The sequence below is a fragment of the Pristiophorus japonicus genome, chromosome 11 (assembly GCF_044704955.1).
Source record: "Pristiophorus japonicus isolate sPriJap1 chromosome 11, sPriJap1.hap1, whole genome shotgun sequence".
Lineage (NCBI taxonomy): Eukaryota > Metazoa > Chordata > Chondrichthyes > Pristiophoridae > Pristiophorus > Pristiophorus japonicus.
This window is the reverse complement of record NC_091987.1, coordinates 63,323,737-63,395,825: the sequence shown is the minus strand read 5'-3', so window position 1 is coordinate 63,395,825 and position 72,089 is coordinate 63,323,737. Positions and strand designations below refer to the sequence as shown.

The window sequence follows — 72,089 nt, the reverse complement described above, 5'->3', positions numbered from 1 at the left end:
GCCATTATTTCCTACAGTACAAACCACCGGGGAGACTGAAGCTCTGATTTAAATAATGTCTCCATCTCAGAATAAGGCATTTTGTTTTAGGGGAGCTGAGTGAAAGGATTGTCAGGAAGCAAAATCTGATAGTTTGTTTGCAATTTTGCATGTGTTCTGCATTAAAAGTTCTGCTTTCTTTTGAGAATTATTTTTAAGTTTAGCTTTGGTAGGCCCAGTTTACTGTTTTTTGTATTTTTTTTAACAAAAACAGAAGTAGTTGTAATCCTTTTCTTCCTGTCGTTCAGTATGGGCTGTTCCTGGTGTGTATGGTAGGGGTACAAAGTGTGTGGTCTTTAGCTCTGACTAATGCAGTTTATGTTCTGTGACTGGAAATAGTCTTGGAGCCTAGCAGAATTGACTGAGTGTTCAGGAATGCTGAGCTTTCCTTCCTCTCTGTGCCTCACACTCTCTCACACACACATACTAAGGTAAATCATTACAAATGGATCTTGCTAAGTTTGGTTTCATAGGAACAATTTGAAAATGTGAGAAGAGCTTTTGTATGTGGTTTTGACTGTGACTTCCCTCGGGAAGTATGTTAGTGCATAGTGAGACAGAAAATGAAGAAAAGAGACTGAGTGTGGGGCCCAGTTTCTGTTCATTAGAAATGACAGCTGGTGCTGTCACAGCTCACATGACCGAACGCTATGGAAACAAGCTGTTTAGCTGAAGCAAGCCAGCAAGGGCGGTCAGCTGATTTTCCAAGCATTAGTCAGGTGATCATATGATGTTGACTAATCACATACAGTACTTACTGTGAAGAGACTGAAGGCTGCAGGTAGGAGTGAAGAGATCAGCAATGATTCATTTATTTTATTTAGGTTTGCTGTTTGCTTGTCCAAGTCTATGCCTCACTTGTATGTTTGCTTAGTATTGTTTAAGGGACCCTTTTTTCAATAATTAAGTTTGTTCATCATTTAATATGCCTCAAAGTGTCAATGTGAAGTATTCTGTGCCTTCATAGATTTTGTGTCTGCCAACTAATGATTTCTATAGTAGGCTGGAGGGGGCACTCATGCAGAGTGTAACCCTGAGGCTTGTGTTAGTGGCCAAGCCATTTTAGTGAGATTTCGGTTGGGATGTAATTCATGTAAAATAACTCTTGTATAGTTGGATCTGTTTGCTGTGGTGTAGAATCTGTACAGCTTTAACCTGCATCAGCAGTAAAGCTTTGGAATTGGTTTAAAATAGCGATACTGCCCAGGGAGATGTTGAAGGTTTTACTGTATTGTATTGGTTAGAGTGTGTAATCTCTTTCAAAGTCATGTTTTAAAAAAAAAAGGCTTACATTTATATAATGCCTTTCATGAGCTCAGGACGCCCTAAAGCACTTTACAGCTAATGAAGTACTTTAACTGTTGTAATGTAGGATTTGCAGCAGCCAGTTTGCGCATAGCAAGGTGCCACAAACAGCAATGTGTTGATGACCAGATAATCTGTTTTCTTTAGTGAGAGATAAATATTGCCCAGTGTACTGGGAAGAACTCCCCTGCTATTTTTCAAATAGTGCCATGAGGTATTTTACATCCTCCTGAGAGGGCAGACATCCCATCTGAAAGATGGCATCTCCAACAGTGCAGCACTCCCTCAGCACTACACTGGAGTGTGAGCCTAGATTCTGTGTTCAAATCTCTGGAGTGTGACTTGAACCCACAGCCTACTGACTCAGAGGCAAGGGTGCTACCCACTGAGCTACGGATGACACCTACATGCTACTTTTAACAATAACAGTATTTCTGAGTTGTGGACCGTCAATCCAGGGATCTTGGACTTTCCTGGGTTCCTAGTATTCAGTCATTATTTCTATTGTCCAAATTGACATTTGAAAAAACATAATCATTTGTACCATTAGCTTTGTTTTTAAATAGCTTTCACTTTTTCTTAAATTATCATTGGGTGGGGATCTTAATCTCTGAGTGAAATCTAGCTCTTAATCCAATAGAATGAAAATGTTTTGGCAATTCCTATCCCCTTTAACTGCTCAATGGGTAAATGGACCATGTAGCGTGGCACAGAACCATCTAGATCAGAAAGATCCCAAACTTGATCTGCTAACTTTTGTCAAGTTGGCTAATGTCAATTTTGGTGCCAATGAAGGTGCTACAATTGGCCTCAGCATCGCCAGACTTTGGAAAAGGAAACATGGTCGGGGTCCCTGCTCCCAATTGCTATCCAGTGACCCCCTGATAGGAAGAGCATGGGATGGAAGTCAGGTGATGACTGAGTTAGCTCAGCGGTGATGGATCCTGTAGTCAATGGTTAACTGGGACTCACCATACAACCTCACCTCATGAATGGCCATTTGGACAAAGGTGCCAGCTATGGAACTGTGAGTTGGGAGGAAAGATGGAAAGAATATGAATGGCCGTCTCTTGCAGGGCATTACCAGCTGATATAACTTCACAGTGTATAGTAGGACAGGGCTCCTTAGTACTGGTCTCCTTCAGGAGCTGGGATTCAGCTAAGGAATTGACTAAAAATGTTTTTTCTAATCTTCAAAACAATTGTTTTTGGAAATAAATCAATTGCATTTTGTTTTTTCCTAGTTTCTACCATTGGGCTTGTGCCCATATCATTGTTAGGTTGAAAATGGCCAGTCACTAAATAGCTAAACTGAAACTGTGTCTAGAAAATAAAGGAGTCAACAAGCATATAGCAATAACAAATAAAAATGATTTCCTGCATTTCCTGTGATACTAACAAAGCAATTGAAGACAGCAATGTGTAATATCTGTGTGTGAACTAGCAATTCCTTTTATTTTGCATGGGCCCATTGTCCAGGTTGTATTGCTGCGGTGTACTTCAAAGTCAGTGTGACAATACGGGGTTGAACTCTGGACTTCAGAAAGGGTCGGAGAACACAGCGAACCGAATGCAAGAGCAGGCTCTGCTTAATTAAGTCACTAAATGTATGGACCTTCATATTAGTGCCGCCTAGAGGAGCATAAGAAGTACAACATGAAGTACAGTATAAAAGGCAGGAAGAGATGTGGAAATCAGGGTAGACTGGAGATTGTTCAGACAGGCAGCATATTTGCCGCAGGGTAACTAGTAAATTCCTCCTTGTCTTTACAAGGAATCCCGCCATATTAGTGCAGCTGAGACTTAATGAAAACAATTCTGCATGTGGCTAATACATGTACAGTGGTCTTAAAATAAATGCTGCAGGATCACTAGAAAAAAACAGTAGCTGACTTAAAAACTACTGATCCACAGCCAAACTCACCAGTAGCCAGTGCACAAAAAGAACACCCGTTGAAAGTTCCTCTGCGTGTCTGTGCAATGATTGTCTCCATCGGATATTGTAAAACTGATCTGTTGCTCAACCTGCAGAGCAGAATAGCACTTATTGTTTTATGGCTGTATGATGTTTTCTTTCCAAATTTCTTCCCTAATTTTCTGAAGGTCCTGAACCTCTTGCATATGGCTGCATAGATGGTGGTTGCCTTCCAGTACCTTGCCCCAGTGGTCATTATTCATGTGCTAATTCAGACAGTCAGTCTCTGCAGACTATTCGACTATGGAAGACTTCACAGTTGAGTAACATTCCTCACCAGGTATCCACAGCAGGAGTCACTGCATAGCAATCAGGAGCAGGAATTATGACAATTTTTTTCTTCTCTAACCCAGGAGCATTGAGGCCAGTTGTAATTTCCCTATCACTGGCCTGGTTATGAGCATCCATCTACCACGAAACAGAGATCAAACCTGTCGCCTTCCTGATCTGTATGGTTCAGAGATCCAATTACATTCTCCGTTCTTTTCTTGCACCACCCCCCAACCAACCGCCCCCCTCCCACCAGAGGTCGTATCTCATTCCTCAGTTAAGAAGCCATTCTGATGACCTGTACCCAGCCCTCTGCTAATGACACTCTGTAAAAAGCTCATTCTGTTTCCCGGCTGTTCCCCCCCACCCGCTCTTGCTCCTCATTTTTCTCCCTCCCTCTCCTGAAGGCACTGACTTTTGCTGAGCTTTGGTTCCATGGGTGCGGCAGCCCTGCAACATCTTACCTAAGTGTTCATTCTTTGAGTGTAGGATTAGGCAGTGGTTGTTTTTCTGCTATATAGCCATGAGGGGACATCACAGCCACACCTAATTCTGTTCTTACCTGACTTCCACATACACCCAGCTTTGAGCAGAGGTCACAGGATAACGATCAAGGCCAGGAAGCCTGCTTGATTTTTTTTCCCACCGCCCCAGGTCAGGAGCATTAAGGTCAACTGTACTGTCCCCACTATGACTTTCTGAAATCACCTAACTCAGCACAGACCTGGGATTAAATTTGGGACTTTTTTGCTCTGTACAACTAAGATACAAGGCATTTACTCACAGAACCATCGGGAAGCTTACAAATGATTTGCATCATTTCTAGCTTCCCACTTCTTTAGCACCAAAAGAATGAACGCCTTTCAAATTCTGCTAGCAGATAGTGACTAAACCTGAATATATTATCATCCCTCTTCCACCCCCTCTCCCCCACACACTGCATGCGGCAGGTGGTAATTTGTCATTTTTGAAAAGAATTATGCAGAACTTGATGGATAAATTCAGATTTAGCTTTGAGGTAATAAACTGTAAAGTTGCTGTGCAAATTGTTGGGATGAAATTCCTCAATGTACAGTTAGTTATATGAATTATTTAAGATATATATATATATATATATATATTTTTTACAGGTTTGTATATATCTTTGGCTAGAAAAGTGTCTGACATAAAGTTACAGCAGTTGTTGTGCACGTACTGATTTTTAACATGATCGTGCTATGTAATGGTTTTTAACAGGTGTCCAACATATTAGAACAGAAATTTACTGGGAGAGAAATTCAATTTACAGCCAATTATTTTGAGACAGTAAAATGTGCGTCGGGCCTCCGGATTTTGCAATGCAATCTGTCATACCCGATCTACCGGAGATGTACCTGACGCCATATTGGCTTGGTGACTTTTAGCCGTCCAGAGTGCCCACCTAAAATAGGCGATAAGCTCCTTTTTAAATATGGCCGCTTTGGGCACAATTTGGGCACAATTGGTCAAATTTCTCCCACACTACCTGAGGGTGCTATTCTATTTAAACTAGAATGACACATTGGTCTGTCCAAATCATTTGTGTACATGTAGTAAATATGTGATACTTTGTTACTGTGCAGAAAGCAGCAATTTAGTGCAAATTTGTAAAAAATTAATGCAGAATCTGTCGGTCTGTGAACAAAAAGATACAGCTGGTTGCTGGCCATCCAGGGTAGTATCAGGAATGGTTGCTAGGTAGCAAATGGAGTATCAGAGTGGTTACTAAGTACCATGAGAAGCACCAGGATGCTTGCTAGGTATTCAGGGGCTCAACATGGTTGTTAGACACTCAGTGGTTGATTTCTAGACCACTGGGAGAGTATCAGGCTGGACTTTGGACCACTGTGGGAGCTCCTGGCTCATTGCTATACCTCTTAGGATGCATTGGATTACTCGTTGGACAACCTGGATATGGTATCCTGATCATTGGGCCCTCTGGGAGCACTGTCGTGCTCACTTCACACACTGGAGAGTGCTGGTCTTATTTCTGGGTACTCTACAGACCACCAGCCTTGCCACTGAGTGTCCTATGGAGCAGGCTCTCTGAGCACTACTAAGGATACCACCATTGCATTCGGAGCTCAGCAAGTTGGTGACCAAGGGCACCACACTAGATTACCTCTGCCCAACCCCCTTTGGTTATTCTTTAGCTTGCATTTCTGGATTTAGGAATTCCAGTCATTTAATTCCTCCACCTGGTGTAATGGTTAACTTGCCAGACAGGTTTGTGGAATTTATTTAGTAACTTTTAAAAGTGGACTGAAGCACAAATGTGGGAGCATATAGCTAACCTAATGGTATTCCTGTACATGTCATAACCTATATAATCAGGATTCAGTTACTCTACCTTTTCTACATTTGCTTTATTACATTATGGATATATTTAAATTAGCTCCTTTGACAGACTGTTTTAAATAATTATATTATTTTATTAACGCGTGTCCTTTCTGTATGTGCACAAAATTGTGTTCTGTCATGTGAAGCAGCAACAGAACTGAAGGTGACTGGGATTAAATTAAGATCGGGCGCCATGACCTTTTGTTATGTGTGTTCATCTGTAAAATTAAATCGTAAAAAAGCCAACACAAGAATTCGGGATGCCCCTAAAGTGCAAGGAGAGCACTGATCATGATATCCAATCATTCGTTATTTTTACAGCACTAGTTATTCTCAAGCCGGCTTTCTATTGAACGCTGTAAGACCATGCACCACTCTCAATCAGCCTGTTCTTTTACTTTCAATTCCGGTGTACAGTACTGGTATTATCATAGACACAAAGCTTGACTCCTCCTACAAACCCAACCTAATGAGTAGCCAGGCTCCATTACTTTCCTATCAGAATTGTAGGAATTTTCTTAAATTTCATTCACTGATGTAACCTCAACTGCTCACACAGATGATGATGTTATTTGGACAGATGAGCATTTGGGCAACCAAGATGTTGGTTTTCAAAGAGTGAAATTGAGCAAAAGACCTGGATGTAGTTCTTAGAATAATACATTTCACATGGAATGAAACTCGGAACAAACAGAAGTGTAAGCCGCTGGCATGTTCAATTGAGCTTGAATCCAAATGAACCCTCTGCTGTGCAGGAAGCACCATTCCATTGGCATTAATAACATGGGACTCTAATGGAGCTCACTGTAGGGTCGAAATGACTGCTGGTGATGCGACCGTGAAAGCCCAAAAATTCTCTGCTCTGTTATTTTATTGGAGGCGCTAACCCTCTCATTTGGAATGGGATCATGTTCACTAAAGTAACAGAGAAAGGAATTGGGTATGAGCTACAATAACATCACTAATCATTTCTACCCTCGAATCAGGGAATCTAGGTTGGAAACATCATTGGATGAGAGAAGCTTCAACTCCATTCCTTGAAAGAAGTGTACTGAATCCATATTTAACTCACTTTCACTGCACTTCATGTAGTAAAACGGTGAAACTTTTTATTACAAGACTTGTTGACATAAAACCATAAGGAAAATATTGCACAGAAGTAGCTTTGGTGCTGCAATTGACTTGGAAATATTGCAATACTAACCTCACTATCTGCCCCCAGATGTTTTAAGCTTTAGTGCCATTAGCTGTCTGTCTGGCTGAGTTGGCTACATCTCTTGGAAAACTAATATGAATTGTGAAGATTTAAAAAATAAAGAATGAAAGCAAACAGCTCAGTTATTAATTCTCTTAATATTAAATCATTTTTTTAAAAGAAATCTATTATTTTTTAGTGTGCGTCTATGATAGGTAGATTTCTGAATGATTCGTCAGAAGAAACTTCAAGCATGGCCTTGTAAATAAGCACTCAGTGAATACTGTCAAATCCCCAGAGGTTATGCTGAAGCTGTATAGTGTCCTGATCATGCTTCACCTGAGATCTGGTGTACAGTTCCAGTCACTCCAACACAGGGGCCAGAGACTGATCCAGGCTTTAGGAGAAGCACAATGAGGAATCACTTGACAAGCTAGGGCTCTAAACTAGCCCATTCAAAACCAGGAAATATACATTACCCAAAGGACCAGTCTTCATGGCAGATTATTTGATGGTGGTGCATATCAAAGCTGAACAATTGAGCCTGATCCCTGTTATCATCCAGTAGTCACACACTCATTCGTCTGTCCTCCCAGGGGATATGCAGGATCTTGCGGAGGCACCCTTTCCTCCAACTGTCTGCCCCACCTGTGACCGAGACTGTAATTCTCGCATTGGACTGTTTAGTCACCTGACAACTCACTTTTGAAGTGGAAGCAAGTCTTCCTCGATTTCGAGGGTCTGCCTATGATGATGACACACTCATTCATTCACATGCGCGCACACTGTCTCTCTCTCTCTCTCACACACACACACATACACACATTTTTCAGGCGGAGCCACAAGATTATGTTTAGGATCAGAAATCTAGACTAATTTTGCCCTCCTATCTGGAAACACAGCAGAACTGCATTGTGGGTTTTTTTTTAATCCTTTTTCTGGGTCATTCAATGCTTACAAGAAAAAAAAATCAAACTACTCTTGTTATTGTAAATAAATTAACTGATAAGTTTTATAGTTAGAAATTCTCTAGCCTTCCATGTAAAGTTGGAATCTCAAGAGTTAAAGATATGATCACATTGACCTATTCTGAGTTATTTAACAGCTGAAATTGGTGGCTGGGAGTGAAAGGCCTGTCATAAAAGGGAGTGTATTAGCAGGAAGCTCTGTCGGTGTTGAAGTAGAATGGAATGTTTAAAAGATCAGACTTGTAATTTCCAGGATAAGGGTGGTTGCTGCATTCTGGTTGTGCTGTGGGAAGCATTGAGAAGGACTGCCAGCCCACTCACAGGATATAAGGAGGGAAAGTGTGACCAAGTGGGCAGGGGTCAGTGAATAGTTGCATAGTAGGCTAGCCAGGGGCTTCTCGGGCTGCTGAGGTCTTGTATCCTGAGTTTCCATAGCCTAATACAGGGGTTGCGTCCTGCAGGATGCTGGGTGTGTTGCATTGCGTGGGCTGGTGTGGTAAGCGACAGTGGGTGGAGATTGTAGTATTTCAGCTGCTTTTCCTCTGACACCTTTTTAAGTCACAGCCCACGACTTGCTTTGTAACCAGTAAGTCTGTAGTTCAATTTCTAAAACTTTATACAATTACCTAATTATACTTTGATTATAACTTTTTTTATTTGCGTTCCAAAGGTCACCGCAACCTAACTTTGTGGCTCTTCCTGAATGATCTAGAGAAACTAACAGAAATTGACTTGAAAGCGTGAGGGGTACAAAGTCCCTAAACGGTCAATCAAATCCCCCAAAACGTTGAATTTCAATAAAAATTATGCAACCATGCATTGCAGGAGCTAGTGTCTTGCCTCCTACCAACAGCTGTTCATCTCTCAAGATTGCCTGCTTTTTAAATTCACCTCCCACCTGGTTTATTAATATATTTTCAGTTTCTTGGCGTTTATATGAGCTGGAGTTGTGGCATTCTGTCTCTGGGGATTTCAGTCATTGGCACTGCTCAGCTCGTGCTGGCTGAATCTTATTTCCCATGAGATACCATTGGCGGTGTTGGTGGAAAATGGAACAATCAAGGGTGGTGGAATCAGATTCCATGGGAACTTTTAAAGGCAATTGGACATGTATTTGAAGGGGACTAATTTGCAGGGTTATGGGGAAAAAGCTGAGGTGTGGGACTAAATTGGGCAGCTCTGAGGAGTGCAGCGAAGATTCACCAGACTGATTCCCGGGATGGTGGGACTGACCTATCAAGAAAGACTGGATCAACTGGGCTTGTATTCACTGGAGTTCAGAAGAATGAGAGGGGACCTCATAGAAACGTTTAAAATTCTGACGGGTTTAGACAGGTTAGATGCAGGAAGAATGTTCCCAATGTTGGGGAAGTCCAGAACCAGGGGTCACAGTCTAAGGATAAGAGGTAAGCCATTTAGGACCGAGATGAGGAGAAACTTCTTCACCCAGAGAGTGGTGAACCTGCGGAATTCTCTACCACAGAGAGTAGTTGAGGCCAATTCACTAAATATATTCAAAAGGGAGTTAGATGAAGTCCTTACTATGCGGGGGATCAAGGGGTATGGCGAGAAAGCAGGAAGGGGATACTGAAGTTTCATGTTCAGCCATGAACTCATTGAATGGCGGTGCAGGCTAGAAGGGCTGAATGGCCTGCTCCTGCACCTATTTTCTATGTTTCTATGTTTCTATGTTTCTTTCAAAGAGCTGGCACAGGCATGATGGGCCAAATGGCCTCCTTCTGTGCTGTAAAATTCTATGATTCTAATCCAGGCCTCTCTGACCTCCCCTCTGGCTGAGGATATATGGTGGTGAGCTGCCTGCACCGGTAAAATAGTGGGAGAATGCAAAAAAGGAGCATAGCAAAGGAAAGGTTAGTTTTCTTTAAGGTGGAAAGTCCCATTAAAGGGAATCACAGTGAATGGAAACAGATTAGTCACAAGAGAGACAATCTCAAATGTTTGTGAAATAAAAACAGAAAATGTAGGAAATACACAGCAAGGGTATTTGTTAAAAATAACTCACTGGGCGGGTTCAGGTGGGACTCCCATTTACACCCCCCACCCCCCCCCCCCCAATTGAAGTGAATGAGATTAAAACCAAGGGGGTGTAAAATAGGCAGCTGACTCAAACCTGCCCACCGAGTTAGGTTAAAATTATCCTCAGTGATCCAGTCAGCATCTGAAAGAAGGAAGACAGTTCAATATTTTATTTGGGTGTGGCCTACTATCAGGACTTTCTCCCATTTTCTGATGAAGAGCTGCACTCAAACATTCTCGGATTTCCAGGATTCAGTTTTGCTCTTTATCTCATGCCTGTACACCTCTTTTGGACAATAACAGAGAAAAAGAAACATTCGTGAAATGTGGCTCTTATCAGGATTTCGTTTACTGTGTTCAAATATTTTATTGTGTTCAAGTATTTTGCTAAAGTGTAATTGTTCATGTTTTGCTACAATGAACACAAAATTATTGCAGACACCATTTCTTGCATTGCACAGCCATGGGATATGGCAGAAACCATCTTACTGCAAAATGTACGCAATGTTACAGTGGTCTGAGTAAGTTGGTAACCTGGCTTCAAGGGAATTTTTTATAAAGTCCCCCCCAATATCAAAAACAAGCAATGTTGTATTTTGCTGTCTAAAACGGAAGAGAATGTTAGTAATGTATAAAACGCAGAAGCTTAAAACATCCAAAAGTCTTGAGTAATGTCTGAATATGTTGTCAGTCAGGTTTTCCATGACTGCCTGTCCATTAACGTGGGCTGCAGATACTGCCTGTCTGTATTCCTGGAGGCAAAGCCCTTGAATGACGGGATAAATTGTATTTTTTTTAATTCTCTGTTTAATGCAAGGTCCCTTTCCACTAAACTACCATCAAATATATTGGGGTCATCCAAGTTCTGTAAAAACTTGGTATTTTCACATTGTAAATATTTTGTGTTATGACTGTTTTTGCTATTTTTGGCATCTTTAAAAATAGCTGCTCGTCACCAGAACGTGATAATTCTAGCCGTTGTTAAAGTAAATTTTAGTGGCAGCAATGGTTTTGCTGCTGATAGGCCATCTGAAAACAACAGAAACTTATTTTATTTTCTCTGTTAAACTTCCAAGTTTAAAGTCTGAAGAATAATGAGCTTTAGGCAATACTGGCATTAGATCTGTGGGGGCCCTGGGCAAAAGCTAAGGTGTGGGTCACTCCCCTCATCCACATTTTCCACTCCTCCTTGGATATCACCTAATTTAGCCTCGTTGGGGCCTCCATGATTTGGGATCCTGGCAATTGCCCTAAAGCTGCTGGTACTTGTACTGGTTTTAGAAGATTAGTTGAAGATTAGATTACAGTTTCTTTACAATTGTGGCCTTTTTGAATTATAACATAGGGACTAGCCCATGAAATACATGTGAGACTTTGCACTGAGCTGTGTGGTCAAGTGACCAATGGACTACATGTAAGAGTTCATACTATGAGCTGACAGAATATTCCAAAATTAAGCAAATGGAAGAAAAAGAAATGTGGTCATAAGGTCCCTGTTTTAGCCTTTTGGTAAATTGTTTTTTTTTAAGTCAGATGATAATCTGTTAGGAGTTTAACAGCAGTTCAGAGAGACATGGCCAAGGATTCAGTTCCTTGTCAAATGGACCATGTGAATTTTAGAAAAACTTACAATTCGATCCACACTACTGGTTAATCATGAGATGGACCAAATAAAATCAGAAAAGAAGTCATATGTACACAAAAGTCTGTGAGGGGTAAAAGATTAGAATGAGGCCTCATGGTTTGAATTGTACAACAAATAGTGAGGTCTTACAACTGAGTGCTGAAGTCACGTGATGAAATTACATGTGTGTTTTGTAATGGTCTTTATCAATTATAAACCAGACCATGAAATAGCGATTGATGCAATTATATAATTTTATTGGCAATTGTATCCAATGCAAAAATGTAATGTTTTAAGTTGGTTTTAATAAAAGTATTAAATCTAAATTATTAATAGTAGCAGGTGTATATTCTGCTATGTAAACTTTCCCTGGCATCAAGTATGGCAATGCATTTTTCAACAACAATGGTACCTGGGCACTCGTACAGTATTTACAATCTGAATTCCTCTGTTTCAAGTGTAGCAACATTATAAGTGCATTCTTTATAAACGTGTTTTAAGATTTTACTACATTTAATACACAGAGAAATATTTTTTCCCCTGCTCAATTTGATGCTTGTTCCTTGTGTGTGTTTTTTCTCTCATTGGTAAATCTGCCCAAATACACTGAAGCAACTGCTTAAATGTTCAATGAAAATGAGAAGAACTGTAGATTATAGAAATGAGCTAGCATAATGCTAGTCCATCACTTAGGTTTTGGTCTAATGTACCTTATTGTCTGCTTTTCAGTAATTGCCAATCATTGGAAGCTTGTTGCTCTGAGCTCACTAAGGCTTTTGAGCCTGTGATGATATAGTAGTTAGGACATTCATTTAATCCCATAACGTTGGGCAGATCTGTCTGGTTCCCAGTATTCTCCACAATGTCATCAATGTCACTCTGTGACTAGCCAGAAAAAAGGACAATTTAAACTGGGCAGCCTAGGCAAATGCAACTTTTTTTGCCCTCATCTCCCTCTCTTGCCAGATATATATATACATATGCAGCTGGAAATCCAGTCGAAACCAAACAAAAGATCTTTTCATCAAAATAAGAGCAAAATGAATGCCAGTCCGAGCCAATTCCAGGTAGACCTTGACTTCTCAACACACCCAGCATTTTCTTCAATTCTGAAGGGGACTACAGTGGGATGAGGGCAGAGTTGGCTAAAGTAGACTGGAAACACAGACTAAACGGTGGAACAATTGAGGAACAGTGGAGGACTTTTAAGGAGCTCTTTCATAGTGCTCAACAAAAATATATTCCAGTGAAAAAAAAGGGCGGTAAGAGAAGGGATAACCAGCCGTGGATAACCAAGGAAATAAAGGAAAGTATCAAATTAAAAACCGATGCGTATAAGGTGGCCAAGGTTAGTGGGAAACTAGAAGATTGGGAAAATTTTAAACGACAGCAAAGAATGACTAAAAAAGCAATAAAGAAAGGAAAGATAGATTACGAAAGTAAACTTGCACAAAACATAAAAACAGATAGTAAAAGCTTTTACCGATATATAAAATGGAAAAGAGTGACTAAAGTAAATGTTGGGCCCTTAGACGATTGAGAAGAGGGATTTAATAATGGGAAATGTGGAAATGGCTGAGACCTTAAATAATTATTTTGCTTCGGTCTTCACAGTGGAAGACACAAAAACCATGCCAAAAATTGCTGGTTACGGGAATGTGGGAAGGGACGACCTTGAGATAATCACTATCACTAGGGGGGTAGTGCTGGACAGGCTAATGGGACTCAAGGTAGACAAGTCCCCTGGTCCTGATGAAATGCATCCCAGGGTATTAAAAGAGATGGCGGAAGTTATAGCAGATGCATTAGTTATAATCTAACAAAATTCTCTGGACTCTGGGGAGGTACCAGCGGATTGGAAAGCAGCTAATGTAACGCCTCTGTTTAAAAAAGGGGGCAGACAAAAGGCAGGTAACTATAGGCCAGTTAGTTTAACATCTGTAGTGGGGAAAATGCTTGAAGCTATCATTAAGGAAGAAATAGCGGGACATCTAGATAGGAATAGTGCAATCAAGCAGACGCAACATGGATTCATGAAAGGGAAATCATGTGTAACTAATTTACTGAAATTCTTTGAGGATATAACAAGCATGGTGGATAGAGGTGTACTGATGGATGTGGTGTATTTAGATTTTCATAAGACATTCGATAAGGTGCCACACAAAAGGTTACTGCAGAAGATAAAGGTACGCGGAGTCAGAGGAAATGTATTAGCATGGATAGAGAATTGGCTGGCTAACAGAAAGCAGAGAGTTGGGATAAATGGGTCCTTTTCGGGTTGGAAATCGGTGGTTAGTGGTGTGCCACAGGGATCGGTGCTGGGACCACAACTGTTTACAATATACATAGATGACCTGGAAGAGGGGACAGAGTGTAGTGTAACAAAATTTTCAGATGACACAAAGATTAGTGGGAAAGCGGGTTGTGTAGAGGACACAGCGAGGTTGCAAAGAGATTTAGATAGGTTAAGCGAATGGGCTAAGGTTTGGCAGATGGAATACAATGTCGGAAAATGTGAGGTCATCCACCTTGGAAAAAAAAACAGTAAAAGGGAATATTATTTGAATGGGGAGAAATTACAACATGCTGCGGTGCAGAGGGACCTGGGGGTCCTTGTGCATGAAACTCTTTTTGGAGTTCACCTGCAAAAACATAAAACATTAAACCGTGCCACCCGACCTGGGTGACACACCAGACATTTACAAGGCCCTTTTTTCCTTTTTTTGTTTTTTTTTGTGTTTTTCATTTTTTTTTGGTTTTTTTTTGGGGCGCTAAAATCACATTTTTCCAGTGCCCCCTATAAAAGGGAAGGGGACACTAAAAGCACCGGCAATTAAAACAAATTAAACTTAAAAACGTAAAATCAAATTAAAATTTGGTTGCCGGGCGTGATGATGCACTCCAGTCCCTCCGGTGCCCACCTACCCGCTCCCCTCCGCACAGGGTGCCCAAAGATCAGGAGAGTGGGACTGAAGTGCAGCCAGAATTTCAGGAGCAGCTCCTTCAAATAATAAAACAGGGGCTGTAACCTTGTGCATTCCATAAAAACATGGAACACGGACTCTTCCAGACCGCAGAAATTGCAGGCGGCCTGGGAGTCCGTGAACCGGCTTAAAAATTTGTTGCACGGCACTGCTCCGTGCACCACCCTCCAGGCCAAGTCCCCGATGAATAGTGGGAGGACCCCTGCGTAGAGTGCCCTTCATCGGGGACCCCCGCCTCCTCCGGACGGCAAGATGGTACGCCATGGCGTGTCCGGACGGCCGGCGAGGATGGCAAAGTTGAGGGTGTGCAGGAGCAGCCTGTACAGGAAACCCCTCCGCACGGAACTGAAGGGCATGGAGGGGATTTCCCCGAGGCGGCTCAAGTTGTGAGGCGCCGGCCCCCGAGGGAGGTTCCGGGGTTTGGCGCCGATGAGGAATTCCGTCCGGACGGGGGTTAGTTCGGACGGGATCTCCCCACGTGCTTGAGCCTCCTCGATGCACCTAACGGAGTCAGGGCCCAGAGCTGTTTTTAGCGACTCGATGGCATCTCCTTGTGCATGAAACTCTTTTTGGAGTTCACCTGCAAAACATAAAACATTAAACGGTGCCACCCGACCTGGGTGACACTCCAGACATTTACAAGGCCCTTTTTTTTTTTTTTTTTGGGCACTAAAATCACAATTTTTCCCCAGTGCCCCCTATAAAAGGGAAGGGGACACTAAAAGCACCGGCAATTAAAACAAATTAACTTTAAAACGTAAAATCAAATTAAAATTTGGTTGCCGGGCGTGATGATGCACTCCAGTCCCTCCGGTGCCCACCTCTCGCGGAAGGCCGCGAGCGTACCGGTGGACACCGCGTGCTCCATCTCCAAGGACACCCTGGACCGGATGTAAGAGCGGAAGAGAGGCAGGCAGTCAGGTTGAACGACCCCCTCGACCGCCCGCTGCCTGGACCGGCTGATGGCACCCTTGGCCGTGCCCAGGAGCAGTCCTACGAGGAGGCCTTCGGACCTACCCGCTCCCCTCCGCACAGGGTGCCCAAAGATCAGGAGAGTGGGACTGAAGTGCAGCCAGAATTTCAGGAGCAGCCCCTTCAAATAGTGGAACAGGGGCTGCAACCTTGTGCATTCAATAAAAACATGGAACACGGACTCCTCCAGACCGCAGAAATTGCAGGCGGCCCGGGAGTCCGTGAACCGGCTTAAAAATTTGTTGCACGGCACTGCTCCGTGCACCACCCTCCAGGCCAAGTCCCCGATGAATAGTGGGAGGACCCCTGCGTAGAGTGCCCTCCATCGGGGACCCCCGCCTCCTCCGGACGGCAAGATGGTACGCCATGGCGTGTCCGGACGGCCGGCGAGGATGGCAAAGTTGAGGGTGTGCAGGAGCAGCCTGTACAGGAAACCCCTCCGCACGGAACTGAAGGGCATGGAGGGGATTTCCCCGAGGCGGCTCAAGTTGTGAGGCGCCGGCCCCCGAGGGAGGTTCCGGGGTTTGGCGCCGATGAGGAATTCCGTCCGGACGGGGGTTAGTTCGGACGGGATCTCCCCACGTGCTTGAGCCTCCTCGATGCACCTAACGGAGTCAGGGCCCAGAGCTGTTTTTAGCGACTCGATGGCATCTCCTTGTGCATGAAACTCTTTTTGGAGTTCACCTGCAAAACATAAAACATTAAACGGTGCCACCCGACCTGGGTGACACTCCAGACATTTACAAGGCCCTTTTTTTTTTTTTTTTTGGGCACTAAAATCACAATTTTTCCCCAGTGCCCCCTATAAAAGGGAAGGGGACACTAAAAGCACCGGCAATTAAAACAAATTAACTTTAAAACGTAAAATCAAATTAAAATTTGGTTGCCGGGCGTGATGATGCACTCCAGTCCCTCCGGTGCCCACCTCTCGCGGAAGGCCGCGAGCGTACCGGTGGACACCGCGTGCTCCATCTCCAAGGACACCCTGGACCGGATGTAAGAGCGGAAGAGAGGCAGGCAGTCAGGTTGAACGACCCCCTCGACCGCCCGCTGCCTGGACCGGCTGATGGCACCCTTGGCCGTGCCCAGGAGCAGTCCTACGAGGAGGCCTTCGGACCTACCCGCTCCCCTCCGCACAGGGTGCCCAAAGATCAGGAGAGTGGGACTGAAGTGCAGCCAGAATTTCAGGAGCAGCCCCTTCAAATAGTGGAACAGGGGCTGCAACCTTGTGCATTCAATAAAAACATGGAACACGGACTCCTCCAGACCGCAGAAATTGCAGGCGGCCCGGGAGTCCGTGAACCGGCTTAAAAATTTGTTGCACGGCACTGCTCCGTGCACCACCCTCCAGGCCAAGTCCCCGATGAATAGTGGGAGGACCCCTGCGTAGAGTGCCCTCCATCGGGGACCCCCGCCTCCTCCGGACGGCAAGATGGTACGCCATGGCGTGTCCGGACGGCCGGCGAGGATGGCAAAGTTGAGGGTGTGCAGGAGCAGCCTGTACAGGAAACCCCTCCGCACGGAACTGAAGGGCATGGAGGGGATTTCCCCGAGGCGGCTCAAGTTGTGAGGCGCCGGCCCCCGAGGGAGGTTCCGGGGTTTGGCGCCGATGAGGAATTCCGTCCGGACGGGGGTCAGTTCGGACGGGATCTCCCCACGTGCTTGAGCCTCCTCGATGCACCTAACGGAGTCAGGGCCCAGAGCTGTTTTTAGCGACTCGATGGCATCTCCTTGTGCATGAAACTCTTTTGAGTTTACCTGCAAAACATAAAACATTAAGACCATGCCACCCGACCTGGGTGACACAGCAGACATTTTCAAGGCCCCTTTTTTTTTTTTTAATTATTATTTTTTTTTTGGGGGGCGCTAAAATCAAATTTTCCCAGTGCCCCCTATAAAAGGGGAGGGGGACACTAAAAGCACCGGCAATTAAAACAAATTAAACTTTAAAACGTAAAATCAAATTAAAATTTGGTTGCCGGGCCTGATGATGCACTCCAGTCCCTCCGGTGCCCACCTCTCGCGGAAGGCCGCGAGCGTACCGGTGGACACCGCGTGCTCCATCTCCAAGGACACCCTGGACCGGATGTAAGAGCGGAAGAGAGGCAGGCAGTCAGGTTGAACGACCCCCTCGACCGCCCGCTGCCTGGACCGGCTGATGGCACCCTTGGCCGTGCCCAGGAGCAGTCCTACGAGGAGGCCTTCGGACCTACCCGCTCCCCTCCGCACAGAGTGCCCAAAGATCAGGAGAGTGGGACTGAAGTGCAGCCAGAATTTCAGGAGCAGCCCCTTCAAATAGTGGAACAGGGGCTGCAACCTTGTGCACTCCATAAAAACATGGAACACGGACTCCTCCAGACCGCAGAAATTGCAGGCGGCCTGGGAGTCCGTGAACCGGCTTAAAAATTTGTTGCACGGCACTGCTCCGTGCACCACCCTCCAGGCCAAGTCCCCGATGAATAGTGGGAGGACCCCTGCGTAGAGTGCCCTCCATCGGGGACCCCCGCCTCCTCCGGACGGCAAGATGGTACGCCATGGCGTGTCCGGACGGCCGGCGAGGATGGCAAAGTTGAGGGTGTGCAGGAGCAGCCCGTACAGGAAACCCCTCCGCGCGGAACTGAAAGGCACGGAGGGGATTTCCCCGAGGCGGCTCAAGTTGTGAGGCGCCGGTCCCCGAGGGAGGTTCCGGGGTTTGGCGCCGATGAGGAATTCCGTCCGGACGGGGGTCAGTTCGGACGGGATCTCCCCACGTGCTTGAGCCTCCTCGATGCACCTAACGGAGTCAGGGCCCAGAGCTGTTTTTAGCGACTCGATGGCATCTCCTTGTGCATGAAACTCTTTTAGAGTCTACCTGCAAAACATAAACATTAAACTGTGCCACCCGACCTGGGTGACACACCAGACATTTACAAGGCCCTTTTTTCCTTTTTTTGGTTTTTTTTTGTGTTTTTTGTTTTTTTTTTGGGTTTTTTTTGGGCACTAAAATCACAATTTCTCCGGTGCCCCCTATAAAAGGGAAGGGGACACTAAAAGCACCGGCAATTAAAACAAATTAAACTTTAAAACGTAAAATCAAATTAAAATTTGGTTGCCGGGCGTGATGATGCACTCCAGTCCCTCCGGTGCCCACCTCTCGCGGAAGGCCGCGAGCGTACCGGTGGACACCGCGTGCTCCATCTCCAAGGACACCCTGGACCGGATGTAAGAGCGGAAGAGAGGCAGGCAGTCAGGTTGAACGACCCCCTCGACCGCCCGCTGCCTGGACCGGCTGATGGCACCCTTGGCCGTGCCCAGGAGCAGTCCTACGAGGAGGCCTTCGGACCTACCCGCTCCCCTCCGCACAGAGTGCCCAAAGATCAGGAGAGTGGGACTGAAGTGCAGCCAGAATTTCAGGAGCAGCCCCTTCAAATAGTGGAACAGGGGCTGCAACCTTGTGCACTCCATAAAAACATGGAACACGGACTCCTCCAGACCGCAGAAATTGCAGGCGGCCTGGGAGTCCGTGAACCGGCTTAAAAATTTGTTGCACGGCACTGCTCCGTGCACCACCCTCCAGGCCAAGTCCCCGATGAATAGTGGGAGGACCCCTGCGTAGAGTGCCCTCCATCGGGGACCCCCGCCTCCTCCGGACGGCAAGATGGTACGCCATGGCGTGTCCGGACGGCCGGCGAGGATGGCAAAGTTGAGGGTGTGCAGGAGCAGCCCGTACAGGAAACCCCTCCGCGCGGAACTGAAAGGCACGGAGGGGATTTCCCCGAGGCGGCTCAAGTTGTGAGGCGCCGGTCCCCGAGGGAGGTTCCGGGGTTTGGCGCCGATGAGGAATTCCGTCCGGACGGGGGTCAGTTCGGACGGGATCTCCCCACGTGCTTGAGCCTCCTCGATGCACCTAACGGAGTCAGGGCCCAGAGCTGTTTTTAGCGACTCGATGGCATCTCCTTGTGCATGAAACTCTTTTAGAGTCTACCTGCAAAACATAAACATTAAACTGTGCCACCCGACCTGGGTGACACACCAGACATTTACAAGGCCCTTTTTTCCTTTTTTTGGTTTTTTTTTGTGTTTTTTGTTTTTTTTTTGGGTTTTTTTTGGGCACTAAAATCACAATTTCTCCGGTGCCCCCTATAAAAGGGAAGGGGACACTAAAAGCACCGGCAATTAAAACAAATTAAACTTTAAAACGTAAAATCAAATTAAAATTTGGTTGCCGGGCGTGATGATGCACTCCAGTCCCTCCGGTGCCCACCTCTCGCGGAAGGCCGCGAGCGTACCGGTGGACACCGCGTGCTCCATCTCCAAGGACACCCTGGACCGGATGTAAGAGCGGAAGAGAGGCAGGCAGTCAGGTTGAACGACCCCCTCGACCGCCCGCTGCCTGGACCGGCTGATGGCACCCTTGGCCGTGCCCAGGAGCAGTCCTACGAGGAGGCCTTCGGACCTACCCGCTCCCCTCCGCACAGGGTGCCCAAAGATCAGGAGGGTGGGACTGAAGTGCAGCCAGAATTTCAGGAGCAGCCCCTTCAAATAATGGAACAGGGGCTGCAACCTCGTGCACTCAATAAAAACATGGAACACGGACTCCTCCAGACCGCAGAAATTGCAGGCGGCCTGGGAGTCCGTGAACCGGCTTAAAAATTTGTTGCACGGCACTGCTCCGTGCACCACCCTCCAGGCCAAGTCCCCGATGAATAGTGGGAGGACCCCTGCGTAGAGTGCCCTCCATCGGGGACCCCCGCCTCCTCCGGACGGCAAGATGGTACGCCATGGCGTGTCCGGACGGCCGGCGAGGATGGCAAAGTTGAGGGTGTGCAGGAGCAGCCCGTACAGGAAACCCCTCCGCGCGGAACTGAAAGGCACGGAGGGGATTTCCCCGAGGCGGCTCAAGTTGTGAGGCGCCGGTCCCCGAGGGAGGTTCCGGGGTTTGGCGCCGATGAGGAATTCCGTCCGGACGGGGGTCAGTTCGGACGGGATCTCCCCACGTGCTTGAGCCTCCTCGATGCACCTAACGGAGTCAGGGCCCAGAGCTGTTTTTAGCGACTCGATGGCATCTCCTTGTGCATGAATCCCAAAAAGTTAGTTCGCAGGTGCAGCAGGTAATCAGGAAGGCGAATGGAATGTTGGCCTTCATTGCGAGAGGGATGGAGTACAAAAGCAGGGAGGTCCTGCTGCAACTGTACAGGGTATTGGTGAGGTCGCACCTGGAGTACTGCGTGCAGTTTTGTTCACCTTACTTAAGGAAAGATATACTAGCTTTGGAGGGAGTACAGAGACGATTCACTAGGCTGATTCCGGAGATGAGGAGGTTACCTTATGATGATAGATTGAGTAGACTGGGTCTTTACTCATTGGAGTTCAGAAGGATGAGGGGTGATCTTATAGAAACATTTCAAATAATGAAAGGGATAGACAAGATAGAGGCAGAGAGGATGTTTCCACTGGTCGGGGAGACTAGAACTAGGGGGCACAGCCTCAAAATACGGGGGAGCCAATTTAAAACCGAGTTGAGAAGGAATTTCTTCTCCCAGAGGGTTGTGAATCTGTGGAATTCTCTGCCCAAGGAAGTAGTTGAGGCTAGCTCATTGAATATATTCAAGTCACAGATAGATTTTTAACCAATAAGGGAATTAAGGGTTATGGGGAGCGGGCGGGTAAGTGGAGCTGAGTCCACGGCCAGATCAGCCATGATCTTGTTGAATGGCGGAGCAGGCTCAAGGGGCTAGATGGCCTACTCCTGTTCCTAATTCTTATGTTCTTATGAATCATGCCAATGAAATCTATCCAATCAGCTGATTACATGTTGGGTTTAATTATTACCTGAGGTACCCGTGTCAATTACACACAAATGTCAGTGTAGATTTTCAGGTGCCCAGGTGGTCACCAGCACTGAATATCTACAGGAGCTTTAATTTCATAGCAACACTACTTCCTTTGATTTCTTTTTTGAGTTGCTGTATATAGGAATCAATAGAATTGGCTTGAAGCAATGCTGGGGTAGCTCCATTGATGGTTTAGTGCATGACTGCATCCTGCCTGGTGTACTGAGCCATACAGATGAGGCAGATTGCAGGTTTGATCAATGGTTTGCTTGAGTTTGCTGATCTCAGTTAGGGTGGCAGTAATATTGACACAAGTGGTTTCCATGCCTCTGAACTAATTGAGAACACTCACCCATAGTTCCCACTTCTGATCACTATGCATCACCTCTGTTGAAAAATGTGTCTGTGTCAACATGAGATGAGGACATAATTAGCCTCAGCTTTGATGATTCCCCCTCTCATAGATGAATAGCCTGCCAACAATATTTAGGACACACATAAAGAATGGCCTTTTGGGTGAGGTACCAGAGTGCTGCAATTATTTTTTGGACTGTATTACGGCCTATCTAACGATCAAGGCATCAGTTCGTATTTATGATTATGGGAAGTGGAACCCTTCTTTCCATGCCTATCGTGGCCACTGGTAGCTGCTGAGATAGCTCAATAGACAAAGAAGATGAAAACAAATTAAATTATTCTACACCTTGCAATAGCCACAGGTAAGAGAACAAGCAGTGTGACCATTCTGAGCTGCCGCTACAGTGGTGTTACCCAAATGCCAGAAACATATGATCATGTGTGGCAAGGATTCTTTGCTGCATCTTATTAAAAGAGCTCAATTTGGCTTACTCCAGACAGCTGTGGTGAAGGGAGCCCGCCTGCATTCATTATTTGAAGGAAGAACATTTTTGAGGTTAAGATGATACCAAATATGCAGATGTACACCCGCAGAGGCATTATGTATAGCAAAGAGGAAATTCCTCCTATTTTAATCCCCCACACACACACTGTCTTCAGATTCTCTTTAAAAAAAGAGATAAAATGTTGTTAAGCCCTCTCAATGTGGCTTATTTTACATTCTCTGTCCGTCCTTACTGAACAGCTAAGTCTTTGATTAGGTTGAAGATGATTAGAAGTAAGTATTGCCAGAAGTAAAATTGCAGTGAAGAATTTATTATTTTATTTTTCATTAATTTTAAACTAATTAGCATTTTCTCCCCCATTAGTACTTTCTAGGCATATGCCACTTAAGATTTTTAACAGGGGCTCCTATTAATGACTCAGTGAGTAAATGGTGTTATGCTCAGTCATCTAGACCACTAAAGTTCCAGGTTCAATCCCCAACCTTTGATGAGTCAACTGACCTAAGGCAGAGTAGAGGTAGATGCTACAGTGGCCACATGGGTTAGGGAAATGAAAATTTCCCAGGGTTCCTGCTCTGTTCACTATCCAGCCTTCTCTGTAAAACTGCACATGTATGGATGTTGTGAGGCCAGGATCAGGCTGTGATGCTCTTTATGGCCTGTTGCTACTCACTGTCTGGAATGGCACTGGCTCAAATTAAACAACTCAGCAGAGATAGGAGGTAAAATCTGGGACTTTCTTGCTCTGCGTGACTCAGTATCGCACTGGGCAGTATATTTACCAGATGAGCTATTAGACAGCCAACCATTATTAGCTTTTTAACAAAGTACAAAGTTGGAGGGCAGATACGACTATTTATCTGTGCAGTCATCCAAGGATTGGACAAAACTGTAGCCAACGTTTGGACAGAACCTGTCATCATACTTGTGAATGATGCACAGCATGCACTAATCAGAAAATTACGGGTGATTGGGGGAGGATCTTACCAAAATGTTGTCCCTAACTATCCACCTGCAATCAACAGAGGAGAAAGTTTGAGACATAATGAAAATAAGTACTTTGTTTTTTATTTTGCTTTAATTTTTTTCAAACCAATTATATTTAATAGTGTGGCATTTTAATGGGAAAAATTTAGCAGACTTTTTATTTGTAAACAAACACATGATGTGATAAAATTCATTTTAGATATATCATCTTGTCACTTGCATGTGATACCATGGCTAAGATGACTTATGACTTTTCTCGCACTTTACCCTGTCAAATTTAAAAATAAGGTCTGTTACTCTTTTTATGAAGAAAGTTCACCTTTAAGTTGTAGCTGTGCTCCTCATTATTTGTTCTTTACTGGCTGTCTGGATTTCAAGTGAGGGAGTAACTGCATGTAATATACTGCACAACCCTGTATGGAGTAATTAGACTGATTCATGCTATTCTGACATCTTTACTTAATTTGACTTACAGCAAAACAAACTGTATTGCATGAAATGCACTCCATCTGCCTCAAAACCTCAGTGACACATCACACATGATTCAGCCACTGCCCACTCCCTCCCCCAGAAGCAGCCCCCTCTTGTTTACGCTTCAGTCCTGGTAGTAAACCCTTTAACTCTCTCTGAAGCTTGCAGTTGCAGTGCTGTGTGTTAAGCTAACCAGATCACCAGTGCCCAATTGTAGGGAGAACAGCAACATTAGAGAAGCTGTGATTGAACGGTATTGATACCTGGATTTAATTTAGGTTGGTACGTACTGATACTGATTCTAGAAATTACCTGCTTGTCTCTTGTTTTGTTTGAACAGTAACTAACACTAATAGGTTGGTTTTTGTTTGTTATGTTCGAGATCTGTCAAATTTGTAAATTTACCCATCAAGATGGTGTCTGTTTTCTCTGGGTCTGCTGTCACTTTATTTATTTAAAGGGACACTCTCTTCATAAAATAGTGTTTGACAAACAAGTTTTTATCTGCACATAAACACAAGAAGTGATGACATAAATCAGATATTAAAATGGATCATCACTTCATTTGCGCATGACATCATCAAGATTAAAATGATAAGAGGCTTTGGTGACACTTCCTCCCAAAATGCCAAATTTTTCATTATAACCATCTTTATTTTAAAAAAATATTAACCCGTTCCTGCACCCTCCATCCCAAAGAGCTTCTGGAACTCAGGCAGGACATAACCATAACTACCTTCATCCCCCCGCGCCCCCCCCCAAACGACTTTCAAAGAAAACATAAACTAAAAGCAGGAGAGAATGTAGGGGGAAAGCACCTGCTTAAGCAGTGTGTTCCAACCAGTAATGGACTCTATGTTCAGAGGATAGAATAACATAACAATGAAGTTTGTACATTGATCTGGACTTTGTAGATGTTTAATTTGTGCAAGTTTTATCTGTATATGTTTGTTTATATATATATTAAATGTTTTAAATAGTTCATTGTTGCCATTTTTGTGCAGTCTCAGTCCCTTGCAGTGTTTATTAATGATGGTTTTGATATAGCAACTAAGTAACACAAAAGTGTAATATAGTTGTATCCAAATAGTTGCTTTTAAACTATTCATATGTAGTTATAATTTAAGGTTAATGTAGTACAGGGTCTGAATATCACTTCTCCTGTTTGAAATTATATGATTATGCCTCAGTTCAGATTCAGTTTGGTATTTTGTAATGGGAGGGTTTGTAGTGTTTTGCAGTAAAATTTTCAATTAGCTACTGTTGACTTGTTGATTAGTGGGCTTTAACATAATAATGGTATGGGTCAGTTAGCCAAATGGCAATTCTATTTTATTTAAATTGATAGCTAATTTATAATTATCTTGTTGTCAATATAAGCACTGTGGAGTCACAGTAGTTTTCTTATGATATCACACAGCTGTTTAAGAGTCGGTGACTATATATTTACAGACTTTTGACTACGTTTTTAAATACAGGCTAAATCTGAAATTAATGTCCACATTTTTATGTGTGGTCTCAGCAGAAGAGTTAGGAAAGTGGGAAATGGGTTCTCCTCTTTATGCATAAATCCTTCATAACCTACAAATAAGTCATTTGTGGGATAATCTAATAATCTCACTGATTCACTCCCGTTGTGAATTCTTTGTGTTGACTAACTAACCACACCATGTCGGTGTCACAATAGTGTTAAACAATTCCGTCAGAGTGTCTGTCTTTTATGTAGAGGTCGGGAAAAAATAAATAAAAAGGAAAATGGGATAATGGCTGCATTGGAAGTTGTAGGCCCACTTCAGGATGTACTCCCAGTGTGGGGGATCGTTCAAAGAGCGCCAGACGTTTCCCTTATTTGGATGAAGGCCATTCCTCTTGTGTGTAAGACAGGGGAGTTTCCTGCTTGAAGCGACTGTAGGCACAGCCTGGGCGTTTTCTGCCTGTGCTGCTGGATTTTTTTTGAATGGATGCCCTTTTCCTAACCCCAGCCTAGCCCCTGATTCAGAACTTTGTGTAATGTGCGGGGATTGGTCATGTGATTGACAGACTGTGTGTTGGGTGAGAGTCAGCGATTGGCCAGTTGTGATTGGCGCTTCTCTATAAGAACAGCCGTGTCTATATTGCGAGCTGCCCGGAGCCTTTCTCTGCTGCAGTCAGTCGCAGGGAAGCGCCAACATATGCCATGAGCAGCATTAGCCCTGGGACTGGCCACAACAATAGCAGATCGTGCCGTCACCTCGGACCTGGATTACTCGGCGTCATGCAGTGTAACGAGTTTTAACCGGCACGTTAAGATTTGTTCCCTGGTTATAGTGAGAAGAAATGCTTTTAACCCACGAGCAGCGACATGTGTGGTCTGAGGTTTTCTCTTTTTGCTTATTTATTTTCTGTTTCTTTTTGTTGAACAGGGGTGAAGGAGCGATTTTCTTTAAAGAGTTCACGTGTCAGCAGTTGCCAGAAGTGGCATCCAGTAGCAAGATTTGTTTAAAACTTAAACAAGCAGCAGTGTAACGGAGGGGACTTCCAGCTAGCAGCAGCCTGCCATGAGGAAATACTGATGAAAGAATGCCTGACCATAGAGATGACTTAATCAGACTGGGTGAGTGAAAAAAAATCCAACTTATTATTATTTTCCTCCAATAAATCATTTAGGGACTGTTCTGTATTGAATAATTGTTTAAATCTGAAAGGGAATGTATTATGAAAACAAAAGCCGAAGATGTGTTTATATTGCAGTGAATTGTCAATGTGTAAGCTGCCTGTCAGTGCTGGTGTAATAACTTGCACTCTCTGTTGTGACATGTGGGTTGGTCAGATTGCCTTTGTCACTAATTCTTCAGCTTTAAAAAGTAGGCATGATTACAGCCATGTGAATTTTCTTCTGATGGGTTCTATGTAAATTTCTAATGCTAAATGTTGCAAAGTGCAGTGAACAAGGCTTTGAGGATCATGGAACATTGGGGGGGGGGGGTGAATTGTAACCTTTTATTTTCCTCAGGTTGGTAAACTTCAGTACTTTAAAGGGTTAATGGGTAGTAGTTGTAAATCTAGTTGGACTCGATTTATAATGGTATTTAGTGGGGGGAGGGGGTGATTAGGAAACACACTGGAGCAGGGGTCAAATGAAACTAGAATTGCAGGCAGCCTAATAGCTACCTGTGAACTAAAGCATTGAACAGGAAAAGAATAATAAAGGAGCAGCAATAAAAGTAGTTTAATATAAGCCTGATTAAGGGTGGAGCTCCCAACAACTATTACAGAAACTGTGTCGGGGGCCTTGGCGCCAATAACTGTATCTACTCTTAAAGGTGTGGTCCAATACCATGTATGGTGCCTCACTTTCAATTTGTGTGAGAGAGTTTAATTGCCACTCCCTTTCAGGCTGGCAGTGCATGCCAGTCCACAACAGGGCAGGTGACATGCCCAAGCTACCTGACATCCAGTTTTTGCCTTTTGCTCAAAGGAATGTTGGCAAAAAGAGTCTAAAAAACACTTTTTCTCTTTCTCCCTGTAAACTATAGAACAATTAATAATCTGGTCATGATTGGCATTCCTGATTACATGTAGAGAGGAATTGAGGCATGGAGACACAATTTTTATAAAATGTGTTTTTTTTAAAAAAGATGCTAAGGAGCTCTTGCCTTTTTGGGTGTTCCCCTATACAACTGGGGGGGGGGGGAAATAGCCTTCAAGACAACCAAAGCCAATGTGTCCTTTTTTAAAAAAAATATTCAAAGCAAATTTTAAATAACACCCAGTACCAACAGAAGATTTTTTTTAATTCCAAAATGACTCCCACCCATTAGGAATAGAACAGGAAAGTCGGGCCCTAATCAAGTTGATGACACCATCTCACTACCCACACACAACTGGACACTTGCACAAAAAAGCAACACGCTTTAATTTTAAGTGCTGCACTCTGTACCCCTGTACATTATTCATGGCACAAAGATCAGTAAGCTTGTGGGTGTGTCAGGCACAGCCAATGTCTTGATATCTGTGAAGTGGGATGAGCCTATTGGTACTCTTGTCACCATCACTGTCACAGGCCACTGGAATAACATCTTGAAGGTTGCATGCAACTATATTGAATCATATAACTTGATAGCACAGAAGGATGCCATTCAGCACATTACACTTGGGGAACACATTACAAAGGTGGGCAGAGGAAATGTTGCAAGAACACCCTCAAAGCCTCCCTGATAGTGCAACATCCCCACCGACACCTGGGAATCCTTGGCCAAAGATCGCCTTAAGTGGAGGAAGTGCATCCGGGAGGGTGCTGAGCCCCTTGAGTCTCATCGCCGAGAGCATACAGAAATCAAGCACAGGCAGCGGAAAGAGCATTGGGGAAAATCTGTTCCATCCTCCCTTGCCCTCAACGACTATCTGACCCACCTGTGATGAGGACTGTGGCTCTCATATTGGAATGTTCAGCCACCATATCTAATATGTAGGTGTGTAATTTATTTTATTTCTTTATTGGAAGCAAGGGACTGCCTACAATGATGACTTGTGCTGCCTCTCAAGAACATTTAATCCCATTGCTCTTCCTTTTTACATTTTTATTTTTCATTTATATATCTGCTATCTGCTTTCCTTAAAACTATAATGGATTTTGCTTCCACCACTGTTTCCAGTAGGCTAGGGTAGTCCATGTCCTAACAACCCAGTTTTTAAAAACTTCCATCTTTGATCTTAAATTTCAGTCCTCTAGTCACTGATAATGGAACTAGGTTTTGATGAGGTAAATAGGATGTTTTAAATAATTTTTAACATCTCAATTAGCTGTCCCCTAAAGCCTTTTTCTGTTCTAATGAAAAGTACTGCAGTTTCTATAGTGTCACTTCCTGACTAAATCTTTTCAGCCCTGATATCCTAATAAATTTCTTCTGTGCCCTCCAAGTATGGGGTCTCAAGCTGGGGACAATGATCTGTACAGGTTCATAGGTTCAGCATTCCCTCTGCTTTTGTGTAAGCACTCTTCTCGAAGAGTTGAATGAGTCCTAGAAGGTCGCAACTTGTAAAAAGAGCTGCAAAAAATATTGTGCAAGTGACTCCATAATGAACTGATGAGCATCAAGAGCACAAGTGACTTGCTTTTTGAAGTTTCATAAACATAAACATGTAGTGGCCAGGTTTCCTTGGCAGTTTCATCAGACTTCTGTTGTAACTCTGCTTGGAAAAAGGACCAGACCCAGAATTAGTTGCAAAATCCCAGGGTACAATCTCCATCTACACCTTGCATGTCACCACAGTGGGATTCCAGGCCAGGGAAGTGGCTTGGGCCCCTGAAAATAACAACAAAATAGGGTCTGTCTCCTTTTACATGGGGAGCTGATGGGCAGTGCACAAGTCTACAGGTGGGCCTTGGCATCATACACCTCTGATGGTGGTGAGGTATTGGGGTTTCTAGCATCATGGGCTGATGAACACCTGATGTGCATCGATACTGGTGCAAGTGCCTGTTGGGCCCCATGCAGATGAGATGTCCCCTGCTGATCCTGCATCATCTGGTGAGGTTGGTGCTAGTATAGCTGCCAGGATCATGGCCCACACATTTTCGGTGTCATGGTATTCTATTTGTCATGTTACTTTAAAAATTCGCACTAGTGAGGTTTTCAAATATTGAAAGTAAATATTGGCCAGTTGGATGCTATTGTGGCTGGTGTTCTGATTGTTGTGTAATGGATATGATTCTTGACCCTCCTGTCTGCATTGTTCATTTAGGTCATTTGTTTTGAGAAGCTTTTAAATGGTTTTTCATGTGTGATGGGGACCAAAAGTGATATCTACTTAAGCCAAGGTCACATGGGGTGTTTGAGTTAAGCTTTCACTAAGTTCATAGTTGGGAATCATACTGACTCAATGTTTCCTCTCATGTGTTAAAAATGACAATGATCAATTGGACTTGATGCTAGAGTAGACATCAGTCCGTTTAAACACTGAGCCATTAAAAGGGCTTGTATGTGGTATTTTTGAATTAAGTTCTAAAACAGGCATAACTTTAACATCAATTAATGTTCATCCTTGGCCAAGAAAATTGCACCTTTTTGTCTCTTCATACCAGCTAAGTAGGCCCCTTTGGAGGGGCCTTGCATGCACTTTAGATTTGGGAATTTTTTTCCAGCTAGTATGCTCGATCGAGGGAGTTGTGGAGGAAGAGCCTCCTACATAACTAGCAATGTTCTACAGAATGGGTAGAGGGAGTGTATTTTAATAAAATATAATTTCTTCCCAGACAAGTTGCGATACAGAGCAAGTCAATCTTTGAAACGCTGAGTAATGATTTTCAACCCACTGGTGGCACTGAGTTACCTCCATCATATGTTGTCCTGTTCTATTCATGATATCCCTGATCTGTTCACTAGTAATGTAGTTGTCAACTAAGTCAGTTGATTTTTCTTTGAATGGTCAGGTCAATTGTTAAACAGTACTGATCAGTTTATATATAAATTTTTTAAAATCCTATCTTAATTTTTAAAGCATTGCAAAGATTAATGCTAGGACTAGACTGCTGTGGTGTATTAGCATGTGCTTCTATCAAGAGGAACAGTCAATGCAATGAGCTGCATGTTCAGGGTAATCACTGTAGAGTAGCAAGTAGCATCTGTCAGAAACCATTCATACTACTGTTAATGTTTGCATGTGACAGGAATAACTTTACTTAAGATATTACTAACTTCAGGGATTGCCTTTTTGAGATGTCCATTTTAGCTTGGTTTCATGGGGCTCTTCAGGCTTCTGGCTCACTCTGTGGTGCACTTCATTTTTGTGGTGGAGATTTCCCCCACATATAGATAGAAAGTACAATGCCAGAGTTGGTACAAGCATCACACATTAAATAAATAGCCAGATTCCTGCAGTAGCCATGTTCTGGCCTGCTGCTGCGTAGTGAGGTGGATTTATTCCTAGAATCTCTTGTACAGAGAATCCTGATCGCATTCATGTATAGGATGGGAAGCCGAGCCAAACGCCTCACCATATAATAGGAAAATTACCTGGTCGGCCCTTTGACATTTCATAATGGCTCATCATTAGTGAGGCTGGGCACAGATATCATGCCTGTCCAATCAGAAAATGATTGAGATTTTAAGGCAATTTCTTATTGCTCTACACTACACTATGCACTGCTCTCCCTGACATTTTAACTTTATTGTTGGTTGTGAAAGCCCCGTGGAGTGGTACAGCCTCAGTTCCTTTTTTGGAGTGAACATTTCTCTCTGCAGTTGGTCGAATATTTTTATACCAGCATGGATCAAAAAGTACTGCTTGTAAAGACAGGATGACCCAGAAAATTAGCAGTATCCTTTCACCTTTTGGGATTTCAGTTTGAATCCAGGCCAAACAAAGATGAAGGTTCCCTTTTGGTTGAGTTTGGTCACGACCTAAATCCTGCTGGCTGTAATTCTACAGCAAAAAGTTGTCCATAATTGGCAATCTCTGACAGGCCACGCCTACAAGGATGGCTAGTATAAATAATGGTGCAGGAGGGGGCAGTCTCCTGCATTTGCAGGAGAGACTATCCACAGAACATTATCATGGCTGATCTGATCATGGACTCCGCTCCACTTCCCTGCCCTCCCCCCATCACCCTTCACTCCCTTATCGCTCAAAAAATCTGTATCTCTGCCTTAAATATATTCAATGACCCAGCCTCCACAGCTCTCTGGCATTGAATTCCACAGATTTACAACTGTCTAAGAAACTCCTCCTCATCTCAGTTTTAAATGAGCAGCCCCTTATTCTGAGACTATGCCCCCAGCTTTAATTTCCCCTGAGTAGAAATATCCTCTCTGCATCCACCTTGTTGAGCCCCCTCATTATCTTTTATATGTTTCGATAAGATCACCTCTCATTCTTCTGAACTCCAATGAGTATAGGCCCAACATACTCGACCTACTCAACCTATCTTCAGAAGTCAACCCCCTCATCTCTGGAATCAACCAAGTGAACTTTCTCTGAACAGCCTCCAATGCAAGTATATCCTTCCTTAAATACAAAGACCAAAACTGTACACAGTACTCCAGGTGTGGCCTCGCCAATACCCCGTACAGTTGTAGCAGGACCTCTTTTATACTCTATCCCCCTTGCAATGAATACCAACATTCCATTTGCCTTTCTGATTACTTGCTGTACCTGCATATTAAATTTTTGTATTTCATGCACAAGGACCCCCAGTTCCCTCTGTACTGCAGCACTTTGCAATTTTTCTCCATTAGGTATTGAGTTCCTATTTACTGCATGGTTAATGCTAATTTTATTGCTCAATGGCCAGAATATATTGTAACAGTGTGGAAAGTACTGCTCAATATCTTGTTTAATCTCCACATGCTACTCTTTTCATCCACCTCTGAATGGTAAAACACTAAATGGACATTGTTTTTCTGATTATTGGGGCTGAAGTAAATTGAGACAGATAGAATGTTGCACTGCATTTGCCTGTTAAATTTCAGCTGCTAGTGCTTGATACTGTCCAGAGGTGACCAAGATGGAAAAATATTCTATGCGACATCGACATATCTCGCGTGAGATTCCTAGCAACAAAAAAGCAATGATTTTTGTAAATGCTAGAAATGTGTTGTAAATGATGCTGCATCTGACTTCAGTGCCACTGACTCAGATTGTCAAATACTAAATATTCATTGGCTTAAAGGGGTATTGTTTCATGCAAAAGTATTTAGCAAACTTTATTTTTTGTTTACAAATAATGAAAATCCCATCAGAACACAGCTTGTCATTGGATTGCATTGAAAGTGGTGCAGGGCTTTTGGCTCTTCCTGCCCAAGCCAAATATTATCTCTACATTTCAAACACTTTTTTGCATGGACAGTGCCTCCCAAACACCCCATTTGTTTTATTGCTTACTTTCAGGTCTTCTGCTGGAGCCATATATCTGAGGACGGGTCAGTCTATTTTCCTACCTCTGGCAATACTACTCTGCAACTGGTTAGTCTTGATGAAATCCAGGGTGATGCGCACTTTTGATTTCTGTTCCCTCCTTGTAGAGAAGCACCTGAGTTCTCCATTCATAGTCTTCCCCAACAAGTTAGCAGTGACTGGGACTCAACACATGGTAAATCATGAGCTGAAAAACTCAATTATTCTGCTATAGAACAGTGCAATTTTATACAAAACATCAGACCACTTGGTTTCTTTACTAATTTTGATATTTCAATTACCAATTTTTATATTTTATCATTTTCTATTCTCTTCAACCCTTTTCATATCAACTAATGAAATTCTGACAGTCATTACTGTAGTACTAGATTCCTACCACTGTGGCTCTAACAGTTACCTATATACAGAAACCTTGTATATTTGCAGTATCTGATCCCACCCACTAGGTGCTTTTCTACTAGAATTAGTGACCACCACTGGATATAATGCTACCTAGTGTCATTTCATTTCATTTCATTAATTTATAGCATGGAAGTTATTAGTACTGCTTCTCTAGATTAGCACTTGAAGCTGGGTTTTCATCTATTGGTCAATGGATGGAGAATTTAGCCCATAGCTCTACTTGTACATCACAAAATTCTCCCTGCTCTCGAATTGTTGCCTAACAATGTGATGACACTTTCACTATTTTGGTAAACTAGCACATTCTAATCATTCAACACCCTAGTATGATTCATTGATTTGTCATTTATAGATGGGTTACTTTTCTGAACTTTAAATTTAAATCTAATCCCACACCTCAGACTAATACTTTTGAGCTACAGTAGCCATTGCCACCTTATGGGTGTAGTAATTTATTGAATACTGCTGGAAGTGATGCTGTGGGTTGCATTAATAACTGCCAACCAGGGGCACTTCGAACTGGTACAAGCTGAGTATAGTGGACATGTCGGTTTCTAGAAACTGCTAAATGTCTTGTCCCAGTAAATTTTTATTGGACATTTTTGCTACTTCAACTTTTTGTTCACCTTTCCGAGTGATGTCTGCCTGCGGCCTGCATATCCCACTCTTCCTTCAGGAGAAGAATGCATGGTGGTGAGCAGGCTGAAAGATGAGAAAAATGTTAACAAAAATAATAAATACTGCTAAATGTGCAAGGGAGCCCTTAACTTGTTAAGATGGTGAGAAAGTCCCTAATACTGTACCACAAGCCACTTCCAGAGACACTTGGGTTTCTATTGAGTTCACAGCTGAGTAATTCCACTCTTGGGGCAGTAACTGACTCGCCATTAATTAAATATTTAATTTTAATGGTTTACCACATTTCTGTATGAACTGTCTACATATTTGAGTAATGTTCTTTTTACATTGACAGGTACTAACTGTTGATGCAAACTGTTGATTCAATCAGGTGGCTGGCCACACACCCTTAAATTAATGATTCTAAATGTTGCTAAATCTGAATAATCAAATATGTTAATGTGACTAGCAACTGCTCTACATGCAGCTCCTCTACATTGTGGACTCTTGCTTCCTATTCAGCTCGGCTCAACCTTCTCTTTTCTTTGAAGGACTTGTTTGCTTTTAAAGTGCTCTAAAATGGAATCTTACACAAACTATTGTGTGTATTTTAAAAAATTTAGCATTTTCTTTATTAGCCTTTGCTATCTTTACTGAAGGTGCCTCTTCTGATACATTTGAATGGATACTGGTCAATGCTCTTCATTACCATGCCCAAGTTGTGTTCTACATATGTGATCCAAAACAGTAAGTGTCATCAGGCTATTCACCATGGGGTATCATCTGAGCCTGATCCTGCTCTCGCTCCACATATCACGTGCACTTCTATAGCACATTTAGAAAAAACATCAAGGTGCTTCAGAGGCAATCATCAGAAAAATGGACGAGGAGCCAAAGACGGAAATATTATGAGCGGTGATCAAGGAGGAAAGGCAGGGGGTTTAGGAAGAGAATTCTAGAGAATGGGCTTGGGCAGCTGAAGACACAGCTGCTGATGGTGGGGTGAAGCAGAGGGGGATGCGCAAGAGGCCAAGGTTGGAGGAATGGAGAATTTGAGGAGGGTTTAGGACTGGAGAAAGTTTGAGATAGGGAGGGGCAAGGCAATGGGGGATTTAAACACAAGGATTACATTTTGAATTTCGGACTCTGAAACCGAGAGTTAATTTTGGTGGGCAAGGATGGGGGTGATGAATGAGTGTGAGATAGGACACAGGCAGCAGAGTTTTGGATGACCTGAAGTTTATGAAGGGTGGAGGATAGGAGACTGGCCAGGACAGCATTGGAACAGTCTAACTTGGAAATGATAAAGGCATGAATGAAAGCTATAGTAGTGGAAGCAGGTGATGTTGCAGATGGATGTGTGGTCCTCGGCTCCACTCTGATAGGATGCCAAGGTTACAAACCGTCTGGTTCAGCCTGACCTAATAGCCAGGGATGGGCATGGAATCTGTTGCAAGCATATGCATTTTATAATTTTAGTCATCCCAATGTTAAACTGGAAGAAGCTGTGGCTAATCCAAGACTGGACATCACACAAGAGGTAGTGGAGGGGGTCAAGATAGTTCATGCAGAGGGAGAGCTGGATGCTGTCAGTGTACAACATAGAAGCTGACCATGTCTGGATAATGTTGCCAATAACTCTGCCTCCTCATAATAGACCCTTACTATCCACTATGTCCAGGCCCCTCAATTTAACTGGATAATGGCTGCATTGAGATGGGGAAGAGGAGCAAAGAGAAGCCATTACTGGAGAGATGGGGAAGAGAAGCCATTGCTGGAGATGCTTTGAGTACGTGGAACCAAGCCAGGGAAGATCCACTGAACTGGACAGCAGGAGAGGTGTAGGAGGTGCATGGTATGATTGCCTCTGAAGGGCTGAGGAGGGGTAGTGCACCATGGAGAATATAATTTAGTTCAGACTGTTTCAGTGATGTGGCAGGGACATAACCTGTTGGGTGTGGATTGAGGGGTAACCACATGCTCAAGGACTTTGGAGGAGAAAGGAAGGTGGGAGAAGGGTTGCAAGGTCAGCAGGGTGCGAGTGGGTTTTTGATGAATGCGATTGACTGCAGTTTTCAAAGGGAGAGTATCTGGGGAAAGGGAACAATTTACAATGTCGGCTAGCAAGGTAGACGGAAGAGGTAGTCACTAATTTAATGGGAATGGGTCCAGAGAGGAGGTGGTTTCATGGATATGTTGAGATCCGAGAGAAACTAGAGGAAGATGCATGTTCAGGGCCGAGCGGGAGGTTTGGCTTAGGAACATAGAAACTTGCAGCGCAGAAGGAGGCCATTCCAGCCCATTGTGTCCACGCCAGCCGATCAAGAGCCACACTGTCCTTGCTCAGCAGCCCTTAAGGTTACATATATACCTATGAACAATGACGGAAAGGCAAAGAGTACCCAGCCCAACCAATCTGCCTCACCACAACTGTGACACCCCTTATACTAAAACATTCTATACTCCACCCCAACCGGAGCCATGTGATCTCCTGGGAGAGGCAAAACCCAGGCCAATTTAGGGAGAAAACAATCTGGGAAAATTCCTCCCTGGCCGTATTCTATTCCCTGCAGTACTTGCCATTATAACTGCTCTGTCCAACAAAAGGTCATCCAGTCTAATGCAATTACCAGCTCTAGGTCTGTAACCTTGTAAATGCCCATCCAACCATCTCTTAAAAGTGGTGAGGGTTTCTGCATCTACCATTCTTCCAGGCAGCAATTTCCAGATCCCCACAACCCTCTGCGTAAAGAAGCCCTCCCTCAAATCCCCTCTAAACCTTCCACCAACCACCTTAAAACTGTGCCTCATAATAGACCCTTACTATCCACTATGTCCAGGCCCCTCAATATTTTGTACACCTCAATGAGGTCTCCTCTCCACCTCTGATCCAATGAGAATAAACCCAGCCTATCCAATCTGTCCTCCTAGCTAAGATTCTCCATTCCAGGCAGCATCCTAGTAAATCTCCTCTGCACCCTCTCTAGTGCAATCATGTCCTTCCTATAATATGGTGACCAGAACTGCATGCAATACTCCAGCTGTGGCCTAACCAAAGTATTATACAATTTAAGCATAACCTCCCTGCTCTTATATTCTATGCCTTGGCCAATAAAGGCAAGCATTACATGCCTTCTTAACCACCTTATCTACCTGGCCTGCTACTTTCAGGGATCTGTGTACAGGCACTCCAAGGTCCCTTTGTTCATTTACACTATGAAGTGGCCTACTGCTTAATGTGTATACTCTTTCCTTATTCGCCCTCCCAAAGTGCATCACCTCACACTTCTCTGAATTAAATTCCATTTGCCACTGCTCTGCCCATCTGACCAGTGGATTGATATCCTCCTGCAGCCCATGACTTTCCTCTTCATTATCAACCACATAGCCAATTTTAGTGTTGTCTGCAAACTTCTTAATCATACTCCCTATATTCAAATCTACATCATTGATATATACCACAAAAAGCAAGGGTCCCAGTACTGAGCCCTGCAGAACCCCATGGGAAACATCCTTCCAGTCACACAAACATCCATCAATCATTACCCTTTGCTTCCTACCTCCAAGCCAATTTTGGATCCAACTTGACACTTTGCCCTGTATCCCATGGGCTTTAACCTTCATGGCCAGTCTATCATGTGGGACCTTATCAAAAGCTTTGCTAAAGTCCATATATACTACATCGTACACATTACCCTCGTCGACCCTCTTGGTTACCTCCTCATAAAATTCAATCAAGTTAGTCAGACACAATCTTCCCTTAACAAATCTCTGCTGACTGTCCCTAATTAATCCTTACCTTCCAAATGCAGATTTACCCTGTCTTTCAGGATTTTTTCCAATAATTTTCCCACCACTGAGGTTAGGCTGACAGGCCTGTAATTACTCAGCCTATCCCTTTCTCCCTTCTTAAACAAGGGTACTATATTAGCGGTCTCCAATCTTCTGGCACCATGCCCAGATCCAAAGAGGACTGAAAAATGGTCAAAGCCTCTGCTATTTCCTCTTTACTTCACTCAACAGCCTGGGATTAATTTCATCTGGGCCTGGGGACTTAACTACTTTCAAAGCTGCTAACCCCTTAATATATCCTCTCTCACTATATATATATTTCATCCAGAATATCACACTCCTCCTCGATAGCAGTATCTGTATTGCTCCTTTTCTTTGTGAATACAGATGCAAAGTATTCATTAAGAACCCTCCCAACATCTTCTGTCTCCATACAGATTACCTTCATGGTCTCTAATAGGCCCTACCCTTTCTTTAGTTACCCTCTTGCTCTTAATATATTTATAGAACATCTTAGGGTTTTCCTTAATTTTACTGGCCAAGAATTTCTTGTGCTCTCTTAGCATTCCTAATAATCTTTTCAATTTTGCCTCTTAGAATCTTAAGGAATATAGAAAGTTATCGTATTTAGCCGTTGATATGATGAGCGTTCCTTTTTTTCCTTAATCCTCCCCTACAAGTCCCTAGACATCCAGGGGCTCTAGAATTATTTTTCCCGGGCTTTTTCTTTAAGGGCACATGTTTGGCCTGAGCCTTCTGGATCTCCTCCTTAAATGCCTCCCACTGTTCTGACACTGATTTACCCACAAGTAGCTGTTTCTATTCCACTGTGGCCAAATCACTCCTTAACTTAGCAAAATTAGCTTTTCCCCAATTCAGAACTTTTATTCCAGGCCTATTCTTGTCCTTATCCATAACCAACTTGAAACTATAATCGAATTATGGTCACTGGCATCCAAGTGCTCTCCCACTAATACCTCTTCAACCTGACCAGCTTCATTCCCCAAAACTAAATCCAAGACCGCCCCCTTGTGTTGGGCTTGCTACATACTGACGAAATGCATTCGAGAACTTTTTTTAAAGAATTCCGCACCCTCTACCCTTCACACTAAATTTGTCCCAATCAATATTTGGATAGTTAAAATCCCTTACTATTACTACTCTATGGTTTTTGGACTTCACAGCAATTTGCCTACATTTGCTCCTCGATCTCCCTCCCACTGTTTTGGGGTCTATAATACACGCCCAGCAGTGTGATCGCCCTTTTTTAATTTTTCAATTCGACCCGTATGGCCTCATTTGTTGATCCCTCTAACATATATCCCTCCTCGCCACTAATATTTTCTTTAATCAGTAACGCAACCCCCACCCCCCCCCCTTTTTTAAACCCCCCCTCTATCTTGTCTAAAAATCCTGACGCCAGGAATATTGATCTGCCAAACCTGCCTCTCTGTCATGTTTCTGCAATGGCTATAATGTCATACTTCCAAGTGTCTACCTGTGCCCTTAGCTCATCCGCCTTGTTCGCTATACTCCTTGGTATATACTTTAATGCATTCAGCACAGGAAGACCTTGTTGCTTACTAGATACTAAGCCCTGTTTCCCCTGTCTTACAGATTCGCCTTCTAGATTCTTGCTATCCAATTTCAGCTTCACTAATTTCCCTTTTGAATTTGTTCTCGTGTTCCCATCCCCCTGCCAAGCTAGTTTAAACTCTCCCCAACAGCACTAACACAACTCCCCGTGAGAATATTGGTCCTGGTGCTGTTGAGGTGCAACCCATCTGGTTTGTACAGGTCCCATCTGCCCCAGAAGTGGTCCCAATACCTCGAATTTAAAGTCCTCCCTCCTACACCAACTTTCCATCCATGTGTTCATCCTCTCTATCCTTCTATTCTTATACTCATTAGCATGTGGCACTGATAGTAACCTGGAGATTACTACCTTTTTGAGGTCCTACCTTAATTTTCTTCCTAGCTCCCTGAATTCTTCCTGTAGGACTTCATCCCTTATTTTACCTTTGTTGCTGGTCCTAATATGGACCACAACCTCTAGCTGTTTATCCTACCCCCCCCCCCCCCCCAAACCCAGGATGCCCTGTGTCCTCTGACATCCTTGACCCTGGCACCATTTGGGAGTCAAGTCTACGGCTGCAGAAACACCTGCCTTTTCCCCTAAATATAGAATCCCCTATCACTAGGGCTCTTTTGTTCTTCGTCCCCCCCCCCCCCGTGCAGCTGAGCCACCCATGGTGCCTTGGAACTGGCTCTAGCTGCACTCCCCAGAGGCACCATCATCCTTACCAATACTCAGAAGTGAATATTGGTTTGAAAGTGAGATGGACTCATGGAGACTCCTGCACTACCTGCCTAGCACACTTGCTATGTCTGGTGGCCACCCACTTCCCCTCTACCTGCTTGTTGGGAAAGGAGGTGAAGTAGCTGAGCAGATGTGACCAAGAAGTCTGAGTTCCTCTCGCTTAGTGGAGAGGAGTTTGAGGGGATGGTTGGTTGTGGAGAAAAGAATTCTGATATCTTTATTCTCCAGGTTGATCCTGGCATAGTGTGTGCTTTGAGAAGAGTGAGGCCCAATTGCATTTGGTGTGGTCCAGCCAAATTAGATGATGGATGGCTCAACTAGTTGTGGACCAGATGCAGCAAGTTTGTAGCTGTTGGACTTGAAGAGAGTGGGACCATACTGGAGGAAATGACTGAGATGTTTTGGTAGGGACAAGGACATTGAGCACGGATGGAGGTGAGGAACAGTTGAGTAAACTGATGTCTGCAAAGGTATCCTTGCTAAAAGCTAGGCAATTGGGAGCTTGACAGTGCATTATAAGTGACTAGAGATGAGATTTTTTTCCAAGGATTGATGCAGAAGCAAGTGGGCTTGGAACTGGGTAGTGAGGATACATGGAAGTGGTTGGCGATGGCCTTGCCTGTGATCAAGTTCATGGGAGTAGAGAGACCACAGGAAATGGCAAGTTTGAGGGGTTGGCTGTGAACATGGGTAGGAGAATTTGTAGAGGTTTAGACAGCTCAGGAAGGCAGTACATTCAAAGGAGAGGGGCAAGTGCAGATTGAAATAAGAGGAGGAGTTGCTTTGTGCAGAATCGGAGGGAGGATGAGAAATTTTGGGTGAGACAACAAGGATTTTGAGGTAAGAGTGGAACAAGGCGAGTATGCACAATGGAGAAGGTATCTGAGAAATAGTGAGAAGAGAGCAAGATGTGATTTACTAATTTTCCAGCACGTTTCACCTAGATGGCAGCCAAAAGCAGAAATGCTGATTTCCCTGCCCCCTTCCATGGGCTGGGGGCTGAGATCAATTGTATCACCAACCAGACTGAGATCAGCTAACTCCCAACAGATCAGGCAACAAACCTGAGCAACCTTCCTGGGTCTGGACAATTCAAAGGTTTGTTGATTTCTAATTGGTTATTACAGCAGCAGTTAGCAATTAAAACTTTGAGCTACCTGTAACAACATTACAAAAGCTCTTTTTTTTTTTTATTTTCTAGATTATGAACCATGCAAATCTGCCTCCATGATGCGAGCATGAATCTGACCTCTACACTTAGTGTTTAAAATCTAACATTGTGTTGAAAGCAAACCCCATCAAAGCTGAGGATAGGAGATAACAGTAACATTCCCAGTTCTAACTACAGTACCAGTATCCATCTACAAAAGTTGGCTTTAAAGTTTTATTTGGTGGGGTGGGGGCTAGGCTGATTAAATAAAAGAAATGGTGAATTGCAATTTTGTTGAAACATTGTGCAATGTTCTCTTATCTGACGAAACAAAATTTCTAATTGAGTGAATAAAAAGTAGTGATTCCTATCCATATCTGGAGGCGCTCTTGCATATTTAGTCAAAACCACAATCACATTGAGAATTCTAGTCACATCATTGGACATGTGTATTTGTACTGACAGTTTATTGATGGATTAAATTATTAAATTAATGAGTTCATTATTGTAACCTCAAATTGCATTTAAAATAATTCTCAAATATATCCATCTTCTGAAAATGTTCAGACTCATATTTTAAATTCAGTTGGTGATTCTATTTCTACAGACTTGGAAAAGATAACTAATATTTAATGTTTATGAAGTATCTATACTTGCCGAGATTACTGAACACTGATTTATTTAGGATGTGAGCTGGTCCCACAGCGACTCATTGTGTCTTGGTTCCCATTCTAGAAATAAATCCGCTTGTGTTTGAATCAGTCCAATTGGAACCATGATTCAACAGGTTCAATTGGAGGGGACCATCTATCCTCGAAACTAAATACTGTTTCACTACACAAGGAGCCTAACCTGTTTCATATTGGGGGCATACAGTAGCTTACCAATTATTTGATGCAAGCATCTGAGCTAGTCTTTGAGCACTTGAAGCCAGATGCCCATTCAGTCATGCCATTTAAAAGATGTTTCTCACATGCAGGGCTGTGGCATGTTCCCTGTGTTCTCTTGCTATATGTAATCATGGGAGGATGAATCAGCACAAATAATTGGGGACTTTTGGGCATCTTGGCATCTGTGTTGTAGTTTTAGTACAAGTGAAGTGACTATTCAGTATTTTGAGTATTATGAATGATTCAGTTCCTGTTGGCGTGATCCTGCTGACAACAATTTGGTCAGGAGAACTCAAAAAAAGTTTTAGAATGTGGATGTGGTGAGCCTAGTCATCTTCGAGGTATTTCAGAGGAAACCCACATCAACTGTAAAAATGAACTTTGAACTACTGGACTCCAATAATAGTTACAGCATTGCTTGATGGGAACTCTTAATTTTGACTTTCAAAATTTGTCCACCATTGGAAACATTTTTACTTGGTATACTTATTATAACACAACCAGCTTTAAGTGATCAGAATCACTCCTTGGATTATTTGGCTGTACTTAGTAAGTATAATTACTAAGGGGCAGTTGCTGATTAATGCCCGATGGCCCTAAATTCCCACATGGTGAGCTTTTAATGCCATCAATGAGTTCAAATTGAAACCCCAGAGCAAGAGAGAGGGGCATTTCAGTTGGATATGCTCTTTTGCTGCATCTAGAAGCTGGTTCCAGGCTGGCATTGGCAGAGACTACTAAGTATGCTGCTTAGCCCCCAGTCTCTTCCTTTCCCCCACTCCCTTCACACATGAATGATCTGGCAGAACAGATTGCCCAGCCATTGTAGAACCTGCCTATTTTCATTGATTTCAATGGGATGAAAAAAATCATGTGGGTTCTACATTTGGGGGGGGGAAATGTGAGGAGGAATCCACTCTGCTAGATAATGGCCCAGAGAATGGTGAAAATTACCCTTCAGATGCTTGTTTATATCAAACTGACTCTCGCTTTACTGTGCTAGACAAAACTAATAACTGCCTCCAACGGATTCTCTCCCACCTCTCCTTTCCTGCAGGTGTTAACTTGTGGGTGCATGCAGCTCCACAGCTGTTGAACCTCTTTGGTAACTCCCTGAAGAAGCTGTTTTTCATGAGTGAATCTTTTGGGGGTGAAGATCAATTTCAGCAGAGGTGCAAAATGGGCAGTAATGGAAACTAAAAGCAGACCGGGTGGGCAATGGGCTGCTGATCCACTATGGCCTGCTTTCCATCCCTACCAAAGGTGAATTCCTCCCCCCCCCCCCCCCCCCCGACTCTCTTTATAGTCTCCCCCCCCCCCCCCCCCTCCGGACTCTCTCTTTTATAGTCTTTTCCACTGCTCAGGCCATCAGTCGAACCCAATCTTGTCCTTATTCAACATTGAAATACTCAACATTAAAATACATACACTTTGAAACAAGCTCTAATATGCTTTTTAACATTTAATTTAAATTTGGTTTGATTTGAAGTAATATTATTTTCCTTATCTGTAGCATTTAATATTGTAAATTAACATCCCCATAAACTCTTCTAAGCTGTATAATTTGATCATCTTTAATACTACTTCATTGTTCATTCCCTTTTTACATTTAGGATAAGTCTTGCTCTTCTCTACACCCTCCCCAATGCTTGTATAAGTTTTTCTGGCATGTTGACCAGAACTGAATACAGTACTTGAGTGTTGTCTGACTGGTGCATTGTAATGCTTCAGCATAACCTCTGGAGACTAGGGACTGGAATGTTTCTGCATTTTTGCCTGGTATAGTGGAGGAAAATTTCCTAGGGAGGCTTACCAATGCAGCCTTGCCCCATCTCTCACCCCAGCAGAGAAAGCCATTGACTACCACTTCACCGTCCCACTGGCAGGGAGGTGGGGCCTGGCGACCTGCCTGATTTCTCTGCATTCTCTCAGTGGCACCCCAGGATGGAGGGAAAAGCTCTTGCTCCCTCAAACATCTAATTTAGACTCTGTGCTCTCTTCCACTAATGCAAGATGTGTCTGCTGCAGAACCGCCCACATTTCCTCCTTTGGTGATGGCCGACTTCCTTTTGTAGCCATTTTGCTTGGGCCTCCATGGTGAGCTAAGGTAGCTTGCCGGATTCAGACCAACCCAATATCGGGCAGCCTGGAGGCTGCTGAATCAGCAGCAAGGTAAGTCTGGGGAGGGGGACAGAGTGAGTCTGTGATGGTAGCATTCCAGATAATGTGTTTGGTGCCCAGAAGAGCACTCCTGCTCCTCCCTGGCCCCACAAAAGTAATTTCAAACTTGCCTTTTCTGGGTCGCTTTGGCTCTCCTCAGCGGTGAGTGCACGACACACAGGCACAACAAGTTCAATCCTAAAATGGCAACTGAAGTCCAATGTACAGCATAGGACCCTAATTTGTATATTAGAACGGGGCTACTGCCTGAAACAGGCAAATGCTTTGACCACCTTCTGTGAAAGTGACAGCAAGTCAGTCACTTGATATTAACCATAATCAATTCCACCAAACCTCTTTAGGAAGCAATTGCTGCCTTTAACCCTGATTTCAACAAGTTACAATCGACTCCATGAAAATGTGGGTTCTGTACCATTGATTAGCAAATTATCTGAAAAGTGGGATTTTCTTATTAATAATAATAGAAAGAAATCTTTAAGAATTAACCTTGTGTTTTAAGTATCCAGATTATGAATATGGATTAGAAGCAACAGAGGTCCAAGCAGTGATCACTGCAATACTCCACTTAATACCTCCCCTCAGTTTGACATTACAATTCTCATTCGGACTGTGTTCTCTTTTTTTTTTAACCAACTTCTTCTTATCGAGTCACATGTTCTACAGTAGACTCATGTGACTTTAGTTTGATTTAAGGAACTGTTGCATGGGACTTCATCACAAGCTTGCTGAGTCCAAATAAACTATATCATGGGGGGGCTTGACTGTCTACTTTATCTGCAACATCCTCCACTAAGTCAAGGTTTGTCAGGAGCGATCTTCCTTGTCCAAGTCCAAACCAGCTGTTTCTTACTGCGTTATTATACAGCTGTCCCTCCTGTCTACTTGGACAGGTCTGTTATTAATGTTGGAGGGATGAGTTTGCTATAGTGTAGTCCAGAGTTATTGCCCTTTTTGAAATAATGGCACTATTGGGGTAGTTCCAGGACTCTGCTGCCAGCAGGAATTTCATCTGTTGGGAGTGACATCAGAAATTGGATTTTGGGCAACCTGCACCCAGACTTGCATGATCAGCTGCTGCTGGCAGCACAAGCTTAATAAATCACCTTGTATAAATTGCTTCCAGTGGTGCAGAATCTCACCCATGCACAATAACTAGTTTGGGACAATAGCCTGCAAACATTTCCTCCATCTGCTTCATCACCCTGGGTTATATGCCATCTGGCCCAGAGGGTTTGTTGGTCTTAAGTATCTTAATTTATCAAGTACCTCTGCTAAACTGCCTTCAAAGGCAGAAATCAAGCGCAGGCAGTGGAAAGAGCATGCGGCAAACCAGTCCCACACACCCCTTCCCTCGACGACTGTTTGTCCTATCTGTTGACAGACTGGTTCTCGTATTGGACTGTACAGCCACCTAAGAACTCCTGCTGAGTGGAAGCAAGTCTTCCTCAATTCTGAGGGACTGCCTATGATGATGATGATGATGATAGTGGGGGCATTATATCAAATTAGTGATTAGTGTCATCCTCTTGGTGAATAGTTTAGAAAATACTTGTATTAAATATTTAAGCAGCTTTCTTTCAATTTCAATCCGGCCATTATCTTTAACTTCCCCTCTACTCTTAATGTTACGATACTAAAAGAATTCTTATTATTCCTCACATCTTTAGCTATCCTTATCTCCAAGGCCACTCCTCTTCCCCTGCCCCCCCCCCCCCAACTAATCCTTGACCTGTTTCAGCAACCTCTTCTAGTTATTCCAGTGTTCTACCCCTCTTCCTTGTAATTTTCTTTTATAGTTTGTCATTTCTGTTCGTGATTTTAATTTGCCCTATTTATCCATCTTTGATATTGCTTGTTTACATTTATTTTTGGGGTACATATTTATCTCATTCAACACTGCTGTTTTCAAGTATTGCCTGTTTAATTTCTCCCTTTATCCCTCATTCCTTTTGTAGTTTAATCACAAATTTTTGATCTGATTGCAAGCTAATAAAATTACATTGTAATCCCCAAAGGCTACTTCTGTAATGTCATAAGAATTGGGTCTGGATGCAAGTGACCCCTTGAGGTCCACCCTGTACCGCATTCACTAGTTCTAACTGTTGGTTCACTTCCATTGAAGTTGTCCATTAGTGAGACATTGTAGGTAAACACCTATCTTATCTTGTCAAATTCATAACTTTTACAGTGGAACACCTTTGGAGAGTCTTTCCTCAGAATATAGTTTACTTTGCAGCGCTGCTACTGACAGTGCTATAATGTCAATCAATTGGTGGTGCTGAGTATTCAAACCAAGACCAATCTGTGTTTTCCAGAGACAGTAGTGTTCAGCAGCAGCTTGAACATCCACATTTAGCACTGGCTGGCATTTTTTAGTGTATGGGCTGAATGCTTGACCAGTCTGTGTAGATGAGCAATTCAATGTTACAATTTCTGCTTTGTACTGCAACAGCAATCTGCACAACCAATGGTGGGGTGAAGGGGAAGGAAGATGCACTGAAAGAGTTCAAGGAATGGAGCACTAATGATTTTAAAGAGGGGCAGGGGGTGGGTGGGGCATTCCTAACTGGCAGGGATTGCAGATATCAGGTGGGGCAAAGCCATAGATGAATGATAGACCAGTACCCAATAATTTACTTGTGATGAATTATGGATCAGGAGCCTTGACAGGTTAGATGCAGGAAGAATGTTTGATGTTGGAAATCCAGAACCAGGGGACACAGTCCAAGGATAAGGGGTAAGCCATTTATGACTGAGATGAGGAGAAACTTCTTCACTCAGTTGTTAACCTGTGGAATTCCCTGCCGCAGAGAGTTGTTGATGCCAGTTCATTGGATATATTCAGAGGGAATTAGATATGGCCCTTGCGCCTAAAAGGATCAAGGGGTATGGAGAGAAAGCAGGAAAGGGGCACTGAGGTGAATGATGGTGCAGGCTCAAATGGCCTACTCCTGCACCTATTGTCTCTGTTTGTCTTGGGCAAGTAGGGCTTATGACTAGAAGGGATTGCTACAACAGTTTTGAACTCAACTGATTGTGAAAGATGGAAGATCAGCAGAGTGTTGGAGTAATCTAATCTAGAGGTGACAACATTCTATGGGGAAAGTCTGCAGCCAGAAACATTTTGCAATTTGTTTCATATTAAAAACTGCATTAAATACTTGGCTATTACGAGGGTCTCTACTATCCATCTCCTGCTTAAAGTATCTAAACCCCAGACCCTGGAAATCAGGTTATAGAAATTCCATTGTGGTGAAAGGCAGGAAATATAATCAAAACAATTGTCTATTTTTATAGAAGTCCTTTACAACCAATGAAGTACTTTTGGAGTGTTGTCACTGTTGTAATATAGGAAATATATAAATATATTACAATTACTATTCACTCTGAAAATAGGAATCCATTTTCATAAATACAACTGAATGAAATATCAACAGCAAACTTCACAGCACAGGACTGGCCTACCTGTTGCAGGTTGATCATCCAACAATCGACAGCTACTGTAGTTAATGAATCTGTGGACAGCTTGTAAAGTAGTATAGCTTTGAAGTAAAATACTTGAAGTAAATATGTGCAAAATAAAATATATTAAAATAGCTTCTAGGAATTTCAATGACTTTTATATAACATTGGTCTTAATGAGCTAATCAAAGTCCTAACCATCCATTGACCTACAATTTAAAAAATGTTTTTAATTTCCCTCTGGAGGTGTCTTATCTACATTTTGCTGTTGTGATCAGACCTTTATATTTTGGTTTTACTACTTACTGCAGATGCTACAACAGAGAAACTAACTCCAGACCACAAGCGGAACAAAACCTGCAATACGACCACTGTTCCTGGCCTTCCAGGTAAGTGTTGTTACACCTCTATTTCCCCACCACTGATGCATTTGGACAGACACGTCAGTTACCCTCTGGATGCTCAAGATCCAAGTAACGCTGTACCAAATAAACTGCCTGCTCTAAAACACAATTGTGTAATTCTCATTGGTAGTTTTGTAGAGAGGGTCGAGTGTGGTAATCTGAACTTGTAAAAGGTGAAAAATCAACATTTCAAAAATTATTTTTTAAACCGTTTGTTTAATCAAGTTACTTTTTTTAGCAGAATTTTTGCCTTCTAATTTATCCCTCTCCTTTGGTCCACCTGGTCTTAATGACTGCTCATCCAAGAGAACAGTCTCTCCCCAGGCTGCTGCCAATGCCCATTCTAGGATACATTGAACATCCTGATGTGACTTGCCCTTCTGGCGCACACCCTCATTACTTGATATTTTTTCATCCAGCAATGATCTTTAAAATCTTGCTGGATGACCTGGTAGAGATCTTGGGTGTCTACTACCATAGACGGTATAATCCACCAGCTTCTCTTACAGCTGCTTGCCATCAGTTAGGGATTTTGTTGCCGCAATGGAAGTTTTCAGTTATTTTCCAAACAAACCACAAGGGGCACTATCACTAGGTAGGTTGTCCTTGATGATTCACTGTCTGTTTAAACTCCAGTCAAGCACCTCTTCAAACCTCCTGCTAGTATACTCCAGCAAGCTACTTGAAACAGTCTTGGCAACCGTTTCCTTCTACCTTACTTAAACTGTAGGTTTATAGGTTTACTGAGATGTTGGAGTCAAGTGACTGTCAGCTACTGTTAATGTTTGATCAGTACAGTTACAAAGTTTGTTATATTGGACTGCAATAAATTGGTTTTCAGGCCATAAATGCACTCTGTTTCCTAGAGGAACCACAATTAGCCAAGCACTAGTAGTGACTGCATGCGGAGTAGATTCTATAAAATTGCACTAAGTAACGGATTAATAACACCAATTGGAGGGTGTAGTCTTGCATAGTATTTACAGCACAGAAACTGACCATTTGGCCCAACCAGTCCATGCCAGTGTTTATGTTCCACACAAGCCTCCTTCCACACTTCACCTAACCATCAACATTTCTTATTCATTTCTCCCTCATGTGTTTCTCTATCTTCCTCTTAAATGCATCAATGTTGTTTGTTTCAACTGCTCCTTGTGGTAGCAAGTTCCACATTCTACATGTTTCTCCTGAATTCCCTATTGGATTTATTAGTGACTATTGTATATTTATAGTCCTTAGTTCTGGTCTCCCCCACAATTGGAAACATCTTCTCAAGTCTATCCTATCAAACCCTTTAAGACCTCGATCAGGTCACTCTTCAGTTTTATCATCATTTTTTTTTTAAAAGAACCCTAGCCTGCTCAATCTTTCCAGATGAGTGAAGACCAGAACTGTTCATAGTGCTCCTTGTGGTCTAACCAAGGTTCGACAGAACGTTTCTGTTTTACAATTCTATCCCCTAGAAAAGAACCCCGGTGCTTGGTTTGCCTTTTCTATGGTCTTGTAAACCAGTGTTGCTACTTTGTGATTTGTGTATCTGTACCCCAGATCCCTCTGCTTCTCTACCCCATTTAGACACAATTTCCTAGAAGTATGTTGGCTTCTTTATTCTTCCCAAAGTGTACCACCTTACACTTGCCTATATTGAAGTTAATTTACCAATTACATAACCATTCTGCAAATTTATTAAAATCTTCCTGTATTAGTCAGTCCTCTTTATTAACTACATCACCCCCTAAATTTGGTGTCATCTAAAAAATTTTAAATTTTACTTTCAATTAGTACTTTCATAAAACCTTTATTTTATACTTGAGGTATTCATTTCATCAACTAACTTTTAATTTCTGAAATAAATTGAGTGCTCTGTTCCAATTATCAATAACTTTAATACGGTGCCACAGAACTTGTAGCTGAAGCAAATTTTGTAGTGAAATTTCAAAGCTGGCAGCTAAATGTTAATCACTTAATATTCAGACCAAAGACTCCATCTCAACAGTCATGTTTGATACTTTTTGCTACATGCTACACATTTGTCTGAGTACAAAACAGGATCACTTTTATTTAAAGGGTTACAGTACTGTAAACCTGCAACAAATACACAGCTATTGGGCAGTTTTATCAGCTTGAAGACTTAGATGTGATGAGTCAGCATTTACACACAACACACCAACATCTATTTTCTCAGTGTAATTTTGTATTAAAGTTGACAGTATTGCATAGTGAAACATAACATTACATTGTAGATTTAAGCTTGCAAAGGTTAACTGGCTATGTAGGTTAAACTTTGTTTAGAAATTTGCTTATCTGTTTCTTATCACTGCCCATCTACCTGTTTTCTGGTACACAAATACCTCCCTTTTTTTGTAAATGCAGAGATATGATTTATCCATCCAAGGGACTAACCATTAGTTTTGAAATGGAGATCACGGCATGATTCTGGGAAATGAGACTGGTTTGGCTTCTTCCAAATCAGTGTGAGCCCTACAAAGGAGTTCTTTATCTCCTGGAGACACTGAAGCTGCAATTGGATGCAATGCAAATGTTGAAATAGGCCGAGCCCATAGTTTACAAAAAAGAGCAAACATTTTAGTAGTGTTGCAGGCTATAAGTAACACTTAAATGGGTCAACTTAAAATGATACGTTATAGCATCAATATCATTCTGACTCCCATTTGCTGCCATGATGCATGCCATCAAGCGAGAGGAAAAGTGACCACCACCCATCTAAGATGGTTCATGTGCTACCACCTGCAAAGTTGAACTTTCCCCCCTCAGGGGAGGAAAGAGGAATGTCCAGCACAAAACAAGTCCATTTCATTTTCATCATTCCAATAAGGGAGCGAGCAATTCACCTGCTCTCAAACCTCTGCCCACGTGCCCATTTCTAGGATGTACATGTGTGTGGCCACTGTCACACACCTGAGTGCTCTCCTTCCCAAAGGGAAAGTGTCTAGTTTGGGTTCATTGGCTCTCATTGATGGCAGAGCTGTGATCTGGTTCTCTGCATCACAAATAACATGCATGAATCCATCTTACTGGTGCTTTTGCAAACCGCCTCATGTCATCACAGCATTGCCCACCCACCCCCCTTCTCCTTTCCCTCTTTCCTCCTCCCCCCCCCCCCTCTCCTTTCCCTCTTTCCCTCTTCCCCCCCCCACCCCTCTCCTTTCCCTCTTTCCTCCCCCCCCTCTCCTTTCCCTCTTTCCTCCCCCCCCTCTCCTTTCCCTCTTTCCTCCCCCCCCTCTCCTTTCCCTCTTTCCTCCCCCCCCTCTCCTTTCCCTCTTTCCTCCCCCCCCTCTCCTTTCCCTCTTTCCTCCCCCCCCCTCTCCTTTCCCTCTTTCCTCCCCCCCCTCTCCTTTCCCTCTTTCCTCCCCCCCCTCTCCTTTCCCTCTTTCCTCCCCCCCCTCTCCTTTCCCTCTTTCCTCCCCCCCCTCTCCTTTCCCTCTTTCCTCCCCCCCCTCTCCTTTCCCTCTTTCCTCCCCCCCCTCTCCTTTCCCTCTTTCCTCCCCCCCCTCTCCTTTCCCTCTTTCCTCCCCCCCCCTCTCCTTTCCCTCTTTCCTCCCCCCCCTCTCCTTTCCCTCTTTCCTCCCCCCCCTCTCCTTTCCCTCTTTCCTCCCCCCCCTCTCCTTTCCCTCTTTCCTCCCCCCCCTCTCCTTTCCCTCTTTCCTCCCCCCCCTCTCCTTTCCCTCTTTCCTCCCCCCCCTCTCCTTTCCCTCTTTCCTCCCCCCCCTCTCCTTTCCCTCTTTTCCCCCCCCCTCTCCTTTCCCCTCCCCCCCCCCTCTCCTTTCCCTCTTCCCCCCTCCCTCTTCCCCCCCCCTCTCCTTTCCCTCTTTCCTCCCCCCCCTCTCCTTTCCCTCTTTCCTCCCCCCCCTCTCCTTTCCCTCTTTCCTCCCCCCCCTCTCCTTTCCCTCTTTCCTCCCCCCCCCTCTCCTTTCCCTCTTTCCTCCCCCCCCCTCTCCTTTCCCTCTTTCCTCCCCCCCCCTCTCCTTTCCCTCTTTCCTCCCCCCCCCCTCTCCTTTCCCTCTTTCCTCCCCCCCCCCTCTCCTTTCCCTCTTTCCTCCCCCCCCTCTCCTTTCCCTCTTTCCTCCCCCCCCTCTCCTTTCCCTCTTTCCTCCCCCCCCTCTCCTTTCCCTCTTTCCTCCCCCCCTCTCCTTTCCCTCTTTCCTCCCCCCCCTCTCCTTTCCCTCTTTCCTCCCCCCCCTCTCCTTTCCCTCTTTCCTCCCCCCCTCTCCTTTCCCTCTTTCCTCCCCCCCTCTCCTTTCCCTCTTTCCTCCCCCCCTCTCCTTTCCCTCTTTCCTTCCTCCCCCCCCTCTCCTTTCCCTCTTTCCTTCCTCCCCCCCCTCTCCTTTCCCTCTTTCCTTCCTCCCCCCCCTCTCCTTTCCCTCTTTCCTTCCTCCCCCCCCTCTCCTTTCCCTCTTTCCTTCCTCCCCCCCTCCTTTCCCTCTTTCCTTCCTCCCCCCCTCTCCTTTCCCTCTTTCCTTCCTCCCCCCCCCCTCTCCTTTCCCTCTTTCCTTCCTCCCCCCCCTCCTTTCCCTCTCCCTTTCCCCTCTCCCCTCCCCCCTCCCGAGTCATTTAAGAAAGTTGCATGTCAAGTGATTTTTGTAGCTAGTCTTTTGACTATTTAAAAATAACTGCACTGCAATAAGGTGAAACAATTCTGTGAATTTTTTTTAAGCGACTTGTAAAACATTGACTTTTTTGATTTAATATTTAACAAATATTCTGTCCCTGATTCTTCACTACAGTGACATGTGATTTCCTTTTGACAGGACTGAATATGGCAGAATGACAATTGACCAATTTCACTCCACATTTGTGTCCATCATTTGCTCAGTAGTCAGTGTAGATTCTGTCTCCATCCAGCAGCTACATCTGGCTACTGGGTCTCTGATGGCATCACACTCCTCTTCTGGTTCACTTATTTTTAATTAGAGTGGCTTCATATCCAAGGTGGATCAAAGGGAAGATGCAGTCTTCAGCCAGTGTTCAGATATTCCCTGCAGTTACTGAATCAGAGCCCTAATGTTTGCTCCACTCATCATTAGGAATGGAAACTTTCAGCTGCAACTCTGTACCAATAAAATGCCAGATTTGATCATCAATTGCATGTTTGCAACTTTGATGTTTTTGTAATATCTCTGGTATGGAAGGAACATGCAATTACTAATCAATGGCCTTCATTCTATCTTGGGCTTCTGTCTTTGGGTTCCATAGTTGCAAATGCAATTTAGCTGCATCCATTATTTTGTTGCGTTCCTCTTGGCCGACTTCTAACTCTCCTCCCTTGTAGCTTCCATTTCTATGTTTGCTTAGAGATCCTTGCCAATCATTCTCCGAATGTGACCAATGTAGGTTCATCCCTTGATTGTTAGTGACAAATAAATGTGCACTAGAGAGCACAGATGACTGTTATCTCATCTGATGAGAGAGCTGTTGCAGGCATCTACACTGGAAGCTTTTGAGCTGTATTCGGAATGCTTTGTTGGACCACCATGTCTCAACCATATAGAAACTGAGCCAGTACATTTTGCTTAAATCCCAATGCTGTTTTTTTAACTCCAATCACATTTGATTTCCAGATTAAGTAAAGTATTTAAAATGCTCAATTACCTTTTTCCAATGTGAGCTTTGACATCTAACCTCCATTGTCTCTCTCCACATTGCCTAAGTAGGTGAATGACTACAAACTCTACATTCTTTCGCCTTGCAGGTGTATTTCTTCTTCCAAGTCGTCATTAACTTTTGTGGCCTGTGTTTTTGCACTATTAAGGTGTAATCTTAACTCTAGGCTTCTGGTTATAACATTGACTTTCTTTTTGTTTGTGTAGCAACAGTTTGTCTTGGCTAGCCCTGTGCAAACCCCTCCTCATCTGGTCTGTAGGTAGTGTCACAGGCAGAGTTCCTTGCTCTAATTCCCATTATTCCTCTAGAATGTGGTCATTTGCAATTTAGTAGCTTTGCTCTTCGATAATTCCACAACTAACCCAACAACAATGTTTGAAAGGTTGCTAATTATCATGTGCAAAGTTTTCTACAATTGAAAATTGAAGTAGCTGATGGACAGTATGTTTAAATTGCAGTATTCTGATAGTATCTGTCATTGCAGACCACTAAGGTGCTTACAAGGATCACTAACAGCCCCTAGTGGCAAAGATCAAGTCCTGCATTACTTTTTCTGTCTGCATTTCACTATTTAATGCTATGAAGTTCTCAGTTTGTCCATAGTGTTCAACTTACTTACTACTTTTAACTCTCAGCTAATGATGCCACGTTATATTTCACTTATCCAGATATTCTACTTCAAATAAACAGGACAGGTAGACCACAGGATATAGGTTGAGACTGAAGGGTGAATTTAGTACTGGTATCAGGAAGAATTGTCATACTTGGACTACACTTCTAGGGAGAGTAGTGGGAGGCAAAAGCCTTAGTCATCCCAGAACCTGTGGGATGGTGTGATGGGAATACAGTAAATGTTTCTTTGGATGGATAACCTTCCTCATCTGTATTCATCCTAATTTTTTTCTTTACATTAACTATCCATTAACTTTCAAACAAATCTGTTTTGAAAGTCATATGTTCATTATTGCCTTCCATATGGAGAATTCAGTCTTTGTATTCCCTACAGACAGGTGGGTAAAGACTTGAAAGGAAAAACATCCACACTGCAGCTTGAGTTCTACAATCCAATGTCATTACATTATCTTTCATTTTGATCCAATTTTCAAGTAATAAGACTTTATTCCAGAAATGATGCAATACAATGTGCAGTGGTGACTCAACAATAGAGACAAACTAAAGCATTGAAATCCCAGTATGTTTTCTCATTGCAAGAAGGGTGCATCCAGAAATGTTAATTAGCATATACTGTTTATCTTGCATCCAGTGTGGAAACATTCCGGATCTGGTGAGGAATGATGTTACTTGGAGCAGGCTGAAAAAACCCTGACTTCACTTGAAAACCCAAGATATTTTTTTCCCAGGTTTGGGCCTGAACCTGGCATACAATGTAGAATTCTGTGTTAGTATATCAACAGCTACATTGTCTGCTGGGTTTCAGGCTACCTGGAACAATAGAACATTACTTGAACATTGCAACATGGCTAACTGGAATAAGCCATAAATAGGTGTGTGATTTTGCTTGTCAATGTATTTGGAAGGCCTGGTCATGGAGAGCACTCACTTTCAGCAAAGATTCAGTTCCAAGGCTGCCTATTACTCTAATGTGAAAGCTCTATATTTAATCAGTTATCTGTAATACAGAATACCCAGAGTTCTGTTTTGTATGCATACCAGCAGTGCATAATGTTACATGGGATATACAGCATAGAAACAGGCCACTCAGCCCAACCAGACCATACCAGTATTTATGCTTCACTTGAGGCGCCCCCTATCTTTCCTCATCTATCACATAACCCTCTCTTCCCCTATGTAGCCTGCTCTTTCTTGCATCTATACAATTTGCAGTGATTAATTGCATGAACATTTGTCCTTCTGCACAAGCATGCTGTGGACTCTGCCCCCTTTTTGTACATGCACGCTCAATCTGGTTGTGCATGTGTAGTATATGAGGAAATCTGAAGTGGGGCTGCACCAGGAACCATGTGGAGCTGGAGAGCACAGTGGGGATGGGAGAGGGGGGCAGAATGTGATCCAAGTGTAAATAGGGGATTGAGAATGAGAACATGATCCAGCTGGCAAGATGTATTAAGTGATGAAGCAACAATGTTTTTATTTCCAGATACCTGTTGACTAGCATTCTCCCTCTCAATTTAACAGTCCGGGGATATGGAAATGACCTGTAATGTTACAATTTAAGTACCACACAGATTGTGTGCATGTCACAAAGGCATCAAATAAAAGAATAACAAACATTTGCCTCCATTGGTTTCTATTTATAATTATATGATGTAACATTGAAGGGTATGTGTACAATTCAGGCTTCTTAAGCTCTGTTAATGGAATGCAAGACAGATTTACTTTTTGTATATAGTTTTAAAAATAAATGTGTATGCTAGATTTTAAATCCCTGGCAAATTTGAGTTAAATCCTGAGGGCAGTCATTGGTCGGGCTGCTGTTTTATCACAATCCCAACACAAACTGCACAGGCTGAGCAGAGGTGTCATTATATGTAGATTGTAAATCAAGTGATCAGAAGGGTTTTTGAGAAGTGTAGAATTAACCAGAGACTAGAATATAAGAGTTCACAGATTCACACTGCCAAAATGTTACTTCTTCACTCAAAGGCTGAAAAAAGTTGAATTGAATTATTTTCTAGTACCATTACTCCAAAGAAGGTGATTGTAACTACATTGACTTACCTGGAGCAATATTAAAATACCATGGGTCTGAAATTGCCCACTACACAAAACCAGGTGCACCTACTGTTTTTGATGTGTTTGGGGTGGCCTAACCATTGAAATTCAGCACTTTAGGGATTTTTTTTTTTTGAGCGGGGCAGAGTGGCTGTCACTAGTTGGGCAGAAGTGGGGCGAGATGCAGTCAGTCATCAGGGCCGCGCTGGTGAGTCAACGTGTCTCCCTTCCGTTAAAAGGGAGAGCTGCTACAAACTCTGCAGCCAAGTTAGTGGCAAACACTGGGCCCCTAGCAATGGTTTCGGCCGGGCCAGTGGCCTGGCACCCAAGAGGGATGCTTGGAAGCCCAGCTGAACCTGCGGCCATAATTGTTGGCCTGCCCTGGCAGTTGGCCACAAAAAAAAACATAACATGGCGGTCACTGTGGCATAACCCCCACCCCCACCCCCCACCCCATGCCAGCTATTGGGGCACTGACCGGTGACAGAGCCGCCCCCACAATGCAATTTCAGGAAAGGGTCAATTTCCCCGAGGGGCAATTTCGCTAAGGGGTCAGCGCGTGCATGCCACGGCAGGAAAATGGGCGGAGAGGTCCCAGACACCGCTCCAAAACTGAGGAAGAGCTATTCCATACTGCCCCATGGCTGCTGCTTTCAGGCAGCTGGAGGCCTTATCGGAAGGGGCAATTTTGGCCCTTGTATGTACTACAAATTTAACTGGATAATAGTTACAACACAAAGAACACAATGAAACATACGATCTTATGTCCTCAACACAACACATTGGCACTCTTCACAGAAACAAAGAGTGGCAGGATACAAGTTCAACTCTGCAATCCAAGGAAGAGGCATATAAATTGGCCAGAAAAAGCATCAAACCTGAGGACTGGGAGAAATTAAGAATTCAACAGAGGGGGAAAATAGAGTATGAGGAAAATGAACACTGACTGTAAAAGCTTCTACAGCTATGTGAAGAGAAACATAGGTCCCTTGCAGTTGGATTCGGGTGAATTTATAATTGGGGAACAAAGAAATGGCAGACCAATTGAACAAATACTTTGGTTCTGTCTTCACGAAGGAAGACACAAATAACCTTCCAGAAGTACTAGGGGACCGAGGGTCTAGTGAGAAGGAGGAACTGAAGGATATCCTTATTAGGCAGGAAATTGGTGGGATTGAAGGACGATAAATCCCCGGGGCCTGATAGTCTGCATCTCAGAGTACTTAAAGGAAGTGGCTGCATCGGTGATCATTTTCCAACAGTCTATTGACTCTGGATCAGTTCCTATGGACTGGAGGGTAGCTAATGTAACACCACTTTTTAAAAAGGGAGGGGGAGAGAGAAAGCAGATAATTATAGACTGGTTAGCCTGACATCAGTAGTGGGGAAAATGTTGGAATCAATTATTGATGAAATAGCGCATTTGGAAAGCAATGACAGGATCGGTCAAGTCAGCGTGGATTTATGAAGGAAAAATCATGCTTGACAAATCTTCTGGAATTTTTTGAGGATGTAACTAGTAGAGTGGACAAGGGAGAGCCAGTGGATGTGGTGTATTTGGACTTTCAAAAGGCTTTTGACAAGGTCCCACACAAGAGATTGGTGTGCACAATCAAAGCACATGGTATTTGGGGTAATATACTGACGTGGATAGAGAACTGGTTGGGAGACAGGAAGCAGAGAGTCGGGATAAACGGGTCCTTTTCAGAATGGCAGGCAGTGACTAGTGCAGTGCTACAAGGCTCAGTGCTGGGACCCCAGCTCTTCACAATATACATCAATGATTTGGATGAAGGAATTGAGTGCAATATCTCCAAGTTTACAGATGACACTAAACTGGGTGGTGGTGTGAGCTGTGAGGGGGACACTAAGAGACTGCAGGGTGACCTGAACAGGTTAGGTGAGTGGGCAAATGCATGGCAGATGCAGTATAATGTGGATAAATGTGAGGTTATCCACTTTGGGGGCAAAAAGACAGAATATTATCTGAATGGTGGCAGATTAGGAAAAGGAGAAGTGCAACGAGACATGGGTGTCATGGTTCATCAGCCATTGAAAGTTGGCATACAGGTACAGCAGGCAGTGAAGAAGGCAAATGGTATGTTGGCCTTCATAGCTAGGGGATTTGAGTATAGGAGCAGTGAGGTCTTACTGAAGTTGTACAGGGCCTTGGTGAGGCCTCACCTGGAATATTGAGTTCAGTTTTGGTCTCCTAATCTGAGGAAGGACATTCTTGCTATTGAGGGAGTGTAGCAAAGGTTCACCAGGCTGATTCCAGGGATGGCTAGACTGACATATGAGGAGAGACTGGATCAACTGGGCCTTTATACATTGGAGTTTAGAAGGATGAGAGGGGATCTCACAAAAACATACAAGATTCTAACGGGACGGGACAGGTTAGATGTGGGTAGAATGTTCTCAATGTTGGGGAAATCCAGAACCAGTGGACACAGTCTTGGGATAAGGGGTAGGACTGAGCTGAGGAGAAACTTCTTCACAGAGAGTTGTTAACCTGTGGAATTCCCTGTCGCAGAGAGTTGTTGATGCCAGTCCATTGGATATATTGAAGAGGAAATTAGATATGGCCCTTACGGCTAAGGCGATCAATGGGTATGGAGAGAAAGGAGGAAAGGGGTACTGAGGGAATGATCAGCCATGATCTTATTGAATGATGGTGCAGGCTCAGAGGGGCAAATGGCCTACTCCTGCACCTATTTTCTATGTTTCTATTTCTCCATACACTGGGCCCCAATTTCAGCCATGCTGTTGTGAGGAGACTTAAGCAGTTATTTAGGGAAGAAAAGTAAGTCACCACAGATTACTTTCACAGACCTCCTAGAATAAACCGGCTACTGAGCCTCCCAGCAGAGATGGTGAATAGCTGAAGTGACCAGAGTCGGAGTAGAAAATAAAGTGCTCTTAAAGTTACAAAATAATGTATGCTTGTCCTAATTTAAAGTTGCATTATGAAACAAATAGGTCTCCAGTTATTGATTATATCAGACAGTGTATTAAGCTTCTTGCATTTATTGCATATCTGGAAGGGAAAAGTGGGTTGACCATCTAATCAGAAAATGGGAATTGTGACATGCCACATGTCTCTGCAGCCTCATCAACAACAATCCCATTATATCTTGGTCCCTTGAAAAATATAATTGGTTTTTCAAGCATTCTAGGGGTAATTTTTACCTCCCCTGTCCACTGGGTAACTGTTGGATTTGCTACCCGTTTTACACCCTGCCCAATTTTCCTTCCCATTGAAGTCCATGGAAAGTAAAACTGGACGGGTAAGGTTAAAATTACTCCATAGTCCTCTTCACATCTGGGGATCTCAAACTTGGATCAGTGCTGGACAGATGGACGGAACATCCCAGCTCTGCAGAATGTAAGGATCTAAAATTAATTTGTTTGACTGGGTTCCATGGGAGAAACTGACCCACAGCACAAAACATCCCATAATTCAGCACAAAATTAGAAATGTCACTTAGAGAGATTGCATTGAGGGCTGGTGTGGGTATGGAGATTTTGAGGGGGTAACATATCGTTGGTCAAAGCAAAGCGATCTTTACATCTGACCCATGGACTGTCTGGCTTTGGAGTGGTTGATGTGTACAGAATTTGGAATAACACTGAAAGGGGTACTGAGGGAATGATCAGCCATGATCTTATTGAATGGTGGTGCAGGCTCGAAGGGCCGAATGGCCTACTCCTGCACCTATTTTCTATGTTTCTATATTTGCTGAAAAGTGGAAACTGGGGCCCGATTTAAAAAAGGAGGTAGACAAAAAACAGGAAACGATAGACCAGTTAGCCTAACATCCGTCGTTGGGAAAAACCTGGACTCCATTATTAAGGAAGCAGTGGGACATTTGGAAAAGCATAATTCAATCAAGCGAAGTCAGCATAGTTTTATGAAAGGGAAATCATGTTTGACACATTTGCTGGAGTTCTTTGAGGATGTAACGAGTAAGGAGGAACCAGTGGATGTGGTGTATTTGGATTTCCAGAAGGCATTCGATAAGGTGCCACATAGAAGGTAACTGCACAAGATAAATGCTCACGGGGTTTGGGGTAATCTGTTAGCTTGGATAGAGGATTGGCTAACTAACAGAAAAGAGAGTCGGGATAAATGGGTAATTTTACCGTTGGCAAACAGTAACTAGTGGGGTGCCGCAGGGATCGGTACTGGGTCCTCAACTATTTACAATCTATATTAATGACTTGGATGAAGGGACTGAGTGTAATGTAGCCAAGTTTACTGATGATACAAAGATGGGTGGGAAAGCAAATTGTGAGGAGTTCACAAAAAATATGCAAAGGGATATAGACAGGCTAAGTGAGAGGGCAAAAATTTGGCAGATGGAGTATAATTTGGGAAAATGTGAGTTTATCCACTTTGGCAGAAATAATAGAAAAGCAAATTATAATTTAAATGGAGAAAAATTGCAAAGTGCTGCAGTACAGAGAACCTGGGGGTTGATTTATGAGGATGAGGGGGTTGACTTATGAGGATAGGTTGAGTAGTTTGACTTATGAGGATAGGTTGAGTAGGTTGGGCCTATACTCATTGGAGTTCAGAAGAATGAGAGCTGATCTTATTGAAACTTATAAGATAATGAGGGGGCTCGACAAGATGGATGCAGAGAGGATATTTCCACTCAAAGGGGAAACTAAAACTAGGGGACAGTCTTAGAATAAGGGGCCGCCCATTTGAAACTGAGGAGGAATTTCGTCTCTCAGAGGGTTGTAAATCTATGGAATTCTCTTCCCCAGAGAGCTGTAGAGGCTGGGTCATTGAATATATTTAAGGCGGAGGTAGACAGATTTTTGAGTGATAAGGGAGTAGAGGGTTATGGGGAGTTGTTAACCTATAGAATTCCCTGCCGCAGAGAGTTGTTGATGCCAGTTCACTAGATATATTCAAGAGGGAGTTAGATATGGCCCTTACAGCTAAAGGGATCAAGGGATATGGAGAGAAAACAGGAAAGGGGTACTGAGGGAATGATCAGCCATGATCGTATTGAATGGCGAAGCAGGCTCGAGGGCCCATATGGCCTACTCCTGCTCCTATTTCTTATGTACTTATTATAGACCATTTATCACAGGCCCAACTTTCGGCACACATGAATGAGCTGCATCACCCGGCCTACTTTAAAAAAAATATGACATCATCCTCGTGCAAGGCAAAGAATAGTGCTTATAATGGAAACTTGCGCCCGATTATGACCCAGATTATCGCCGAACACTACTTTCGGCATTTCACCGGCAATTCACCCAAATGATCGTCGGCCCAAAAATACGCTGAAGAAAAGATAGTAAAAGTCTGTCAGGAGAATCAATTTGTGAGTGAGTTAAGGGCCTTTTTGACTCTTGCCAATCATCTAATCACATTTGTATTTGTTGAGGAAAAATTTATTGTGATGGGGCCAGTAATTTCTCAACCAGTATTGATCGCTAATCACATGCTGCAGAATAGAGATGGGAGAATAAAATGAGAAAAGTTACATACAAGTACATTGCTGTAATGTCAGGGTTACTATTAATCATCGATTTTTTTTCCCCCTTTGGTCCAAAGTGCAAGTAGAAGCAGAACTAGGGTCTGTTATCCCATGAGGAAGCAAATGGAGTTCACCTTAGTTGGCTGCTAGATTTTATTTTATAAAGCAACAGGGGCTAGAATGAAAGAAAGGTTCTATTATGTTATTGATGGGGACCAGTTCCACTGTTCTCTCTGTCAACCGCTGTGGGGAAAGTTCTTTGCCTGAAAAAAAAACACGCATGCAGAGAACGGCCGTTGCTATGGACGCCAGCCTTGCACGACTGAATACATTGCTAAGGCCCATTTCACATCACTAAGACTATCGCCCAAATTAAAAAGGCAAAACTAGCGGTGTTTAAAATGGATGATATTCCAGTGATCCTGAAAAATAATAAAAGAACTAAGACCAGAAATATCAGCCATTTTTGGCCGATAGCGACCATCGTGGAAAGTCTAGCCCTTAGAGCCTAACAAGCTTCTCGGGTGCAATGAATTATAGATGGAGCCCATGTGGTAATCCGGGATCCTCAGGACCTCCCCAATAAACAATTAATGTGCCAATAGTTTCTGATAAAAAAAATATCATCCTGTACGTTCATTTCTGCTATCAAGGAATTGAAGGAGCAAGAATGACGAGCTGGTTCTTGGGAGATTGAGGTTACCCTTTGCACCCATGCTCCTGAACCCAATTAAAAACCCTAATGCAGTAGTGAGCGTTTATTCCACTTACTATGGAGTACACCATAAGAATGGTGAAGCAATTCCATTACCTGGACACATTGGTGGGGAGCTGCTCTACAGTCTTATATATGTGTGACGTCATTATTCTCTGCTGCACATTACACAATGTTATCATTCAGAGCTGGCCAATAAGGAGGGCAATGCGTTTTCAGACCCATATAAAGGGGAGGAGGAAGAAAAGCAGGGAGAGATGGAGGGCCAGCATGTTCAGGAATGGAGAGTGGCCTGGCTAGCAACATCTAACAAAGAATACCAACTCGCGCCTTTAACAACCATTCAGGCTGAGTTTTGCTGCGAGAGAACGGTTGATACAAGACTTCCGCCTGACCTCAACTCATTCTTCTGGGTTGGGTTTCATGACTTATCCAGGACAGACTCCTGGCAATATCCCTGCCACAAAAAGGGCAGAAGAAACGGTATTGCTGCAGTGCCAGAAAAAGATGGAGCCGCGATTAACGGGACAGAGCTCTCCATGAACTGAGGGCCTTCAACGGAAAGGTATGGGGCCTTGCGGGATGGAGAGCAGCCCACTGCACTGCCCACTCCCTCCACTATTCACAATAGTGCCCTGAGTCCATCTCAACCCCTCTCCTGACGGTGCCTCGGGTTGGTAGCCGTTGATGTAGTCAGACGGGTTCCGTAACCACCTTCCCCTGCCATTCATTTAAATGCATGAGGTTGGTAAGGATCAGCTAGCCGAGAACCAGATGTCGGGGAAGAAGGGAAATTTACAGTCCTGCTGGCAAGAACAGGGATGTGTCACTGCATCCAATTTTTGATTTTCCACTACTATCACGTCCAATTTTGGTTGGTACAGTTGAAGAAAATTTGTTTTGCGGAAAAATCTGGGTGGAAGTCATATCAACGCTTACCTGAATTTCTTCTCACTTTTTGGACTTTCCCACTATCCACTCACCAAATTCCCATTGGCTTATTTGCATATGTTAGACGCTCCTGGTGCACTTCCTGGATTTGTACTGCTAATGCACTCGGTAACTCGGTAACACTTGGTGAGATTTCGGAGATGCAGCAGTTGCCAGGATCACCTCATACGGCGGTGGGGGGGGGAAATTAAGGAGTTCATGACATAGATTGGCATTCGTGAGTTTGGTAAGTGGGTGAGTTTTAAGGGTTATTCTCTTTAAACCATTTGGAGGCTGGAGTAAATTGTTAGTGGCAATTGCCAGTAGCTTCTAAGTAAGTAGCAGTTTAATTTAAAGGGGAAAAGTTAAATAATTGGGAATCTTTCAGGTTTAGGCAGAGACAAGCAAAGTAACTCTCCAGTAGGAGACAATTAGCAGCTAGTTAAAACCAGTTCTGTAAACAACTGACCAGTAATGAGTCATCTGATCTCGATACAGTTTAAAAAGCAGCTCGTGCAGAGCAAAGAGTGCAGCAGCATAGAGTGGCATTTGTGAGTTTGGTAAGTGGGTGAGTTTTAAGGGCAAGTGGGGGTGGCAGGTACTGTTTTGTCTTGTTTTTCCTACCAGTGCTGATACTAGAGCAGCTGATAAGGAATGAGAGAGTAGGAGACGGAGGCCCAGAGACCAGCCCAACCAGCTGCAGACAAAGATAGAGGGGTGCGAAATCGAGGTGTGACATCACAGCCAAGCTGGTAAGTGGTTGGCTGTTCGACTGGTAAGTATAACACTTTTTTAGACTGACTTTTAGATTGGTTTAATTGGCAGTGAACTACTAAGTAGCTGTTTGGTGTTTAAGTAAATTAATTTAAGGGTTAAGTCATGGCAGGAGAGCTCGGACCCATGTCATGCTCCTCCTGTGCTATGTGGGAAATCAGGGACATTTCTAGTGTCCCTGACTACTATGTGTGCCGGAAGTGGGTCCAGCTGCAGCTCCTGACAGACCGCATGACAGCACTGGAGCTGCGCATGGACTCACTCTGGAGCATGCGCGATGCTGAGAATGTTGTGGATAGCACATTTAGTGAGTTGGTCACACCGCAGGTAAGGGATAGTGAATGGGTGACCAAGAGACAAGGCAAAAGCAGGAAGGTAGTGCAGGAGTCCCCTGCAATCATCTCCCTCCAAAACAGATATACCGTTTTGGATACTGTTGGGGGAGATGACTTATCAGGGGAAGGCACCAGCAGCCAAGTTCATGGCACCATGGGTGGCTCTGCTGCACAGAAGAGTGGGAAAAAGAGTGGGAGAGCTATAGTGATAGGGAACTCTATTGTAAGGGGAATAGATAGGAGTTTCTGCGGCCGCAACCAAGACTCCAGGATGGTATGTTGCCTCCCTGGTGCAAGGGTCAAGGATGTCTCAGAGCATTCTGGAGAGGGAGGGTGAACAGCCAGTTGTCGTGGTGCATGTAGGTACCAACGATATAGGTAAGAAGCAGGAAGAGGTCCTACAAGCTGAATTTAGGGAGCTAGGAGTTAAATTAAAAAGTAGGACCTCAAAAGATAGTAATCTCTGGATTGCTACCAGTGCCATGTGCTAATCAGAGTAGAGGGAGCAGGATAGTTAGAATAAATACGTGGCTTGAGCAGTGGTGCAAGAGGGAGGGATTCAAATTCTTGGGACATTGGAACCAGTTCTGGGGGAAGTGGGACCTGTACAAAAGGGACGGTTTGCACTTGGGCAGGACTGGAACTGATGTCCTGGGGATAACATTTGCTAATGCAGTTCGGGAGTGTTTAAACTAATATGGCAGGGGGATGGGAACCTATGCAGCAAGACAGGGCGAAGTAATATGGAGTCAGAAACAGATGGTAGAAAGGTAAAAAGCAATAGTGGAAGGCCGAGTAAACAAAGGCAAGAAACAAAAAGGGCCATACTACATCATAATTCTAAAAGGACAAAGGGTGTTAAAAAAAACAAGCCTGAAGGCTTTGTGTCTTAATGCAAGGAGTATCCATAATAAGGTGGATGAATTAACTGTGCAAATAGATGTTAACAGATATGATGTGATTGGGATTACAGAGACGTGGCTCCAGGATGATCAGGGCTGGGAACTCAACATCCAAGGGTATTCAACATTCAGGAAGGATAGAATAAAAGGAAAAGGAGGTGGGGTAGCATTGCTGGTTAAAGAGGAGATTAATGCAATAGTTAGGAAGGACATTAGCTTGGATGATGTGGAATCTATATGGGTAGAGCTGCAGAACACCAAAGGGCAAAAAACTTTAGTGGGAATTGTGTACAGACCTCCAAACAGTATTAGTGATGTTGGGGAGGGCATCAAACAGGAAATTAGGGGTGCATGCAATAAAGGTGCAGCAGTTATCATGGGTGACTTTAACATGCATATAGATTGGGCTAACCAAACTGCAAGCAATACGGTGGAGGAGGATTTCCTGGAGTGCATAAGGGATTGTTTTCTAGACCAATATGTCGAGGAACCAACTAGGGGAGAGGCCATCTTAGACTGGGTGTTATGTAATGAGAGAGGATTAATTAGCAATCTCGTTGTGCGAGGCCCTTTGTGGAAGAGTGACCATAATATAGTGGAATTCTACATTAGGATGGAGAATGAAACAATTAATTCAGAGACCATGGTCCAGAACTTGAAGAAGGGTAACTTTGAAGGTATGAGGCGTGAATTGGCTAGGATAGATTGGCGAATGATACTTAAGGGGTTGACAGTGGATGGGCAATGGCAGACATTTAGAGACTGCATGGATGATCTACAACAATTGTACATCCCTGTCTGGCGTAAAAATAAAAAAGGGAAGGTGGCTCAACCGTGGATATCAAGGGAAATCAGAGATAGTATTAAAGCCAGGGAAGTGGCATACAAATTGGCCAGAAATAGCAGCAAACCCGGGGACTGGGAGAAATTTAGAACTCAGCAGGGGAGGACAAAGGGTTTGATTAGGGAAGGGAAAATAGGGTGCGAGAGGAAGCTTGCAGGGAACATTAAGACGGACTGCAAAAGCTTCTATAGATATGTAAAGAGAAAAAGGTTAGTAAAGACAAACGTAGGTCCCCTGCAGTCAGAATCAGGGGAAGTCATAACGGGGAACAAAGAAATGGCAGACCAATTGAACAAGTACTTTGATTCGGTATTCACTAAGGAGGACACAAACAGCTTTCCGGATATAAAAGGGGTCAGAGGGTCGAGTAAGAAGGAGGAACTGAGGGAAATCATTATTAGTCAGGAAATTGTGTTGGGGAAATTGATGGGATTGAAGGCCGATAAATCCCCAGGGCCTGATGGACTGCATCCCAGAGTACTTAAGGAGGTGGCCTTGGAAATAGCAGATGCATTGACAGTCATTTTCCAACATTCCATAGACTCTGGATCAGTTCCTATGGAGTGGAGGGTAGCCAATGTAACCCCACTTTTTAAAAAAGGAGTGAAGAGAGAAAACAGGGAATTATAGATTGGTCAGCCTGACATCGGTAGTGGGTAAAATGATGGAATCAATTGTTAAGGATGTTATGGCAGCGCATTTGGAAAGAGGTGACATGCTAGGTCAAAGTCAGCATGGATTTATGAAAGGGAAATCATGCTTGATAAGTCTACTGGAATTTTTTGAGGATGTTTCCAGTAGAGTGGACAAGGGAGAACCAGTTGATGTGGTGTATTTGGACTTTCAGAAGGCTTTCGACAAGGTCCCACACAAGAGATTAATGTGCAAAGTTAAAGCACATGGGATTGGGGGTAGTGTGCCGACGTGGATTGAGAACTGGTTGGCAGACAGGCAGCAAAGAGTAGGAGTAAATGGGTACTTTTCAGAATGGCAGGCAGTGACTAGTGGGGTACTGCAAGGTTCTTTGCTGGGGCCCCAGCTGTTTACATTGTATATTAATGATTTAGACGAGGGGATTAAATGTAGTATCTCCAAATTTGCGGATGACACTAAGTTGGGTGGCAGTTTGAGCTGCGAGGAGGATGCTATGAGGCTGCAGAGTGACTTGGATAGGTTAGGTGAGTGGGCAAAAAATGCATGGCAGATGAAGTATAATGTGGATAAATGTGAGGTTATCCACTTTGGTGGTAAAAACAGAGAGACAGATTATTATCTGAATGGTGACAGATTAGGAAAAGGGGAGCTGCAACGAGACCTGGGTGTCATGGTACATCAGTCATTGAAGGTTGGCATGCAGGTACAGCAGGCGGTTAAGAAAGCAAATGGCATGTTGGCCTTCATAGCGAGGGGATTTGAGTACAGGGGCAGGGAGATGTTACTACAGTTGTACAGGGCCTTGGTGAGGCCACATCTGGAGTATTGTGTACAGTTTTGGTCTCCTAAGTTGAGGAAGGACATTCTTGCGATTGAAGGGAGTGCAGCGAAGGTTCACCAGACTGATTCCCAGATGGCGGGACTCACATATCAAGAAAGACTGGATCAACTGGGCTTGTATTCACTGGAGTTCAGAAGAATGAGAGGGGATCTCATAGAAACGTTTAAAATTCTGACGGGATTAGACAGGTTAGATGCAGGAAGAATGTTCCCAATGTTGGGGAAGTCTAGAACCAGGGGTCACAGTGTCAGGATAAGGGGTAAGCCATTTAGGACCGAGATGAGGAGAAACTTCTTCACCCAGAGAGTGGTGAACCTGTGGAATTCTCTACCACAGAAAGTTGTTGAGGCCAATTCACTAAATATATTCAAAAAGGAGTTAGATGTAGTCCTTACTACTAAGGGGATCAAGGGGTATGGCGAGAAAGCAGGAATGGGGTACTGAAGTTGAATGTTCAGCCATGAACTCATTGAATGGCGGTGCAGGCTCGAAGGGCCGAATGGCCTACTCCTGCACCTATTTTCTATGTTTCTATGTTTCTAGAAGAGCAAGCTTCCATGAATAGAGAGCCATCCCAGTCTATTGATCCTTGCTTAGCACATAGACACCCAACCATCTCTTTCAATAGCGGCCATCAGGTTGCACCTAGGCGAAGCTCAAGAACAGGAGAAAGGAAAACACGTTTAACCACCCGGGGAAAGCACAATGTTCAGAAATAGTGGGTTGGCATCTTTCAATTGGGAGTTTATGCTAAAGTGATAATGGCTGATCGGGAGAGTGCCTGAGGAAATTCTCGGCAACAAGTACCTGTAATTCCTAGGGAGTCCCACCCAGTCGGCTTGTAGATTTTTATAGCAAGGATCATATTATTTAAAAATCGACATTCATTGAACCACTCCACACTTTCCAAACACAAGAATTTTTAATTTTATTCCAAAGTATTGGATGACTATACCTCAAAAACAAAACAGCTTTTAATTTTCAATAAATGCACGGGTTGGCCAAGTTACAACTATTAACCAGTATGCAGCAGGCAATCTTAAATTTGATCCATCATCAAATCTAATCTTGGAGAAACCACATGATCTTCCCTGCTTATAGCAGTGAGATGGTTTACACATACCATTGGGATAAGCCATTATGAGTATGTTTTTAAACACAGTGTTGGGATGTAGTGAAAACACCATCATGACTGCACTTTTATTTCCACAAAATTGATCATTTCACACATATGTTTAGTAACGATATTGCTAAGAATGGAATATTTGCATCCAGTGGCACTAGCTTGCCATCCTTGCTCAGGTATGGCAAGATGTGTATTGCAATAGAGAACACTGAGTACAATGTCTCCATCACAAACTCCCACACAACATTCTCACATTTCCATTTGTTCTGCTATCAAATACAACCAGAGAAAAATGGAGAGATTTGCTGAGTTTTGTATTTAGGCTGGATTAACAAATTTTGCCTAAGAATCTTAATGAGAAAGATTAGTTTAGCATTTATCTGATTTCAATTTCAGTCCAAGTTGCCAACATTGTCAGACATTCAAACCCTGCTTACAGAATGAAAATGTCCATCCTCATTCTTCTTTAGAGCAGGTTCATAGAATCATAGAAATTTACAGCATGGAATGAGGCCATTTCGGCCCATCGTGTCCACACCGGCCGACAAAGAGCTATCCAGCCTAATCCCAATTTCCAGCTCTTGGTCCGAAGCCTTGTAGGTTATGATACTTCAAGTGCATATCCAGGTACATTTTAAATGTGGTGAGAGTTTCTTCCTGTATCACCCTTTCAGCCAGTAAATTCCATTCTCTGGGCGAAGACATTTCCCCTCAAATCCCCACGAAAACTCCCAACAATTAATTCACTTTGTTGATTAATGAAATCCATTGATGATAGAAGCAGTTGGGATGAAGAGAAGAGAATAAGGACAAAGATCAGGAACAAAAAACAATGAGTCGACCAGTCCAATCCAACATGTTCAATGAGGACAATGATTTTCTTATGTGAGGCCAGGCACATAAAATGTAACTTGATTGTTTTTCTAAATTTTCTACATATAATGACTTTTCCTAGATGTCTTCTTTAAGGTTCAGTTCTTAATATTCACAGAGTACCAGTGATAGAACAAACCCTTATGGGAATCCAACATTCCCAGTGTAAGGGTCGGGTTACGTTAGCTACATGGCTCATAAAGCTTTTCCTTTTATTTTCTGTTTGAGATTTTTTTTAAAGTGCATTCCACAGAACACCCACTGTCTCCAATCTTTTATTAAACCCTTGATAGGATAATGTTCCGCTTTCTATTCTCACTTAACCATACAATTAGGTGGTAGCTTTCCAACCTCATGCTGTCGGTGAGCAAGGTTCCCCACGAGCACCACACGTTCGGAATTTAGGCTTGTGCTGTGTATGGTTTAAATTAAAGGTTGGAAAGTAATCACCTATAACACCCAAATTTCTAATATGTGTGGCGGGTGAAGCTCCCTCAAAAAGCTCAAAGTCAGAACATTATCCTTTTAGTTTCTTCTACCAACAATATTTAGCAAAAGGCTTTTAAATCATTATCTAGATTATGAATGTGACTTACAGTTATAAAATTTGGAATCTCAATTTTGCTGTTGAGAGTTAACATTGCTGTTTTCTGCTCCGGTTGTACTTACCTCTCATTTCCTCTAAATGGTAATGATCGATTTTAACATCACAGCAAAGATTCTGCACAATTTTATGAGGTTGCTGGCTTTGCTAAGTCCAGATGTAATAGATGGCACCCATATTACTTTGTGTGCCACAACATCAACCTCTCAAATTCCACTGCTTTACTGTACAGATTGGGGAGGGGTACAAAACTCCCCAGCGCCCCGCTTGGGAGCAGTAACAGAGTCGGGGCCCAATTTCCTGCGGCCAGTTACCGCTCTGCACAAGAAGTGGAGCGCAATGTTGCGCGCACCACTTCCTGTTGGGACGGGTTCAGGGGCGCTACTCGGGCGCGTTCGTCAGCGCCATAGGGCTGCTCCATGTAGCGCTGACGCGTTTCAATATTCCTCCCCTTCTGTTAAAGAGAAGGGCCGCTGCACACTCTGCCGGGCCTCTGATGGCCTCCACTGGGTCACCAGAGCAGCGTGGTGCTGACCTCCAAACAGAGTGCCAGGCTGACTGGCGGCTCGAACCACGCAAAAGAAGCACAAAAGGGGCTGACGGGGGAGTCGGCCAAAAGAAATGGTGGCGCATGATGCTCCCCACCTCCCCATTAACTTCCGCCCCGTGAGCGGATGTTGGCCCGGTTCGCAACCCGTGAGGCTGACACTGACAGCGTGCGTGGCCAATTTCCGCCGTGGGGCAGGAAGGGATCGGCACATGCCGTTGTTGCATGGCGCTACATGTCAGCACCTCCGCTAACTCCCACACAATTTTGCGGGAGCCAGTAGCACGCCGTGTTAGCGCCCCCCTGGAGGCGCTAACGGGAGGCACAAAACAGTGCAATTTCGGCCCCTTGTGAAAATATAAGACATGCTGGAAGTTATCACAATGTCACGTTTTTCAGTATTCAGCCCTCCTTAAGAAAGAAAATCATGTCAGTGGGTGGCTTGTGTGTACTAAAGCCAACCCCTTACTTCCATGGATAATGACCCCAATAGAAGTATGCAAACAACAGTTGAGGAGTGCTACAAAGCATATGTCTGGACAAGAGTTGTCATCCATAGAACCTTTTGGGACCTTATAGGGGCGCTTTTGCTACCCTGACAGGTCAGGACGGTCTCTGCAGAACACTCCTGCTCATGTACCCCAGACATATTCCATAGTGTTGGAAACAGCATTGTAACCTGAATGGCTGTAGGTCTCCATAATAGTTCACTGGGGAAATGAAATACCCGGCGCAGAACTAAGCAGCATGGATTAGAAATGTCCAGCATTCCATTCCTACTTTTCTCATTCTCATATTTAAAATCCCTTCATGTCCTTGTCCTCTATCTCTGTAACCTTCTCCAGCTTGCACCCACCTCCCCAGATCTCTCCATTTCTCCAACTTTGGCTTCTTGCGCTTTCCCCCACTCCCTTTGCCCTCCATTAGTGGTCTTGCCTTTAGCTATCTGGATACCACCTTCTGGAATTCCCTTCCTAAACCCCTCCACTTCCCCTTCCTCCTGTAAGACCCTCCTTAAAACCTACTTCTTTGCCCCCCCTAATATTTCCTTCTTTGCCTCAGTGTTGCTTTTTATCTGATGTGAAGCACCTTCAGACATTTTTCCACTTTAAAAGGCGCAATATCAATGCAAGTTGTAGTTGTTGGATAAGTCCC

The 72,089-nt window shown here is 43.6% G+C and overlaps 1 long non-coding RNA gene across 1 annotated transcript; it reads left to right on the top strand.

Annotated features, from left to right (window-relative positions):
- The first annotated feature begins 26,269 nt into the window (after positions 1–26,269).
- Positions 26,270–54,944, top strand: LOC139275740 (uncharacterized). The gene is made up of 3 exons (XR_011595743.1): positions 26,270–26,454; positions 47,883–47,960; positions 54,862–54,944. It is a non-coding gene; the product is annotated as an uncharacterized lncRNA (long non-coding RNA).
- The last annotated feature ends 17,145 nt before the right edge of the window (positions 54,945–72,089 follow it).